The 72,089-nt window shown below is 42.0% G+C and overlaps 3 protein-coding genes across 4 annotated transcripts; 2 read left to right on the top strand and 1 right to left on the bottom strand.

The window, feature by feature from the left end:
- Positions 1-5,942: 5,942 nt before the first annotated feature.
- On the top strand, positions 5,943-24,307 carry LOC308306734 (regulator of G-protein signaling 20-like; the record flags this gene model as incomplete). The annotated part of the gene is made up of 3 exons (XM_080751778.1): positions 5,943-6,109; positions 14,422-14,659; positions 24,119-24,307. The coding sequence occupies 3 exons, from the start codon at positions 5,943-5,945 to the stop codon at positions 24,305-24,307; spliced, it is 594 nt and encodes a 197-aa protein (XP_080607904.1).
- A 1,462-nt stretch (positions 24,308-25,769) lies between these two features.
- Positions 25,770-32,039, bottom strand: LOC308307146 (acyl-protein thioesterase 1-like). 2 transcript variants are annotated; one of them, XM_080752308.1, is made up of 10 exons: positions 32,012-32,039; positions 31,678-31,760; positions 29,674-29,705; positions 29,515-29,580; positions 29,073-29,120; positions 28,915-28,985; positions 28,733-28,806; positions 28,078-28,179; positions 27,706-27,882; positions 25,770-26,111 (listed from the first exon to the last, which is right to left on the bottom strand). In XM_080752308.1, exons 2-10 carry the CDS (start codon positions 31,738-31,740, stop codon positions 26,049-26,051), a joined length of 696 nt encoding a protein of 231 aa, XP_080608434.1. In that variant the 5' UTR covers positions 31,741-31,760; positions 32,012-32,039; the 3' UTR covers positions 25,770-26,048. The 2 variants fall into 2 exon arrangements, with proteins under 2 accessions (XP_080608434.1, XP_080608435.1); XM_080752309.1 differs by having other exon boundaries at positions 31,678-32,018.
- A 1,873-nt stretch (positions 32,040-33,912) lies between these two features.
- Positions 33,913-39,417, top strand: mrpl15 (mitochondrial ribosomal protein L15). Its single transcript, XM_080752039.1, has 5 exons — positions 33,913-34,063; positions 35,806-35,963; positions 37,326-37,491; positions 38,042-38,165; positions 38,807-39,417. Exons 1-5 carry the CDS (start codon positions 33,959-33,961, stop codon positions 39,142-39,144), a joined length of 891 nt encoding a protein of 296 aa, XP_080608165.1. The 5' UTR covers positions 33,913-33,958; the 3' UTR covers positions 39,145-39,417.
- The last annotated feature ends 32,672 nt before the right edge of the window (positions 39,418-72,089 follow it).

A 72,089-nucleotide genomic window follows, 5' to 3' on the forward strand; every position in this document is an offset into this window, starting at 1 on the left:
TGGTTACTTTCCACCTCTGCATTTTATTTGAATGAAGTGGTCTGTCTGTGCAGTGCATTCCGCAATAGAAGCGTTTCCCTATCAGAGAAGACGTGTACGTTTGAAAGATGTGGCCTAATATTTCACATACAGTATTACTTTAATTTCCTTATAATGCGAGTTGCATTATATTAACCCTGCTTCAGGCATAGCCTATTCATCATCACATTCATCAACAAATTGTGCAATAAGCCCTCCTGTGAACATAAGCAACCATTAAGATATTGCATGTAGTCTGGGTAGTGGGTGCTGGACTAAAAACAGTATGCAACTAGAAACAGTGTTCTTCCAAGCACAGGTCTCCACCAGGTCAGGTAGGTCCTGAAGTGTGAAAAGGGTGCCATGTCTTCTTTGGCCTTTAACAGCAATGTGACGCTGTGTGTGAAAGATTTGGGGCAGAGGTTCTGAATTGGTAACCAGGGAGTGTGTGTGCACCGTTTGGCAGCGACTGAGCCAACGGTGCCAGAGATTAGCTGGTAACAGACGGACGGACGCACAGACACACACGCGGACACACACATGGATGGACGGACAGGGGCGAAACCAACTCCCATGCCTTTCGGCTGGTGGAGACAATAAATACGAAAAAGAGTCTGCACACCAAATCTGCTGCTCCCAGTTTCAAGTTTTCTCAAACTTTTCAGACTGTGACCCCTCCAAAATAATGATATTTGAACTGGGGACCCCCACCCTGACAAGCAGGGGCGTCAATTGGGTATGACAGGGGTATGCAGCTGCCATACCCTGGGTCCAGGGGGGAGAATAAAAGTTACTTTTAAATATAAATCCATGAATGTCTCTTTGTCTATCTGTGCTGGTTATGTTGTTAAATTACATTAAAATAACTACAAATGCAAAATTTCACAAAATGGTCACTTTAACAAGGTATTATAATTATATTCTCCACACTTTTATTCTCCCCATCTTGACAAAATGGTATATTCCCAGGTTCTGCAGGTCAGCTGCACAGGTGCAATTCATTATTGTTAATTGTGGCACGTTTACTATTTTATGCCAAGTTTAGCTGCACTTGAACAAACCGTAGAAACGGGGGGAAAATAGAATGTACTAATTAAAATAAATGTATCATGCCTGTTGCTAAGGTATGGCAACATGACTGGTGACACCAGTCATGTTGCCATACCTTAGCTTTCTCTGAACTGACGCCACTGCTGACAAGCACTTGGAATTGTAGGAGTTGAGGCATTACATTTTGTGACTCAATTCCACAGATAAATATTGTGAAAATATTTGCCTATTTCTTAAAGTATTTGACAATTTGACCAATGTTTAAGCAGTTTTTAGTAAAACTGGCAACAATGTGATGTCACAGGTCAGCAGCTATAGACATTGAGGTGTTACTCACGGACTGATTGATTGATTGAAGAATTTATTAGAAGTTTGCAATAGAAAAAAGTACAGTTTCATGACAGTACAAATCACTGGTACAAGGTCAACTAAAAGGAGATCCTAGAAAGCCGAGGCTTATTTCCACAGGAACCACACTTTAAGTATCTCATATAACATTGAAAGACAGACGGATAGAACATAGTACTTTATCTAGGGTAATATCAGTTTCAAAAGCATAACATCAAATACAAAGGCAGAAAAAATAAAAATAAAAAAAGGGGCGGGGGCATGGGGGCTTAGTCTATTTACAAGTCACGGGTAGCAGCTGTCTGAAGGTGACTTTTCATACCAATTTTGAAGGAGGCTAGGGATTTGCTCTCCTTTAGGGCTTGAGGAAGGGCGTTCCACACGTTGATGGTGTAGCAGGAGAACGAGTTAGAGCCTTGTTTAGTGTTAAATCTACGTTGATGATGATTAGTGGAGCTGCCTCTGGTGTTGTGGTCGTGAACATCCTTGACCTTTAAGAAGTAGTTTGTCAGGTACATGGGAATCTTGGAGGTGTAGTGTATCTTGTACACCAGGCCCATTGCAAGATGCTGTACTCTGTCAGCTACTTTGAGCCATCCCACGCTTTCGTGGTGATGATCGGTAAGGTGGGTCAAGATACAGACAAGATGTGCCGGTTTTCATAGTAAACTGCGACCTACGGTCGCAATAATAAATATAATATAGGCTATAAATATAAATGAATTATTTCCCAGTGGATTCCTTGCGGCTCGTTAGTGTGGTTGCTATAGGCATTAAGCAACACACTACTTTTCTCGGTCCTAGAATGTTTTGTCAGCAGAGTGAACAGTTCTTTGTTAACCTTTTGACTGAAGTTATCCGGGTTGTAAGACTGGATACCCTGAACAATATAATTTCCAATCAGACAGGTCATGCTTCACTTGACATCACAATATAAAATTTAAGTGTTTAGACGACTCGCGTCAGTGCAACCAGACTTCTAGTTGGTTGATTACTTTTGATACAGTAATAAAAAAAATATTTTCTTTCCTTCTTTGTTTCATCATTCATTGTCATCTGAGGACAGGCCCGGCGCCATGGGGGAGCCATGCAGAGGCGGCATGGCACCCTCGATTGCAAATTCTGCCCCCTCAGTTTAAGTTTTATGTACATATTGTTTTACTACCGTAAATCACCAATTAATCGCCCGGTGGCAAACTGCCGCCGGGTCCCATATATCCGCCCGGGGTCTGACCCCATTTTGCGCAATAAACGCCTGTTTCAAATAAGCGCAAGGTTCGTATAAGCACCTGGGCCGTTATTTGCAATTAATATTATCCTTATTAGGTTTTATGTAAGAGCCCGGGCTATTGTTTGTTTGGTATTATTTGCTATTTATTTAACTTAACTGGTCATTTATGTTGCATGGCAGTGGTGCGCTGAAAACAGCAAATCTACAAGCTCACAGCAGTGCTGTGACAGCACGTTGCAATGCACCGCACTCGCTGTGCGTTGCTACGGTCATATGTTGCATGACGATAGTGCGCCGAAAACAGCAAATCTACAAGCTCACAGCCCTGTGGACAGACACTTCTAAGCCAAATGTATATGGTGCCCAGCCCAGTGCAGCGCTACCATGACGCGCACAACACTGTGCGTCGGGAACAGATTGCCAAAGGACTCCAAAAAAAGAGAGGAAAAAAGAAAAGGAGTCGGCTGCTCTCTGCGCACTCAGCTTAATTCATTACTGTCTAAAACGTCGCTACAATCCAAAGTTTGAGTAATAATAATAATAATAATAAAGCTTTATTTGTATAGCACCTTTCATGACATGAAATGCAGCTCAAAGTGCTTTACAGAGCAGAAAATGAAGCACAAGTGCTTAACAGAAAAAAATAAAATACACATGAATACAATAAAGCAGAAAAATAAAAACATAAAACATTGAAGAACAATTTCAGAACAGCGTGGACGTCAATAGCATCAAAGAGATTAAAGAATTCAGCTAAAAGCAAGAGTAAAGAAATAGGTCTTGAGCTGTGCTTTAAAGCTATCCACAGAGGCTGCCTGTCTTAGGTGTAGTGGGAGTTTATTCCAAACTGTCGGACCGTAGAAGCAGAAAGCTGCTTCACCATATTTTTTATATTTCATTTTAGGCACATCGAGTAGGTCAGCACTAGAAGACCTGAGTGGGCGGTTTGGAACGTATCTATGCAGGCAGTCATAGAGGTACGAAGGTGCCAGACCATTTAGAGCTTTATAAACAAGTAAAATAATTTTAAAATCAATCCTAAAAACAACCGGGAGCCAGTGTATCGACGCTAAGACTGGAGTAAATATGTTCTCTCATCTTAGCTTTAGTTAAAACTCTGGCTGCCGCATTTTGAACAAGTTGTAAACTGTCAATTGTTTTCTTTGGCAGACCAGAGAGAAGTGCGTTGCAGTAATCAAGCCGAGAGAAAACAAAAGCGTGGATCAGCGTTTTTGCATCGTCCAATGTCAGATAGGCTCTAATTTGCGCAATATTTCTAAGGTGAAAAAAGGCAATCTTGGTGACATGATTAATGTGTGTATTAAAATTCAATTCAGCGTCAATGATCACTCCCAGGTTCTTTACAGAAGTGTTACTTTCTTTAGACAGGTTACCAAGTCTACTTATTATTGATTCTCTCTGCGCAGTAGAACCAATTATGAGAACTTCTGTCTTGTCCTCATTTAGCTTGAGAAAGTTCTCACTCATCCAGCATTTTATGCTAGACACACACGTCAGCAATGGGTCTAGAGCACAGGGGTCGTCCGGAGCTACCGAAAGGTACAGCTGGGTGTCATCAGCATAGAAATGGAAATTCACACCGTGAGCGGAAATAAGTTCTCCCAGCGGCAGTATATAGAGGGAGAATAATAAAGGACCAAGAATTGAGCCCTGTGGAATACCAGAGCAGATGTTGTGTTTGTTTGACTCAAAGTCAGCTAGATTAACAAAGTAGCTTCTGCCTGTTAGGTAGGAGTAAAACCAGGACAAAGCTGTCCCTGACAGCCCTACCCAGTGTTCAAGACGTTGTATTAGAATTGTATGGTCAATTGTGTCAAAAGCCGCCGTTAGGTCCAGCAGTAGGAGAACGGATACATTTTTGTTGTCAGCAGACACCCTAAGATCATTAATTACTTTTAAAAGTGCAGTTTCTGTGCTGTGTCCTTTCCTGAAGCCGGATTGGAATTTGTTGTGCACCTTATTGTTCTGCAGAAATACATCCAATTGATGAAAGATAATTTTTTCTAGGACCTTGCCCAGAAAAGGCAAATTGGAAATGGGTCTATAATTACACAGCATGGACGGGTCGAGGTTGTGTTTCTTGAGTAAGGGCTTAACTACGGCCGTTTTCAGTGTTTCTGGAAAGACACCTGATTGTATAGAGTTATTTACTATTTTTAGGATATCTCCAATCACACAGTCTACAACCTCTTTGAGAAATGGCGTGGGTATTGCATCCAGCGAGCAAGAAGACGATGTCATTTGCGATATGGTTTTACGAAGTATTATTATTCATAATACCAGCTCGAATGTTCACAATTTTGTTGTCAAAGAAGGATGCAAACTCATTACACTTTGCTTTAGAGGCAAGGAGTGACTGCTTGTAGGACTGGGGGGGGTTTAAGAGGCGTTCAGTGAGTACTTTAATGGCAAAAGTAACGTTGTGATGGACTAAGACTGGCCAATAAAAGACAGCTGGATCAGAATAACTCATTAGGCTACCTGCTGTTGCTCTTGTTATCCAGTCCGCATTTTGAAGAAGTAATCCATTATTTTGAGGTTCAAGGGGAATGCAGAAGGCTTAATCATAATGCAATACCATAATGGTTTAATGTCAGGATAGTGGAGCTGTTCAGTGGTCATGTCAGCGAGTCCAGTCAGAGCACCAGCTGCAGGACTTCTGCGCTAATTGGGTTCTAGATGCGTCTTTGCTGGCATGCGGTAATTGATTCTTTTGGAGAAAGTTTCCCATAGTATAGTAGACATATATATATATTTTTTTAAAGGCTTTCATACACTCTTGATATTTTTTAAATGAGGTTTGGTCTAATTAATAGATCGAAATGTGCTATTTTCTGGGTGTTGGTAACGATTAAAATAATAATAATAATCATAATTATAACATTTATTATAACATTTTGATTATTAATACTATTATATAGTTTGAGAAAGAAAAAATTACCAAATAATGGCCCAGTGCTGGCCAGTGCCAAAATAAATAAAAGCCTGTTACCAATAGCCACCTGGTCTCTTTTAAGCGCCCGGGGTCCGACCCCATTTTGCGAAATAAACGCCCGGGCTACTAATTGGTGATTTACGGTATATAAAAACTGATGGGCCCCCTCGCCATTTCCAACTGCCCCCTCATTTCATCCTGGAGCCGAGACCGTCTGGAGACCCCCAAAATCATGTCTGGGGGTCCCGAGACTCCCGACCCACAGTTTGAGAACCACTGCACTATAGGACTAACACTCCCCTATACACAATTCTGTCTTGTTCTGTCTTTTTGCAGTCCATGGGTTCAGAACGTATTGAGATGCGTAAGAGACAGTTGCAGTTGCACCACGAAACAGCTGCCAGAGTCATCCAAGCACACCCAAAGTTAACAATGGGGAACAGCCCCACCAATGGCTCAAACAACGCCTGTTGCTTCTGTTGGTGCTGCTGCTGTAGCTGCTCCTGGTAAGTGTTAAGATCGGGATCGGCCGCCGATATGGTCATTTTTATAAGATCGGAGATCGGGAAAAAATATTGGGGAAGAAAAAGTTTTTTTTTCTTTTTCTTTTTTTTTCAAAAAAATATTTTCTGGGAGTAGTGAAAGTTACAGGTAAGGTGAATGCGAAACGTAAGCTTACCATAATCACGGTAATCCTTAATCATTTTCAATCATATTCAAGGGCTTTTGGAGAAATGAGACAGACACAGAGCCCTGCAGAAGGGAGGTGATTGTGTCAGACTCTGTGTCCAGCTGGCAGCTGATGCCAATAAGTAGTAACGGCCCCTTGTTAATGGATCAAAGGAAGGCAATTATGTCTCTCTGCACTGTCAACTAGCAGCTACAGATGCATACTTTTCAAGCAGACTGGTTAATTGGTTCTTAACTTATTTTGTTTCAACTTTAAAAATGGCCAATGTTTTACCAGTTTTTATATAGTTTGTTGATTATTTTTGATGCTGTAATGGTCTATTTTATTTTATTTTTTTAGGTATTAAACAGGTTTTAAAAGTCCTTAAATCGTGACTTCACTGCCAAATTTCAAAGGCCACACCAAAGGTCCGCTGCACAATGCTTGAGAAACACTGCACTAGTAGGCCTATATCTGAATTGTCGCTGGAGTAGCAGGAACGCCACCTTCGCCACCCGCAATGTGGTGGCCCTCGGCTTGGTACCCTAGACATAATTCGGCCCTTGGCGAAAACTAATTGGGGAACCCTGGCATACAACAACGTTTGTGACGTGTGGCTGGAGACAGTTATAGGCCTATATGTGATTATGAAGACGTTTACTGAGGTTTTAGACATATTTTAGTTTGTTCAACACAGGATATTTAAATGTAATATTTTGTTTTGTTTCGTTTTGTAAAAAAAAGTAATAGAATTATGTTCTTATTGCACTATTCTGCTCTTAATTTGATTTAGTTTGCATGGTTATTTTGTGGTACACTACTCATAAGCTTTGTTTTTCATTTGTTGATTCAGTGCTGCACTAAGTGATAGAATGAATAGAATTTTCTTTTCTTAATGCCTTGCCAAAAGATCGGATCGGGAAAGATCGGGTTCGAATCGGAAGCAATAATATTTGATCGGTATCGGATCGGGAGCAAAAAAAAACGTGATCGGGGCATCCCTAAAGCCTTGCCTGAAACATTTTCATGTCAAGGACCCACAAATTGATCATGCATGTAATTTGGCCTCGAGCCCCCATCTGAAAAGTAGAAAAAGGTTCTTCGCAATGTTTCAAGATTTGTCAAAATGCTTAAAAAATAGTGGTTAAATAGATTTTACTTAGGGATGTGCCGAATAGAAAATTCTTGGCCGAAACCGAATACCGAATAATGGAAACACTCGGCCAAAAACCGAATACCGAATAGCCGAATATTATTAATATATATTATTATGCGCATAATGTATTTTTATTGCCATTTTTGTATCATTGCTGTCATTACAGTACATTTGCTGTAAAGCTACCTTATTATGGCAAACGTGATTATGTCAAAACCATAATTATATAGGCCAATTTAGTCACAGACTCCCTTCTCAAAATATTGTGTGCCAGCCAGGGACCCACATGTTATTCCAGATTTCTATTTCTTATATTTATTTTACAATTTGGCTAATGTTTGAACTTAGAACTAGGATTTCTAAATACACTAGGCTACAGACACCCATTTAATTATATTTATATCACTGGGACCCCAATTTATATTAAATGTTAAAATACTAGAGTACAAATGGAACAGGTCCATTTGGTTCCATTTATTCACTGAGTTACAGACCCATTAAGTTTCCAAAAGATTCCATTTTACTTTGTTTATTAGCAATATAAAACGTTTTTATATTCAGCAAAATGTCAGTAATGGTATTGTCTGCCTCTCATTATTGTCAAGGAAGAAAGTACTGTATGTCGCTGCCTTGCTTAAGTTTTATCAAGGCAAAAAAGCACCCTAAGACACACACCAAAAGTTTCACACACATGCAGGGGACGGAGGGGGAGCCACAGTTGCACAGAAATCACTTTCACTTTGCAGCTTTCAATCAATGCACAAGGATTTAAGGACATTATTAGATTGCGTAGTCAATTATGAAGGGATTTCTAAAATTAAAACGTCTCCATATTGCTTGGGAAGTCTACTTTGCAGAAAATCGCGGCCCGCGGCCTTTGCTATTCGCTAATCGCTAATGTTTTTCTTTTACCGCGATGCGGTAAATTATTTTAACATGGACTATGGAGGCGCGTCCGAGGGACAGCAGCCCTCCGTTCCCTTTGTTTACAAGTGTCAACAATCTAGATTCTAGCTAACGCTGTTGTCCACACCAACAGAACTACTGTGGCATGCTGATGCTGCTTTTTGAGAGATTATACTGGACCCCTGTTCTTCACACTATTCGGTGCTATACTATTCGGTTTTAAAAACAATACGTCCGAAAACCGAAAATGCATTTTTAGCCATTTTCGGCCGAAAATTTTCGGTGCCGAATATTCGGCCTCATCCCTAATTTTACTAGGAACTGCCACTCAAGGACCCCTGGGGGCCAGCAATGTGTCTTATGTGTGTCCCCTCTTAAAGGGATATGAAACACAAAATAACTTTTTCTATAAATATATATTATATCAATGAGTCACTTGTGATAGAGAGCAATTATATAATTCAGTTTGCCTATAGGCTTGTAGTTTCACTGTATGCTACTTTCAGCCAGAGAGCAGAGCCAGAGACTCCGTAAACAGACCACCCACAGTTACACTGTCTGTTGTGCCTGTGTTTTCCTGGTTCTCTCTCACAACACAAGTCAAGTCACAACTCACAAGTCATACAGTTATTTAGATTTTAGGGTAGTTTCTTCGTATTTAGTGTTTTATCATATTAGTATTTTCAATGGTCGTTGACTCTTTCCGAGCCGAATAACCACCGTGTGTTTACATGCCGTGGCAGAGAACGCTATGCGGCTGCTGTCTCGACCGTGGGGCAGGGCTGTTGCTGTTCGACTCAGTGGTGGAAAGTAACACTTGTTACATGTTGGAAGTATATTAATACTGTTATGTAGAAACACTCTGTTACAAGTAAACGTCCAGGATTCAAAATGTACTCGTAAATGTAAAAAATTGCCGATCTACAAGCTCACAACGTGTCGTGCATGTGGAGTGGACGTTGTGGGTGTAGTGTGTGTGAGTGCACTGTCACCACACACACACACACACACACACACACACACACACACACACACACACACACACACTACACAGTCAGGAAATAGCCAACAGCACTAGCCAACAGCACTATAGCGTCTAGCGTCCATTCTTCTGCTCCGGTAAACAGTCCAATGCTGGAGAAAGTTAGCCATGGATAAAAGCTCAGACAGCTTGTCTGTAAAATACTTGCACATTTTAACTCTTTGCCAGCCAAAGGGGGCCCCTTAAAAACAGGGGTACAGAGGTACTGCCGTGCAATCTTCTATTTATTTATAAACATGTTTTAAAAAAGCAATGCACCAAATGATAACAACACGCTCGGATCGCTCAGTGCAAGCCAGCAAAGCACGTTTTTTGGTCTGCCAACTTACTTTGATGCAGCTGAAGGCTGATTTCCACCGTTCATTTGCGTGGAGCCAGACGGGGGAAACCGCGAGAAAAAACAGCGCCCGAAAGTACATTACGTCCTCGTTGCACGCACAGCGATCTAATCACATGTAATCCACTTATTCTGAAGCCTTGATTTCGTCTTTCGTCTGATCGAAAAAGACGAGGAGATGCGCTGGCCAACCGGCTGCATACACATTAGAATGGCACGTAATGGCCGCCTGTGGATTCCAGTTTCTCAGTTGCAGATGACGTCATCACGTCTCTGACGCTTTAATCCTTCAGATGGTTTCTTAAAGAGACAGAGCACGACCGGCGACTGTTTTTTTTTTTAAATTATAATTAATTTCATTTTTACGATAAAAGTCCGATAAAAGACGAGCGGCTGATTGCGTGGACCGGACAAGTACGGGCAAGTACGGCCGGCTTAGAAGTGTTGAGTTGCCGAATCTTTATACTTTTTACCCCCCCAATGGCTGGTTTTAAAATGTGTTTCCGAAATGCAAATGCAACAAGTGCGGACAGCTTCTCTCTGTGGCTACACTTTCAGACTGTTTCATCATATTCATATTTCATCTTGGCTATATGGATTCAAAGCTTAATGCTGCAGCTATCTGGATATTCTTCATATATGATAAACGTATCACACTGAATACAAATTCACTGTCATGAGGAGCAGACTTCCATGCAGTGTTCTCAGCTTGATCCTGCCCTCTGCTATGTGCTACCCACACATGACAAGAAGAGAACAGTATCCGTCGCCCACACGGCGCAGCATCTCTAAGGACCAGGATGTTTCATCATGCTTGCCTGGGGGAGGAAGGATATGGTTGCTCCTTCTGGTCTCTTAGGACAGACAACCTGTTGTGTGCAGAGTTGTGGCCATGTTAATTCCCTCCGCTGGGGATGACAGAGGATGATTACACTGTGCTGTCCTCCACACCTATCTCAATTAACTTTGGCTAATTGTGTGCACGGCTACAGCAGCCGTATTCCCAAGGTGTATGAATTGGTCACAGCAACTACAGCTCACCTGGTGCGTTAATTAGCCTACAGGTGAATGCTACTTCAGGTGTGCAGAACATTTCAATTATATAACGCTGTCAGGGCATAAACCTCCTATCTCCATATTGTAACTTCTAGTGTTTTTTTCCATAAATTAATGCCCTACTTGAGCGTCACACACAAAAGCATCAAAAGTGGCAGATCTGCAAGCTCGAAACGTGGTTTGAAGCGACACACTTTGAGCTTGTAGATCTGCTACTTTTGAATTTGAATCCTGAAAAGGAACACTTTTGGAGATATGAGGTTTCCACCCCTGACAGAGAAGGTGTACAGCGGGGGCCATGTATCAAAGTTTGCGCAGGCTGCAAACAAAATGGATGCATAGTGCATAGGCCTACACTTTGTTCTGGGTCACCGTACAGAAGCTTTTTATCAGATGTGGGAAAAAGAAACATCTATGTTTTTGATCAGGTGGCAGAGAAATCACAATGGAATTATGTGGCACTTGAACATGCACGTATCCACTCCTATTGTAACCCCTAAATGGTCTAAAAAGTAAACTGTTCTCTACTGTACCCTATTACATGTCTAGTCTAAGTTCATATTCATGTTTAACGTTATACTGTACATATCGATGACAGTGGCTGAGAAGTACAATGTAGTAATGCTGGAACTACACCTCCTGAAAGCCGAAACGGAGGCTGTCATCTGGTCGTCATTTCTGTTGAATAATTGTGTATCATTTCTATAATTTTGTTTTGTAATTTCATGAAGGAATCAAAGAAAGATCAAATAATTTAAAGAAAAGGAAAGAAATGAGATGAAAAGTTTGCTATGCTATGCATCCCATGTCTGTAATGCATTAAGGCATTATAATCTGCTTATAACACTGTATAATTATAGACCGTTACAAGAACTTATAAATAATCATAATGCTTTAATTTACACAACCTTGATACATCCGTCACCATATGAACCTGAGTCCCACTCCCTATCCTACAACAAATGCATCTGCTTCGGTTTTATAGTGTTCCATTTCCAATTTCCAATCACTTAAAATGTCACATTCTTCATCCTATTGTATATCCCATATCAGTTCCAGTGTGTTGTTTATGACAGCAAATTTTGATTTAGTTTTAGTCATAGTCTTTTGAATAAAATGTAATTTAGTTTTAGTCATAATTTAGTCACCTGAAAAAGTATTAGTTTTAGTCTAATTTTAGTCGACTAAATACCTTAAGATTTTAGGTGACTAAATCTACAGTTGATTATTCGACTAAAATGTATTTTGGCAGGCCTTGGTGGCATCGTAATGACTGATTTTACACTTGGTTGCATGCTGAAAATAGCAGATCTACAAGCTCAACGTGTCGCGCTGCGACGCGTTGTGAGCTTGTAGATCTGCTATTTGCAGCACACAACACCCGAGAGCAACCAAACATAAAATTACTCTCTTCTCCACTAGTCCCTCCCTAACGTTTTAGTCTAGTTTTTATGTTGTTGACGAAATTGACAATATATTTAGTCTTAGTTTTAGTCACCACAGCTTAGTTTTTGTTTAGTTTTTATTTAGTTTTTGTCAGTGAAAAAAACAGCGTCGACAAACATTTTGCGTCATAGTTTTAGTCGACGAAATCAACACTGATCAGTTCTCTATCCTGACTGGATCAAATCGGCATTCCAATTTATATACAGATTATCTGTATATTAAAGAGATGGGGAGACCCCTGTCTTATATCAACACTTGTTAAAACAAATATATCATTTTAAATTGTACACATTGCACAGAAGGTAACATACTGTACAGTACATATTGTATCTACCAGTTCTCTATTTACATGGATTGCTATTTGCAGCTTAGACAAAAACATGCATTGTAATATGCATGTATCGATATATTGAAATTACTTTACTGCAGCCAGTAGTGTAGCCCGTGAAATGCACAGGCTAAGTGGTCTATAAAGTAATGTCGTCTGACTTATTCTAGCCCTTAGTCACTGAATCAAATATTTTATTTACAAATAGTTTCATACAATACAATGTGTACGTATGACAAGTTGTCCTATAAAAGGTTGTTTTTATACTTTCACAGTTTGACTCTTGGGGGGAACAAAGATGACGCGCTTCAGAAAGGAACAACCCATGAGAGGAAGCCAGAGTCAAGTGCTCAGAGTGATGACAGGTAAATGGCCAAAGCACTGCAAAGTTAGCCCAGTGGTGGAAAAAATACTCACATAGGAGTACTTCACACATTTCCTCAGAGGAGGGGGGCAGGTCAGAAACCCATCGTCTTGTGACATCATCGATTGGGAATCCAAGCTAATAGAAAATGCAGGCTTTCTACTCCTGAAAAGTTGCAATGTTAAAGTGGAAGCCATTGTTCTCACGATAACAAAAATCTAAATATTTTTTTCAAAAATATTTATTAATTTCTTCTTTGGAAAATGATGATGTCACAAGACGATGGATTTCTGAACTTCCCACAGCTTTCCTAAGAGACTTGGACAGAGTAGAAAAAAATTGTGCTATTTTATTATGAACATTAGTGAGGACCTATTATTATATGAAGTTGGGTTGAAAAGTGGCCAAGTCCTCCTTTAAGTAAAAGTATCAATACTGCAATAAAGTAGTAAAAATCCGGAATTCAAAATGTATGAAAAGTACTCATTATGCAGAATGTCCCATTTCAAGTTCCAAATAAATACCTTTTGAAAATAGCAGATCTACAAGCTCACAATGCGTCACGCTGCATTGTGAGCTTGTAGGTCGGCCATTTTCAAATGGCCAAAATGTATATAGGGTTGAAGCGGTTAATGTATGTTTTGTAATAATATTCAGAATCTACAAAGTAACTAGTAACTAAAGACAAGTTCTCAAAAAAATTTAGTGGAGTAAAAGTAAAATATTTGGAACCGAGATGTAGTGGAGTAGAAGTAAAAGTATTGGAAATTGGAAATACTCAAGTAAAGTACAAATACTTCAAAATGTGTTCTTAATTACAGTACTTAAGTAATGTACCTAGTTACTTACACCTCTGAGTTAGCCTGGTAACCCATCCCAGAAGCCAAAAAAGAGATCATCAGCGTCTGCACGCAGGGCCTTGTAGGCCCTGTTTCTGCAAAACGCCCACCCACCCACAGGCGCAGGGCTTGGGGGGGCCAGACCGGTCTGCAGAAGACACATTATAATGTGATTTCTCTCTCTCATCTCTCACAAATTTTGACATTGTCGCAGGGCCGGAATGGGACATAAATTCTGCCCTGGCGCGAACCGAGCATAGAAGATCTACAAGCCCACAAAGCATCGAGGCAGCGGCGCGTTGTGGGCTTGTATGCTGTTAAATGTTTGGGTGGGACTCCTGGGCAACAGTAGCCTGTGATTGGGCTACTAGGCCAGTATTCAGATGATAGACAAGCCTGTGGGCCGGTGCTACTGAAGGATTGGCCCTCTCCACTTAGTGGCCGCCCAGCCCGGAAATTACTATCCTAAAATGGTGGCAAAAAAGAGGCCCACTTGTATAGTTGGCCCACCGGGCAAATGCCCGGTATTCCAGATGCCCAGTCCACCCCTGCATTGTTGTCAGTAGACTCAATGGCACTAATCTGAGTTCCCAGAAGTTCTTTTTTTCTATGGCACTAACCCCAATATAACCCCCAAAATGATAATGGCTCTTCTTTCTGTTTCTCCCTTCAAGCGTCATCAAGCCGACATTAGAGGACGCCACCTCCTGGTCCATGTCGTTCGACAGGGTAATGAAAAGCGCGGCAGGGCGAAGCTGCTTCAGGCAGTTCCTACGGACAGAGTTCAGTGAGGAGAACATGATGTTTTGGATGGTCTGCGAGGAGCTAAAAAAGGAGACCAACAAGACTGTAGTGGAGGAGAAAGTTCGTCAGATATACGAGGACTTTGTCTCGATTCTTTCCCCTAAGGAGGTGAGCTCCCATCGTGTCACAACATTACATACAGTACAGGGCTGTTATTGTCTGCCCCTCTTTCCTTTGGTTTGCACCCCACCCCTCCACCCCACTATCTGTGTCAGCTGTTGCATACCTCAAATGCTGTGTACAAACAACACTCTGCTCGATTCTGTTGAAGGTCCCAAAAAATGGGCTCGGTTTGCCGTTGTTTCAGTCTGCTGCAATGGAATGGCAGAGAAACTTCTGACCCCTAAATGGCCTTTTAACACATACGGTGCCCTAGATGGCGCCAGAGTCATCCCCTCTAAGCAGAGGCATAATTTGACCAATATCTAGGGTGTTGCAAGCAATGAAGTGTGCCCACCCGCTCATAGGGCGGGTGCGACATTTTTCGGGTTTTATCCGGTTTTGGTGCTTTTATTTCAATTTCGGGTGTTTATTCCCCACACAACACAGTCTAACGAGGAGCTGCAGATAGCTGTATAGTTACTATTTATTTAGCATGCAGCGAAACACACACACACACACACACACACGCACACACACACACACACACACACACACACACACACACACACACACACTACCAAAGAGTTAAGGTTTTACAGGCGTTTTTTTATTCATTATCTAGAAACAATACTCAACAGTTTACAGTTTACAGTTTAGGCATTTAGCAGACGCTTTTAATCCAAAGCGACTTACAATAAGCAGATAAAAAACATCACAATAATAAACAGGATAATATGTCAATATATCAACAGCAATATAACCAGTAAGACTCCCTAATCGGGAGATAAGCGACCATTGGTCGCTTATCTCCACAAATAGGCCAAAAGTTTGTTTTACCAATTATCAAGACATACGGGCAGTTGACAGTTTGCCATGGTTACTCATTGAAGTTGAATCTCCATATATGGAGATAACCTACGCATCACACTAAGTCTGACCTCACCAGACCATGTTTGGGCATGAGCAACTTATGTCTCCATATATGGAGATATGATGACATCACACAGTCCTCAGCCGATGATGTGGTGTGATGTCATACAATACACAAACGAGCCCTACAGTATAAAGGGGCAATTCTTGCCAGGAAAGAAGCATTTCTTCGACTCAGACCTTATCGCCAGGGTTGGCTTATAGCAGCTGTCGGTAGGACCATATATGGATTCTGTTAGTGTGGATCTCCTAACAGGGCATCATCTGGGATAAAATCCCTTTTATGCCCATATATGGAGATCCCTAACAGAATCCCTTTCATGCCCATATATGGAGATCCCTAACAGAATCCCTTTTATGCCCATATATGGAGATCCCTAACAGCATCCCTTTTATGCCCATATATGGAGATCACTAACAGCTAACAGAATCCCTTTTATGCCCATATATGGAGATCCCTAACAGAATCCCTATTATGCCCATATATGGAGATCCCTAACAGAATCCCTTTTATGCCCATATATGGAGATCCCTAACAGAATCCCTTTTATGCCCATATATGGAGATCCCTAACAGAATCCCCTTTATGCCCATATATGGAGATCCCTAACAGAATCCCTTGTATGCCCATATATGGAGATCCCTAACAGAATCCCTTTTATGCCCATATATGGAGATCCCTAACAGAATCCCTTTTATGCCCATATATTATGGAGAAATCCCTGCTCTGAGTATCTGACATCAGTGTGATGTCACCTGTTTATGCCCATATATGGAGATCCCTGCTCTGCGTATCTGGTTGCTATGGTAAACAGTTGGTTGCTAGGGTAAAAAAAATGGTTGCTATGGTAAACAGTTGGTTGCTAGGGTAAACAGTTGGTTGCTAGGGTAAAACCATGGTTGCTAAGGTGGTTGCTAACGTACACTAACAGACCAGCAACAACAGACTGTTGCCACAGCAACGTACACAAAGGTTTGTGTACACATGTGGTGTGATGTCATACTGATGCGGAGATATGAGCAGGGCAAAGGTGTGACGTGTGACGTGTGACGGACGGACGGACGGCCGGTGGAGGTTTTCATAGTAAACTGCTCCCTGACGGTCGCAACAAATGCAAATGGGTATCTATCTAGGAAACTAAATAATCAGTCAAGAAAAGGTTCTAAAAACCTAAAAACAAATGCTGACTAGCTTCAGGTATGGTCATTGATTGTTTCAGTAGTGCTAAGGGTTTAGGTGGAGTCTGAAAAGGTGAGTCTTCAGTCCACGGCGAAAGCTAGCGAGTGAGTCCGTTGTTCTAAGTGCGACAGGGAGTTTGTTCCACAACTTTGGGGCCAGGAGGGCAAACTGTCTCGGACGAGTGGATTTTTGCCCCTGCCTCTAAGTGCCCAAATCTCTCCCATCCACCTCCATTGTATTCTAAAGGGCTCCGTTGCGTCAGTGCATGCGTGATGACATCACTTGGTCACATGACCGTAGACAGGATGTTGTTGTCTTCCACCCTGTATGGGCGCATGATTTTTTTTTGTCACAGCTTTCTGTCAAGCCCCACCCTGGCAGCGTGTGATTGGCCTGCTGCAGTCCAAGGCACTACAGTCCCTTTGAGCCGCATTGTCGCTATGTGTACATGTTATCTTTTAGACAACCCAACTCTACCCCTAACCCTAAACAGAACCCCCATGGGGTAGAGCAAGAAAGAGTGGCACAACCAGGATGCGAACCCCGGTCCCATGAGTTGGAATACTAGAGACCAATCCACCAAGCCACCGAGGCAGACCCTGGGAACGGCATTCTGTCAGTATTAGTAGTGCATGAAAAGCCTTGCGTAGGGGAGGGGCCTCGCGAGGCCGGCATTCAAATGACGCCTGGCCAGTCGCGTCTTTTCCGGGACTTGCGCGCATGCCGTTACATTTAGATATCACGCTGTATGGGCCAGTATAGCCTAAAGCTATTGTTAGCCGATCATAATTTGGTCATTTTGCCAGCCATGCCCAGAGTTTTAGCCATAAAAACATACATAGAGATAAAGGGCTTTAAAGTTTGAGAAATGCATTGGATTATATGGAGAAAAACGGCGGCGGTGCAGCAAAAAAATATATAAAAAATGATATATATGTTCAACAAATATTACAATAATTTTTGTTATTATTATAATTGTATCGACCCTTGGAGTCACTATTACACCAACCAGGTATGTTGCACTGGGTGGGTGTTATTTAATTCTCCAAATCTAACCCTCAATAATGAATATGTAATTTTGAGGCAGAAACTTAGTTAATAGCCTGTCAACTTAAAGGGGAAGACCACCCATTTTCAATATTGAACTATGTCATTAATATACCTTAGAGGAGTTGTGTGGAAATACAAAAAAAGTTCTGTGTTGCCTATAGAACTGGAGGATTGATTTTGGGGTTTGTATTGTAAAGTACAATGTGTGATGTCATCAAGTTGTAATTTACAATACAAACCCCAAAATCAATCCTCCAGTTCTAGGCAACACAGGAGGGGGGGAACTTTTTTTTATTTTATTTTCGCACAACTCCTCTAAGGTATATTAATGACACAGTTCAATATTGAAAATGGGTGGTCTTCCCCTTTAAGGACAAGTGCTGTTGTCCTTTAGAATGTTTAGCCCTGTTCATTATCTCCACCAGGACGGCCCGAAGGCCGTAAATTATGCTCTGCACAAATGCTCTTATGTGTGTCATGTGACAATGACTGTCTCAAACAAGATTCTCATTTTCCTACTCCATATCAGAGGGAGGGCGAGCTCCCAGACGGTCCACCCACGGATATAATTTGCCTGAAATTATACTGACCAAATTGTGTCTCTAGGCCCTATTTCTCACAAAAATGGCATACAGTAAAGCAACATGATATATATATATATATATATATATATATATATATATATATATATATATATAAATGGTAAATGGTGCATTTATATAGCGCTTTTTATCCAAAGCGCTTTACAGAGATTGTGCATTACATTCACCCATTCACGCACACATTCATACACCGGTGGCGGAGGAAACTATGCAAGGCACCAACCTACTCACCGGGAGCAATTAGGGGTTCAGAGTCTTGCCCAAGGACCCTTCGACATTAACTCAGGGGGAGCCCGGATTGGAATTGGGAACCCTTCGTGCTCTAATAAAGGTTTCTCTACCCCTGAGCTATGCCGCCCCTGTTTTACTGTGGACCACCTGGAACTTCCTAAAGGACCCCTGGGGGTCCCCAAACCACACTTTGAGAACCACTGCTCTAAAGATATGATACAAATATTTTGATGATTTAAATCATGTTATTAAACAACTGTAGAATTGATGAAACTTAAAGAATACATTATTTTAGCACAGCATGTCACACTTAAGAACTAAAAGGCCACGCCAAGAGTGCTCTACAGTGTGCGTAGATTTTTTTCTTAACATAAGAACAAATCACAGCTAAGAAAACATTGGTGTATGCCAAATCTTCTTAAAAAACTTCTTAAAAGGGTCTAAGAACAAATTTCTTCGTAAGAACGTTCGTAAGTAGGTTGGTGAATCGGGCCCAATGTTTGTAAACAAGAAACGTGTCTATAGCTGTTTACAGAAATATAGGTTCAGGTTCAGGTTCAGGTTTATTAGTCAAATGCATATCCATACAGGTATAGACATACAATGAAATGCTTGTGCCAGGAGCACTCTCAGCCTTATTACACACAAAAAAACAAGACAACAACAGGTCACCCAGGACAACCCAAAAACAACAAAACAACCATACAGTGTAACAGTGTACAGTTTAAAAACTGCGTATATTGCACATGACTACCTACGTCTCGCTTCCATCTCTTCGTTAAGCATCCTGATTGCTTGAGCATAAAAACTATTACTGAAACGGGTATACATACCAGTAAGACTCCCTAATCGGGAGATAAGCGACCGTTGGTCGCTTATCTCCACAAATAGGCCAAAAGTTTGTTTTACCAATTATCAAGACATACGGGCAGTTGACAGTTTGCCATTGTTACTCATTGAAGTTGAATCTCCATATATGGAGACATAAGTTGCTCATACCATAGCAACCATGTTTTTTACAGGGCCTGGGATTGATGACATCAGAAATCTCCATATATGGGCATGAAAGGGATTTTGTTTCTGGAAATATGTCTGTGGGGTGCCACATTTGGAATAAAACACTTACATCACACATCTGGATATCCATACAGCCCATCTAGTTTGCCTGTGTCCATTTATGCCCATATATCTGATGACATTGGGACAATGATCTCCATATATGGGCATAAAACTTATGTTAATTAGTAAAGCCTGGGGATCTCCATATATGGGCATGAGGGGTACCCTAAAAGGGCATCATCTGGGAATAGCAAATATAGTTATCCTAGAAAGTGAAAATCTTACATCAAAGGCCATAACTACCTACCTACCACCATACTGCATTCCTCATTAAACTACCTACCAGTAAGATGCCTATAGGGAGAAAAGCAAAGGGCGAGGTTGCACCATTTCTTGGTCTTCTGGCCAGTGATGTATATCGGACCATTTAACCATATATGGAGACATCTGGTACCCAAAGATATTCACAGATATGGGCTTAATATTGATGACATAAGGGATCTCCATATATGGGCGTAAAAGGGATTTGGTTCCCCTGGCATCCCAGGGATCTCCATATATGGGCATAAAATGGATTTGGTTACCCTGGCAACACGGGGATCTCCATATCTCCATATATGGGCATAAAAGGGATTTGGTTCCCCTGGCATCACAGGGATCTCCATATATGGGCATAAAAGGGATTTGGTTCCCCTGACATTACAGTGATGTCAGTGGCTGGTTCTACAGAGGGGATCTCCATTTATGGGCATAAAAGGGAATGTATGTATGATGATGTCAGATATCATAGACGTCATAGGACTTTCACATAACGAATAACTGAGTAAGCATGTAAACCCGTAAAATCTATATTTGGGCATGGCTGATTTATGACCTCATCATGATGACACGAGCAAACACAGCTGAATTGTATAAATGATCAGTGCAGAAACCAACAGAAGTATTTGACCAAGACTCTTCGATTTAAACATCAACAAAGGTGTGACGTTTGTTGATGGTCACAAAGGTGTGACGGACGGACGGACGGACGGCCGGTGGAGGTTTTCATAGTAAACTGCTCCCTGACGGTCGCAATCAGCATTTAAATGCTTTAGTTCATTACCAGTAAGACTCCCTAATCGGGAGATAAGCGACCGTTGGTCGCTTATCTCCACAAATAGGCCAAAAGTTTGTTTTACCAATTATCAAGACATACGGGCAGTTGACAGTTTGCCATGGTTACTCATTGAAGTTGAATCTCCATATATGGAGATAACCTACGCACCTACGCATCACACTAAGTCTGACCTCACCAGCCCATATTTGGGCATGAGCAACTTATGTCTCCATATATGGAGATATGATGACATCACACAGTCCTCAGCCGATGATGTGGCGTGATGTCATACAATACACAAACGAGCCCTACAGTATAAAGGGGCAATTCTTGCCAGGAAAGAAGCATTTCTTCGACTCAGACCTTATCGCCAGGGTTGGCTTATAGCAGCTGTCGGTAGATAATGCCGGTCTTATATACTCATTGAAGTTGAATCTCCATATATGGAGATAACCTACGCATCACACTAAGTCTGACCTCACCAGCCCATATTTGGGCATGAGCAACTTATGTCTCCATATATGGAGATATGATGACATCACACAGTCCTCAGCCATCAGCCATGCCCTTTTATGCCCATATATGGAGATATCATCTGTCTGTCACTTCTATGTCCAAATATGGAGTTCTGTGTCAGCCATTCCCACATCTATCTATACTACAAGGGGACAAATACTCATATTTGTTGATTATTTTGGTTTCTATGGTTACCAGATAAAGATATTTCACTTTGCACAATTTGTTGATTTTTAGTTGCTATGGTTACTTGATAAAGGCCTTTCACTCGTTTGTTGATATTTTGCCACACATGATCTCCAAATTTGGATAAAGGCCTTTCACTCGTTTGTTGATATTTTGCCACACATGATCTCCAAATTTGGGCATGGTGCATTGTATGACATCACGCCACATCATCAGCTGTGGACTCTGTGATGTCATCGTATCTATATGAGCAGGGCAAAGGTGTGACGTGTGACGTGTGACCGACCGACCGACCGACCGACGGACGGACGGACGGCCGGTGGAGGTTTTCATAGTAAACTGCTCCCTGACGGTCGCAATCAAACCAGTAAGACTCCCTAATCGGGAGATAAGCGACCGTTGGTCGCTTATCTCCACAAATATCACAGCCTCCACCTCTCACGTCATACGGGCAGCCATAGTTACACCTGGAATGTTGAATCTCCATATATGGAGATAACCTACCCATCACACAAAGTCTGACCTCACCAGCCCATACCTGGGCATGGACGACTTATATCTCCATATACGGAGATGGCCATATATGGAGATACGATGACATCACAGAGTCCACAGCTGATGATGTGGCGTGATGTCATACAATACACAAACAAGCCCTATATAAAGGGGCAATTCTCACCAGGGAAGAGAGCATTCCCCACTAGCTGAGTATCTTAAGATGGTTGGATGTGATGATAAGCCACAAATAGGCCAAAAGTTTGTTTTACCAATTATCAAGACATACGGGCAGTTGACAGTTTGCCATTGTTACTCATTGAAGTTGAATCTCCATCTGAATCCCTTTTATGCCCATATATGGAGATCCCTGCTCTGAGTATCTGACATCACTAATCCCTTTTATGCCCATATATGGAGATCCCTGCTCTGAGTATCTGACATCACTAATCCCTTTTATGCCCATATACAGTATGGAGATCCCTAACAGAATCCATTTTATGCCCATATATGGAGATACCTGCTCTGAGTATCTGACATCACTGTGATGTCACCTGTTTATGCCTAAATATGGAGATCCCTGCTCTGAGTATCTGACATCACTGCGATCTCACCTGTGATGTCACAGTGACACATCACCTCAGTATCTGTGATGTCACAGTGACACATCACCTCAGTATCAGGCGTTACACGTATACATTGAGCAGGGCAAAGGTGTGACGTGTGTGACGGACGGACGGACGGACGGACGGACGGACGGCCGGTGGAGGTTTTCATACTAAACTGCGACCTTACGGTCGCAACAATCATCAAACATGACAATTTCAATTTACAGTGTAAAACCCATTAAGACCTGAGGAAGATTCTACAAATACAAAATGCCTTTGGAGTCAGTAGTTCTCAAACCTTTTTGTGCCAAGGACCCCTAAAAGCATATGTATTTGGTTGCGGACCCCCATCTGAATTGTCTTTGTGCCAGGGACACCCAAAAGGAAAGATTTGTGTTAAAGAATTTCAAAATGATTAAAAGATGTACAGATGTACAAGCTTGCAGAGCGGCACATTGTGACGTGCTGTGAGTATATCTGCTACTGTATTTTTGAGAATCACTATTCTAAACCAATGTTCTAAATCCTAAGAGTTTTCTGAAAAACTCATGTTGTTGCTTGCGACCGAAGGTCGCATATACTCTGAAGAATCGTGTCGCTTGAGTGTCCTTCCTTCCTTCCTTCCTTCCTTCCGTATCCTCGTGACCGTCCTTCCGTATCCTCTGTGATGTCAGTGTGATGTCAGCGAGTTGTGACATCACTTCCTGTACAGGGCGGCTACACGAAATGTGGATAACACTATATATGGAGATAGTCCAGTCCATCATGTCATATGGGACTACCGTCATAGAAAGTAGCCATTGTTAGGCCGGAGTCATTGGCTGTCTAAACATGGAGATGTGGATAACACTATATATGGAGATAGTCTAGTCCAATATGTCATATGGGACTACCGTCATAGACAGTAGCCATTGTTAATCCAGAGTCAATGGCTGACTGTCTGTACAGGAAGTGATGTCACATGACATACTTTTTATGCCCATATATGAGTCCTAACATGGAGATGTGGATAACACTATATATGGAGATAGTCTAGTCCAATATGTCATATGGAACTACCGTCATAGACACAGCCATTGACTCCGGCCTAACAATGGCTACTGTCTATGACGGTAGTCCCATTATGACATGATGGACTGGACTATCTCCATATATAGTGTTCTCCACATTTCCATGTTTAGGCCCCATCGCTCACACCCTCGATGGGGTTGGCGATAGGGCCTTTCTGTGTGGAGTTTGCATGTTTCCCCGTGTCTCCTAGGGTTGATACCCTCACAAAAACATGAACAAACTCCCCCCAGAATGATAACAACTAGAATCGTCAGAGAAACACTGTGGTTGGCCAGATAGTCAAGAATTGGCGCGGGGGCGAGGTCGCATGTCACCCTGAGGTGTCTTACTAGTTATATATTATAGCCTATAAAAAGTCTAAAATTACATAGATGCTTTCCTGGTTTTAATGGGATTTATTTAATGGAGATTTACTGTGTTTCTTTGCCAAACCCTTCGCAGGTCAGTCTGGACTCGCGCGTCCGAGAGGTGATCAACCACAACATGCTGGAGCCCACGTCGCACACGTTCGACGACGCTCAACAACAGATTTACACACTGATGCAGAGAGACTCGTACCCACGATACATGAACTCACAGGCATACTCAGATCTAATGAAGGAGCTGAGAGACCCTCCGCCAGCACCGTAGATGCTCTTTATCACTAGCTCTGGTCCAGAGCGTTAGTGAGTCTCTCACGCTAAATAATTGTCTTTATTTTTACTGCAGTTGGAGACCTTGCACGGTAGTGGAAGTTTCTGTCCATGGGAATAGTACGGCTCCTAACAGAGTTTATCGTCACACTTAGCTTTTTCAAAGGCGCATGCGTCCCAGACTAAAGAAAGGGGATTCACGTTTCTTTTGTGGTTCAGTCTGTGTAGAGATCCATAGTAGGGATGCACCGATATGGAAATTCTTGGCCAATACTGAGTCCGACGTATAAAATGACAATTTAGCCGATAGCCGAAACTGATACCAATATTTTTTGGGTAAGGGTGTCATTTCCCCCTTTTGTGCCAGGGAAACAAATACATCTTCATTATAAGAAATAACTGTTCAGAATCTGCAACTCGGTAGACTGCAGATGAACAACACACCAACATAGCCAGCGCAAAACTTATGCTTATCAACAACTGATACATATTGGCTACTGCCATCGGTTAATGTCAGCTTTATTTGCTTTTTTTTTTAGGTAAATGAACAGTATATTGCAAACAATCTTTATCCATCTGTAGTTACTGTTTATTTACCTATTATTAGCTTAGCAAAGATTCTAGGAGCCAACAAGAACAAATGCTAGGTCCAGCACTAGTTACATGTACATACCCTTGTGGTTGATATTGCACTTTTCTACATTGTTTTATGAGGGAATGCATGATGTATCGGTGAGCACTGCATTTGTGTTTAGGTTTGTGATCAGCCTCAATGTACTGTATATTCAGTTCTTCAAGACAATAGTAGGCTTTATTTTAATATTAACTTAAGGAGGAGGAAAGTGCCTTGGCATTAGATCTTTTACACTCCACACCTTCTGCGTGAAATGAACCGTGTCACTATGAACTCAAACAATACTGGTGCTTTCAGCTCTTCTCAAAGACTATTTTGTTTTTACAACTAATGGGGCTGATACCATAAAATAGATCTTGCCTGCGTGTATAGATAATGTGATGCTAGTCATGTTATTTAATTTATAAAAAACAGGGATGATTAAACTGATATTAACAAGGCTAGGAACACTGATATATTTGTATATTTATGAAAAGTTTGTGAGAAATAGCTATTTAAAATTCTCAAAATTAAATAAAGCACAGATGTAACATATGTTGCATTACTTTTGCTAATGTGTTGCATGAATATTCAACGAGAGAAGGTACCATACAGGTTTTAACTTAACCTATAATATACTGTGGTCGAATTCAAATTAAGCCATTTGTGTGGATCATGAAATAATGTACCTCTTCAGTCTGTGCAAATGATGAAATATCTGCAAAAATTCATTTAACAACCAACATAACTTAACAACAGGTAATTTATTGTGCGATCTCAACAGACAGACAATAAATCTTAACTATAGCCCTAGTTCCTGCGGGAGATGGCTTTTCCACAGAAACACACTAACGTTACTCTAATGTAACACTGACGATCGTGTGGCCTAGTGGCTCCAGGCTGGGTTACTACAGGCTCATTTCAGTCATGCCTCTTCAGGTGCCAGTCCGTGGTCCGAGATAGCCCTGTTTTAGCTCTTATGAGTAGCAGCAAGGATCATGGAGTACACACGAAGTCAGGTCGGTCTGTGGTTCCACACTGTAGTTCTGTAGGTTCTATGGAGCGTCACTGCAGTTGAGGCGTTCTAGATAGAACTAATGATGGTCCTGTGTGGGTGCACAGCAACTCACAGGTTCTCAGTGATGGGGGGAAGCTGTTTTGCTATGAATTTCTTGATATCCAATATTTCCTGTGGGGGGAGGTAAGACAAGATGTGCTAGTGAAATGTTTACTATATTAGTACAGTATCTTTCATACATCTGCAGCACAAAGCAATTGTTTTAAAATGACAGTCAGTCCAATAAGACTCTTTGGTCTTAACAAACACAATATCTCTAAATGTAATGAGTAATGCACTCATTACATTTAGAGATATCGTGCCATAAAACTTGCTGAGCACTTTCATTGTATGTAATATTAATTGAGAAAGGGTATTTTTAGTAACGCCTCTGGCGCTGTCCCGGTTATTACTGCGTTTATCCACACAGAACATACTGCTCAAAGAGGAATGCTGCATTGCTGCAGGGTCCCCCTAGCAGTCTATAGAAACAGTCCGCACTCACACCGAATTATTTGATTTACCGCAGCAGCAGTCATAAACAAACAGACGTGTTTCGGCTACTCAGGCCTTCATCTTAGTTTGAAGGCCTGAGTAGCCGAAACATGTTTGTCATGCGGATAATTACAATAATTCAAAGAAAATTCACCTTGTGAGTGCGGACTATTTTGATTTTTGAAGTTGTGTACTTTATCCTTAACAATATGAACCCCTAGCCATCCACCCAATCCCACCCCTGCATCTTCCATACCAAGAAGATCTTGGGTGACATACTGTAATAGACAAAATACTGGCCAAAATACCAGGCACATATTCTGCAAAAATAGCAATCTTCAAGCTTACGATGCGTTGCAGAACAACAAGTTGTGACCTTGTAGACTGTCTATTTTAGCTATTGACATACAACAAAAATATATAGGGTTTAAGTGGTTAAAGAATAGCTCCACATTTCTATACTGTCTACTGTCTTACATTGTGTTGCTCTTCAAATCCTAATCCTAGTATTAAAACCACTGACATTCAGGATCTGGTAATCTTGAAGAATCTGGTTCAGGATGATCCTATCATGAATTGCTTTGAAATACAGGGACAAAATCTGTCACGGGATTGTTTGACCCAGGATCACTAAAATAAACTTTTAAAAAAAAAAAGGATTTCAAAGTATGATCTGATCAGATTTGGATGAAACGCTTAGAATTATTGGGCCTGAGGATGAGCCCTAATAATATGAGTGACCCCATGACCTTTCCTCTTGTGCCATTCCCAAACCAAAATGTCAGTTCTGCACACAAGATGTATAACAATCTAAACAGACTGCAGCATGAACTCTGTGTTTAGTGAGTGACCCCACAGCCTTTCCTCTGGCGCCACCCTCAGGCCAGAAGGCAATTTGTTTACAATTTTATAATAATGTGTCAATATTTCAGTTAATTTACAATATGCCCCTTACCTATTATACTGTAGCACTAATATTGATCTACATTTTTCATTATTTGTTTTCACATGTACAGGAAGGGATGGTAATGTTAGTTGGTTCACACCATTTAAGCCTGATTTATACTTAGTTGCAGATCTACAAGCTCACACCGTTCGTGATGCGTTGTGAGCTTGTAGATCTGCTATTTACTGAGCACAACAACGGCACGCAAACAACTATAAACCAGGCTTTAGGTCTGATTTGGTGTAGCTAACAGGGCTTTATAGATTCAGTCTTGTTTTTACAGACCTCTGGGCAGGCATTATGACCAAGTCCCCGATACTTCTTGAAGGAGATGTTTGCCGGATTGATGAGGCCCTTCATCTTTTCAATGGTCTGAGTGCCAAAATAAAGGGGAACCAGGGGGTCGGCATCTCCGTGGCATTGCAAGAGGTGCATGTCTTTGTTAACGCTGTTGGCACAAGCCTGAGAATAGAAAAGATTAGAGATTATGATCATTGGATTATTATAGATTAAAGCCTTGATCGGGGCAAGCCTACGTTCAGTTCATTTGCTATCCGACCAATTTCACAATTCACTCAACTCTCCCTGGTTGGTATTAAAAGATGAATTGTAATGTAAAGGGCAATGGGCACATAACAGGCTGCTTAAACACCGTACCTGTGGGAAGGACTTCCTCAGAGGGAGCCAGCAGCTGAGACCCACCACGCCTGCCAGCTTCTGGTGCGTGGTCAGAGCAGTGTACAGAGACAGCGCTCCACCCTGCAAAGACAAGCAACCGCTTACAAAGACATATGTTCCCCCCCCCACTTAAAATATAGATAGATACCTTTATTATCCCATGGGGCGGCACAGCAGTTAAGGTCACAGTTAGAGTAAGAAAAAGACAAAGTACTGTTGTGTACCGCAAAAAGAAAAAGCAAGAACCCCACCCTGGGAATTAGATGTCAGAGTCTTTGAAATGAGGTGATGTCGTACACAACATGCAAGAATTCAAAGAGTTGCAATAGTAGAGAGCAACGGAAACAAGTAAGTGTGTATTTGAATACTGTTAACTAAATTGCTTTTCTTTACAGAGTTCATGTCATTTTTTCTGATCTCACACTTGTAAAGTGACTCTTGATAAGAGGGTCCTGCTAAATGACTATTGTAAATTGTTAATCTCACAACCTCAGCACACCTAATAAAACAGTAAATGATATATCTTAAGAACTTTCTGGGGGGGCAGATAATAAAACATATTTCCTAAAGCATTGTACGGTAAGTCACAGAAATAAGGTGGAATTAAAAGGTCTAACCTACACGCATACATTACCTGTGAAAATCCACCCAGCACTATTCGGTGGGAGGGTATTCCATTCTTCACTTCTTGGTCTATCAAAGCTTTAACTGTGTGAAGAGATGAGTGCCATTTTGAAATTGTACGCAACTTAACCTGTATTCATAAAAATCATATAGGAAGCTATAATATACTGTAGTTACATAAATCTTACATACTGTTCTCTGATGCCCTTTTAATACCAATTTCATCTTCCTCTGCGTCTGAGTTCAGTGAATATATGTCAAACCTGTGAAATATTCAAAACAAATGTGTGAGTATCCCACTGAAAAACCCTCAACCTTGCAGAAGTTAAACATAAACCAAGAGTTCTTACCAAGAGGGCATGGACATTCTCATGTTCAAGGACACAGGCATTTTTGGACTGTGTAATCCAAGGAAGGAAAAGAAAATTACACAATTTGCTGTGACAACAGATGAGATTTCATTGCAAAACACAAAATAATTAGGGTTGGGATCCTTTTTAATGATTCCCTCTTAAAGGTCCGATTCCTTAGCTGTTCCATTTAACGATTCCTATAAATTCCCATTTGGAACCTTACAGGTCTGTAACTCTGAGAGTTTACGAATGGAACCAAATGGATCTGAGGACCACTGGTATTGTAATTGTATATGTGTCATAACAAAACGGTTCCGAAAAAGGTTCCAAATGTGATGGAACCCATTCCGGTTCCTCAATATTGGATCTGGTTCCTCCGCTTCCGGATCCCAACCATAACAATAATAATAGGGCCTACAGAGGGCCTGCTGAGACTTACGCATGTGGACAGATGTATTTCACGTGTGGTAACCTGATGCCGAGAAAAGCCTCTGCCCAGCCATGACTAGGATTAAAACAACATTAAACAAATCTAAATCATCATGTTTATGAATGATTTCCAAGAATTGTATGTAAAAGATAAGGAGGAGAAACATACCCTGTGTCACCCAGACCATGGAGGAATATCACCTGCATTAGAGAATATTAATAATTAAGGTAAGAATCACTTTTTTTTTTTTTGTATTCTGTGAGAGGATAGAGGTACAGTGAGAGCAGAAGGGATTTTAAGAAACAGGTTAAAGCTGAAACTATGTAACTTTCCTCTTCTACCCCGGATTTGAACCCGGTTTCCTGCACAAGAGCTGACATTTTTACCATTGAGCTAATAGAGCCTGCTTGCTTGCTCAGGGGATAACAAAAAATAATCTTGACCTTCAGATCAAAGTTCATGTCAGGTCCAGTGTCTAGGTGAGTTGTGACCTTTAACACAATCTAAATATCTCAATAGAAGAGCAGGGAGACAAAATACAACCACCCCAACTGGAATACAAGACAGGTTGGCAGCATATCTTTAGAATGACTGGGTACCAGGACAACTGGGTGGGCACCAAACCCGAAAAAATGTCGAAAAAATGACCACCAAGGTAATCAATAAAGTCAATCAACGAATTCGCTTCTTGCAAAGAGTTGCCCCACTGATCAATATTAAATCCCGAAAGACACTAGGAGGTGCTCTTATTGGGCCCCTCATTGATTACGGAGTCCTTGTCTGGTATCGCGACGCCCCAGCTGCCTTAAAGCTAAAGCTCCAAACAGCCCAAAACAAACTAATTAGGGTTGTGCTTGGTCTCCCTCCTCTGACCCACCTTACCGAGCATCACCACGAAAGCGTGGGGTGGCTCAAAGTAGCTGACAGAGTACAGCATCTTGCAATGGGCCTGGTGTACAAGATACACTACACCTCCAAGATTCCCATGTACCTGACAAACTACTTCTTAAAGGTCAAGGATGTTCACGATCATAACACCAGAGGCAGCTCCACTAATCATCATCAGCGTAGATTTAACACTAAACAAGGCGCTAACTCGTTCTCCTGCTATACCATCAACATGTGGAACGCCCTTCCACAAGCCCTAAAGGAGAGCAAATCCCTAGCCTCCTTCAAAATTGGTATGAAAAGTCACCTTCAGACAGCAGCTACCCGTGACTTGTAAATAGACTAAGCCCCCATGCTCCCCCCCCCCTTTTTCTTTGTATTCTGCCTTTTGTATTTGATGTTATGCTTTTGAAACTGATATTATCCTAGATAAAGTACTATGTTCTATCCGTCTGTCTTTCAATGTTATATGAGATACTTAAAGTGTGGTTCCTGTGGAAATAAGCCTCGGCTTTCTAGGATCTCCTTTTAGTTGACCTTGTACCAGTGATTTGTACTGTCATGAAACTGTACTTTTTTTCTATTGCAAACTTCTAATAAATTCTTCAATCAATCAAAAAAAACCATCTGGGCACTAGGGACATGTACATAGCATGCTGCTTTGTTGTTGTGATATTTAAGTTAATTTAACCCACTGTTCTTTAAATTCCCAAACACAACACAACAACGAGGTCAAAAGTACAATATAAGAGTTTATTTGCCAAAATAGTACTGAGGCTAAAGGTACATGATGTGTTTAGGGGTTTAAAGAACAGTGGGTTAAATGTGTCCGACTGTCCCTAGTGCCCAGATGGTTTAGTAGCCCACCACCACTGCCCACTCTTCCAGGTACCCAGTTATATCTCCACCCCTAAGTGCCCACTCGTCCAGGTGCCCACATGTTCCTAGTGCCCTGCCCAGATGGTTTTGGTGCCCACCTGTTCTGTTACCTACATGAATGGTGATTAGAACATTGAGTGGACAAGACAGGACAGGACAGGACAGGACAGGACAGGACAGGACAGGACAGGACAGGACAGGACAGGTATAGTCTTTTAGAGACATTAGCCTAATGTGCTGGTGTTTTACATAGTCTCCAAGTATTATGGAGTGGAGAAATGTCCATTTGTATTAGGCACGCTATATGTTACTTGAATAAGAATAAACAGTTATTTCTTAAGCTAAATCAAAATGTGACCAATGTGTGGTGTGGGACTGTGGGCACAAGTTCACAACTGAACTCACCGCTGCAGTGGCTTTCTTCGCGGCAGGCACGATGGCAGGTAGAGACATGCTGTTGCCGCACATACAGCACAGCGCTCAGGCAGCTGACATGTAAAATAACAACACAGTAATACAATACAAACGTTATTCCTTGACAGGCAGTCACAATGTCAAACAAAACTGACACATTCTGTCGCCCTTGGCTCTGATTGTTCCATGCAAAAAAGAAAAAGGGAATCGGCAAAAAGAAAAGGCACGCAAAGAAAATTAATACATGACGGCTTCTGTTAATAATTGTGATCTGTCTTTTGGAAGTTGAATTTTGTTGAAAATAAACACATATATTTTGTTTTACCCCCGGCTTACTAGTACGCAACCGCGACTGACACACTTTGTAGTCCTGCCCACGTTTGCAACGTGATTGGATGGAGGGCAGTGTTGCCATTTTGCGCGAGAAATAAGCAACAGTCTATGAAAACAAGCATAGAGCATAAACAAGCTCTATGCTCAAGTGCCCAGATGGTTTTGGTGCCCATCTGACCTGTTACCCTCATGAACATCTAAAAGCTGCTAAATTCTTGAAAGAAAGTGAAACATTTGGAATATTTTTGAAACATATTAAAGGGATATTTCACTTTAAGAACATGTTTCGAACATTGTATCTTCTACTCAGGTAGGCTATATGTCAGGAGCGCTCGTTTTGGGGCACAAGGTGGAGCAACCGCTCCTTCTGGGAACTATGAATCTGAGGTTAGAGTTAGGATTAGGCATAGTTTTACTGAGGTTAGGGTTAGGTTTAGGCATAGTAGCATTCACCAGGTTAGCATTCACCAGCGTGGGACTAATGGGAACAATGGAGGAACAAAGAGACTTCGGACCAATGCAGTCAAATGCTCTACCACTGAGACATGGGCTTCTTCCACTTCCAGGTGAACTAAAACAAGCGCTCATTTCCCAAGATAACTGGTAACAGAGCAGTGCCTCCTTCGGGGAACTATACCCACTACAGGGTTATAGATGCCCATGAGGTGATTCACCTCATGGGCATTTTGGAGAATATATACTTCACCTCAGGTGAAGTATATAGACCTATATATATATATATATATATATATATATATATATATATATATATATATAGGTCTATATATATTTTCTTTCTTCTCCAAAATATAAAAAATAACTTAAAAAAGTAATTGAAAGAACACAGCCTCCTCAAGTATTTAATAGGAGGGCAATATGACTCGAGTCACCAAAACTATAAGGGTGTTTTCAATTAATCTAACATGGTTAAAATGGAGTTTGAAGTTACAATGGGTTTATAAAGGAAGTTGGCGTGTCTGATAAAATGAGTATGAACTATTTAAATACAGAATCAAGCAACTTAAAAACAGTCTGGGCCTGGGGTGTTCACAAAACAAGCCTGAGTTTTTAACTGAAATATCACTTTATCAACTTGACTGCTCATTATAAGCAGACATGGCAACACTGATAGCGGGTCGTTTCACTGAGCGAGCATTGGTTCGTTGAACTGTCAGTCATCGGGTTTACTGACGATTTTCAACGCTGTGACAGCGAAGTAACCTCTTTAACTGAATTAAACTCTATGGTTAGTTAGAGTTTGTTCTTGTATTATACGCTATGGGCATACGTAACACTTGAACGTGTCCTGCATTAGGCTACTAACGACAATTAAGTTAAATATGGCCTATTGATTTAACTTGACAAGGGCTGTTTCAGATTGAACAGCATGCATTCATGACCGTCACTACGGCTTCGAGTGTGCGCAACGAGACAGTCGAATGGATTTTCCTCATCATTTATAAGGATCCAGTAATAATAATAATAATACCAAATACATCATGTAAAAAAGGCCTTCCCGATGTCACACGGGTCAGGTGGTTTATAGGTCACCATGGTTACCAGAAGAGCAATTAACTCAACATAATAGAGCTGGGTGATAACAAGGACTCTAGCCCTGAATACAGGACCTGTATTCAGGGCTAACAGGGACTCCATATTCGAATATGGATACCCGCTTGGAACTCCTAATATGGATATTAGTTGACTCATCGAGTCATCGTGACCACATAATCTCATTAAAAAACGTCATAATTATGTCAGCCTACAAAAGGCACAAGACACCACCACACAAGCTCATAATGTGCTTTTATTTTGGAGTCACCGTCAGACTGCATCATATCCGTATACGGAAATCACGTGATCGTGGTGCCCTTGGTTTTTGTTGTACTTTCAGAGACATTTGACATGTGTGAGTGAAGACAGAAGAACACGTAACATCATGTCTTTGACCAAAAAGCCTGGCGGTAAAGCTCTGGAGGTTCTACAGAACCTGCCTCGCATCTCGCTGATGAACCTGCGGCCTGAACCGGGCTCCAAGTCGCAAGTAAGTCTGAAAATGAATGTCCCACATCATCCATTCAGCATGAAATTACTGTGCTGCTAATGTTAGCCACATCATACCATTCCTGCAGCCCCACACATTCAGTGGTGTGTAACGCAGACAGTGTTTCTCAAACAAATTTCAAGGTCTCCCCTTAACTCTGACAGTGTACAAATGGAACCAAATGGACCCGTCATTTGTACACTGTCAGAGTTACATACTTGCATGGGTCAATTTAGACCGCCCTAAAGGAACCCACAGAATCTCTGGAATCCACTTTGAGAACCACTGGTGTAACTTAACAAGTACACTTACTCAAGTCCTGTATTTAAGTAATAGGTATTTGTACTTTACTTGAGTATTTCCAATTCCCAATGATGTACTTTTACTCCACTACATTTACTACATTCTGCATAATGAGCCTATTCTTACTTTTGTTACTTTAAGTCATTTTTTATACCAATACTTTTGAATATAATGGGGTGATAAATGTGATTTTGGTGCCAGGTTTTGCTGGGGAACCCCTGGAATCCCCTCAAGGATCCCTGGGGTCCCTGGCTGAAACCCCACTCTGAGAATCACTGGGTTAAACGTCATATTTAAGACTGCGTGCACTCACCAGTCGCTTTCAGATGGAAATCTCATATCCAAAACAGTTTTGTCCACATAGTTTTTTGTCTACAAGCTTAAGCTTTCGAGGCGTGTTTTTAGGGATGGTCCGATCAGGTTTTTTGGAACCGAGCACCGATCACAAAAGTTTGATCACCCGATACCGATCAATCACCGATCCGATCAAGTTATTATTTCTATATTATTTATATTTTCTAAATGTTAATGTTTTAACTTTAATTAATTAATTCACTCATGAATTAATTTATATATTTGCCTTATAGTTATTTACCAGCATTACTATGTATTTATTATCATAGCAGTAACTAATTATTCCTTCAGCATTGTGGAAATCAATACCCCAAAATGGCCTCAAGTGGGCATACTGAACGGCTGGTTGATCGGATGCACCGATCGGATCGGATCGGTGAATTTACCTTTTGATCTAAACCACCGATTATCGCCGATCACGCTTTGATCGGCCCGATCCGATCCATTGCCGATTGATCGGTAACATCTCGCTTGTAGATCTGCTACTTTTGGTGCCTTTGTGTGATGTAGTATGTAGTGTGATCCAAGTAGGGTGTTAATTTACAAAAAAAGCAAACCTTGGTTCGAAGTGAAGCGGTGAACTCTTATCCTATGTGTTCTAGAGCCTAAGAATTCAGAATTCTGAATGAATGAATGATTTTATCTGGAGGGCCAAATTGTCATGTGAAGCTTGACCAATCCTCAAAGTATGGTCTCATTGGACATTTTTAATCATCCAATCATCAGACCGGGACGGACACTACACACATATTCTGGACGTACGGGACAGATAAAACCTGTTCATTCTGGACTGAAATGACCATATATGGACACGAGGGGACACACATGGGACACACATTTACGGACAGATAAAACCTGTTCATTCTGGACTGAAATGACCATATATGGACATGAAGGGAGTCGGGACACACATGGGACACACATTTACGGACGGATAAAACCTGTTCATTCTGGACTGAATATGGACATGAACGGGACACACAAAGCCACTCCTTGGAAGCGGCTTTCACCGCTTCAAAAACAAAAGTTAGAATATGGAGATAACGATATATAAGTAACTGTTCCACATTGTTGATTGATTCCAGGAGAAACGTCGAGGCAGAGGTCAGTACGGTGGGAACAGAAGCGGACGAGGGCACAAAGGTCAGCGACAGAGGGGCAACCGTCCCCGCCTGGGGTTTGAGGGCGGTCAAACTCCATTCTATCTGCGCATCCCAAAATATGAATATAATAAAGGGCACAGGTGAGATTTTTTAATGTATAATATTTGGTAGAGGTTCGGTAGACTAGAGGTTTTGGGTTGTGTAGTTACCTTGCCATGATGTACTTACTGTAACTTCAAAGGTGGACTTGAAATAAAAAACTAGAAATACTGTTCCTACGAAACAGTGTGGGCTCGCATGGAACACCATGTATGGGCATAAAGATCTACCCTACGGGAGCTCACACATGGAACACCATATGGGCATAAGGATCTGCCCAACGGGAACTCCAACATTACTTCTGAGACTCCAACATTCAATCCCTGAATGAAATGAATGGGTCTCTGTTCCTCTCTCTCCAGACTCATTTCCCATTGGAAATGTGTTGGGTGCTTAAAGTTAAATATTTCAAAAACGACAAAAGATTTCATGTGGGTGTTGTTATTTATATCAGGATCTTCAAATGATAAAAGCAGCAGGAACTTGACGTTTGTTTTTATTTAAACAGTACTGGGTTTTGTTTATGGGCTAAAAGACTTTGAGAGCTGTTTCACTGTACACTGTAAGTCAGAGAGGAGCATATTTTGAATGATCATCAATTTCTAATCAATGGAGCAATTATTTTAGATTTCTTGCCACATAACCCAAACCTACGGTAGCGTACTTGGCCGATGGACCTGACAAAAAGCTAGTTCAAAGTTGTCTATATAGAGGGTATGCGCACAACATCATCGTACCCGGATGTTATGCGGGAACGCCTACTGAGTAGGGGTGCCACAATACTGAACCGAACCGGTATACCGAACCGAATGGCCCTGTATTGAACCGAACAGCCCATACCGAATGAACTGAATTTCTTTATTTTTTGGGTGTGGTCACATCATTTTAACTCTTTTTGTACACTTTTTTGGAGAAAATCTTCCTCCTAGTATAATCATAATAACTGATTATCATGTTTTAGGGGGGAAACAAATGATTGCACCCCATCTTTAAAATTAACTGAACATTTTGGATTCTTTATTTTTTCATTTTCAATTTTTACTGTACCAAAACCGTTCCAAAACCGTGAGCCAAAAACCGAGATAAGAACCGAACCGTGGGCTGACTGAACCGTGGCACCCCTACTACTGAGTGGCAAAAACACAGACTCATGATGAGGAGTCAGCAGGAGTCACGAGGAGTCAGTAGGAGTGAGGAGGAGCGCTTCCAAACTCCAATGCTTCATGCTGCTTTATGTTTTGCCACTCCGTCTGCCACTCAGTCTGTCCATGGTGCTGATCCTGAGTGGCATGTGATGCATACCCTCTATACTAAAGTTGTAACTGAAATTTGATTGGAGTCCTTTGTGCCACAAGTGATTTGATACAATAACGCATGATTGCTGCTGTGCTTTTCTTCTACAGTGACCGTCCACAGTACCCGCCCCTATCCTTGAAACGGCTGCAATACCTCATTGACCTGGGAAGGGTTGACCCCACACAGCCCATTGACCTGACGCAGCTTGTCAATTGCAGAGGAGTGACAATTCAGCCTCTGAAGAGAGACTTTGGAGTGCAGCTTGTTGATGAGGTAACTGAACTGAGCTTTTGTGCAGCTGAACCTGGCCCCTCTCATTATAGTCTTGAGCTTGTAGATAGGCTGTTTTCTGTGATTGTTTTAAGATTAGAGCATTTGAAGTGGTCAAGAAATATGTTCTGAAGCATCTTCCATAAATTGGTCTCGGATGTTTCATAAAAGCAAGGTTAAAGCTTCAATCTATGATTTCTGGTTGGTAGTACAGTATGTAGCAGCTGTAATAACGGCATATTACTGACATCATAATTGCACATATTGTCCCATGAGATTTTTGTACTGTATGTGTGTGTGTGGAAATGAGTGTGTTGAAGTAGGCAGGCTGTATACTTGCAGGCTGACATTGTTTACACTCAAAATGTAAATGTAATGTTTACACCCTTTCTGCAATGGCAATATTCCTTAGTCCAGTAGGTGTCGCCACATAACAATGTTCCCAGCTTTCTGACCAACTCATAATCCAGATGATGTTTGACTTCATTCTCTCTCCTCCACTGCAATATGAAAAAGGCTTGTGTTCTGTTTGTGTGTTTGTTTTTTGTACCAGGGTGCGGACATTTTTGCAGCGAAAATCAACATTGAGGTTCAGCGAGCGTCTGAAGGAGCCATTGCTGCTATCGAGAGAAATGGAGGCGTCATCACTACTGGCTTCTATGACCCTATTAGTCTTGGTAAACAATGACACACAGACTCATGCATGCCATACTTTTCCATATTGAATAATTGTATTTTGTTGCCATTTCAACCTTGTGATATAGTCTCATAACTGTCTAGTAACCAGTGGTGCAAAAATTATCAAAATGTACAAATTTTCTATCAAAAGTAGAAAGTACTCATAATCCAAGTTTTCAAATGTAAATCTTTTAAAAATAGAATGTGAGTGGATAATGGTTAATGTATGTTTTATAATAATAATCAAGTCTACAAAGTTTTCAAATAATTGTAGTGGAGTAAAAGTACAATATTTGCCTCTGGAGATGTAGTGGAGTAGAAGTAAAAGTATAGGGTGTGCCAAATGTAGTTCTAAGAGCGGCCATTTCTTGTGACAACACAGCCTTACACAGGTGTTCTGATTAGACTATAGCATTAGTTCTATGCAATCAAACAATTGAAACACCTGTGTTTTGTCACAAGAAATGGCCGCTAAGGACTACAATGACGTAGCCGCTGGCACACACTATAGAAAATTGGAAATACTCCAGGAAAGTAAAAATACCTCAAAACTGTGCTCAAGTACAGTGCTTGAGTAAATGTACTTAGTTACTTGACACCACTGCTCATCACTGTCATTGTTGTCTTCTTCTTTTCCCAGCGGTTCTTATCAGACCCGTCCCGTTCTTCCATCAAGGGAAGCCCATTCCGAAGCGAATGTTTCCCGGGGAACAATTGGTCCCGTACTACAGAGACGCTGCCAACCGGGGCTACCTGGCAGACCCGGAGAAGGTGCAGCAGGCCCGGCTCGCCCTGGCACAGAAGTACGGATACACTTTACCAGACATCTCAAAGGATGAACTCTATCACTTGCTCTCCATGAGGAAGGATGCCAGACAGATCTTCTTTGGCCTCAGGCCGGGCTGGGTGGTCAACATGACAGAGAAGAAGATCCTGAAACCCACCGATGAGAAACTGCTTAGCTACTACAATTCTTAACCCATTAAGACCTGAGGGCCATTCTACAAGTGGCTTCTAAATCAAGTGGTTCTCAAACTTTTTTGTGTCAAGGAACCCCACATTGAATTATATTTGGCCGCAGACGCCTGTTCTAAACCACTGTTCCATGTTGCTATAGCTCAAATCTAAAATTACAGATGTTTTCCCGGTTTTAACGGTTGAAACAACATGTACACTATGTATTTACTGTCATGGCTAACTAAGTGTAAAAGAAGACAAATTAGTTTGTTATACAGACTACTTTCAAATGCATTGTTGTCCCAATAAATCCTAAAATGTGTGAATTGTTTTCTACCACGTTCAGTTTTTGAATCAACAAACTTTGAGAAATCTTCTGTTAACTTTATATGTTTCATCTATAGAAGGGTAATTAACTGTGGCCATTAAACATTTTAGATACACGTTTTGTTTGTCATTTAAATGGCAAGCTCAATAGGCTAGTGATATGTTTGACGACACATTCATGAATGTATCCATTGCTTTGCCAACCTCAGACCGGTCATATCAATTCATAAATGAGCTTGTGCGACATGATGGAAGGAACGTGGCCAGTAACAGGTGAGGGGGAAATAAGGAAAATAAGATAACTCAAAGAATGAAAACAGGAAACAGATGCCTGGTGATGTGTTGTTACATGTGAAATGGGTTGCCTCAGTCTAGAAGGGGAGTTTGAAATTAGTCATAGGCAGCTGTATCCTGGCCTGGACGTTCAAACGATTCGTACCCCCTCTTGGAATACAATCAGAGGCATACACTTAACTAGTTTGCCCGTTATGCTACACAGCGGAACGCATACTACCACATTCTGACTTTGAAAATCGCCCCTGTCGGCTGGAAACCTCACATGTCCAAAACTGTTAATTTTGGACATGTGATCTAGTAGACTACAAGCTCAAAACATGTCACGCCGCATTTCGAGCTTGCAGATCTAACTTTTTATGCTTTTGTATGACACTGTAGTATGAGCAAGTAGGACGTTAATTTATGGAAAAAATACAAAACTTGAAATATGGAGACGAGAGGATTCTGCCGGACAGCAATGAAATGCAACAGATACCCTTGTTGCTGTTCCTTGATGAGGCTTTGTAACAACATTTCCATAGTTCTATTGTGAGACATTCCACAAGGAGTGCATTGCTCAATTCCAAAATAAATTTCTGAACCAATTCAAAATATATTATTTTTGTCAGGATTTAACTTTTACGTCTTCCAGTTTTCAAAAGGATGCTTATTTAAGCCATTTGGATTCATCGACAAGCCCCTTTGATCCATCCGAACTCAGCCATTATCTATCATTTCTCTTTTTGGGAACTCATGGATAATGGTTCCAGTTCATTACTCTTGTGTTTATTTTTTGAAGTCGAAATGGCACACTCACTATAAATAACTTGCCATTTTACAGCAGATATTGTCTTAGGGGACGCCGCCATAGAATTTCTGCTTTTATAACAACATTTTATCAAAGGAAGCATATGTTTGTGTGTGTGTGTGTGCGTGCGTGCGTGCGTGCATGCACAAGACTATTGTACACACAATTTCCACTGCCATGCTAGTTTGGTAAGCCTTGTGCAACTAATAAAAACATTATCATTTATATTGCATTATAAGACATGCAAGCCTTTCTCATTTCTCAATTTCATGGACTATAGTGAGTGAGGCTACAAACTTTTCTTTTGTCTTTGCCATGTCTTTATTTTGTCTTTCCAGAGATGTGAAGTACACAATGTAAAATCACTTACAGTGTTTGTGAAGTGGTTTATTACAAAAACAATACAAAGGTTAAATTCAAGAGCCATAATAACTTGTGGTTGGGCAAAGGGGGCTGTGGTTCCTGTGAGCATATTCCTAAATCTCAAGTAGACAGTAATAAACTATACTCAAGAAGGGGATACATACACAGCCGGCCCTGCCAGGAAAAGCCAGCCCAAATCCTTACAGCATAATACTTTAAATAAATCACACCACAGGAAAGAAAAAGCACAATCATTGTTTATGGCAGAGCTACAGTGCTTATCTTCAAAGCAGCAGATCCTTTTGAATTTCTATCAGGTCTCGGACTAGCATCAGGAGCAAAACTCTGAATTTTGAGGCATGTCATAATTCAAGACTGCAAAGTCCATAGACCCATTGAATTTGTAGGACTTGAGTACAAACGACTACAAAAGTAAAGGCTAAATTTAATGAATGCAAGTTTTTTTTAGGGAAATAGTCCTTCAATAAGACTAAAATGCTTTGTTAGCATTTAACAGGTAAAAATTGTATCATGATTTGTGCTCCAAATAATCTAATGCCAGGGTTGTCAATGGGGGTCCAGGACCCCTAGGGGGTCCTCAGAGATATACTACAGGGGGGCCACCAAGTCTTTGTGTGATAGGATTAGCACCCTAGCATCCATATATGGAGAACTTTAGCCAAAAATAGCAGATCTACAAGTTCACTCCGCCTCACGCTGAGAGGCTTTGTGAATTTGTAGATTGTTTTGTTTTTTGCAAAGTGGTTTGGTGTAGACAGGAAAAGGAGCAAACCAAGTACAGAGCCAAAGGTCAAGTTTATTATTGATGGTAAGTGCATGGTTAAATCTGAAATAAACAAAAACCTTTCATTTACACTGATAGTCAGTGAAGCTATCTATGAAAAAGTTGAAACTGCAACACGTGGTGAGGGGGTCCCCTGCTTCATCTCTATCTCGGCTAAGGGGTCCTTGGCCTGAAAATATGTTGAGGACCCCTGATCTAATGTCTGAGTCTAACCAGTTCACACTTATCTAATTAAAGAAATCAAACATTGTCAGTGTTGCAGGGTCAGATTGTTATGGGTTGGGTATCTGCGAGTGAGTCAGACTTTCAAAGACAGACACATGATGATAGCAGAGCGTCTCACAGGTCTGACTGAGGGCTACAGCATGGTTTTAGCTAATAAGCTAATAATTAGGGCTGTCTGTCAAAGAGATGTGTTGCAAAGACGGGTTCAAAATTTGACAGACAGACTGACAGTAGTGGCAGAGGGAGGGGCAGTCATTAATTCCAATCTGAGGGGGGGGGGGGGGGGCACTAATGGGGCGCATGCAGCCCTCATAATTGCAAGACAAGACATAAGACAATTTGGGACTGAATGGTGCTGCACTGCATGTAATGAATGTCCTGCTGTGACCAGCAAGCCCAAAGCTCAGTTGTCTGGACAATTACTAAAATATGTTAGGGGGAAACGTATCCTATTGTGCAGATAAGGACCTTATCAGGGGCCTGTGTAGAATACAATTCCTCGTTTGCAAAGAATAGAATAGTTTTTTAGCATGGAGTGGAGTTTTACCTCATTAGAGTGTCTCAGCTCAGCAATGCAAAATAACACATGAATTGGAATATTGCTCAGAGGTCACGGTTATAGGAATATGCATGCAACTGAAATAACTATAGCCTATACTGAATACATGATGGATATATTTTGTATTGAATTAAAACATTTTTTCAATTTACCGTACCTAATGTATTTTAATTTGACACACACAAGGACAAAATGGACTAACTGAATTTTAGAACCGTAGCTCAAAAATTACAAATGTGATTCAAAAGCAGTAGTCTGGGCTTGGGCCATGCTGTATACGCTATATTATGTGTTTGAAGTCTGGCTTGTGAGTCTGGGGGTATAATCTACTCTGAGAGGCTCAAATCCTCATTTGTCACTAATGAGACTACATTAAAGTTTGTCTACCGCAGGGGGGCATGTAATCCCCTTCACACAGGCCACTGTTTTACAGTGTGGATGCTAGCACTCTCTCTGAGACTACAGTAGTGTCTGTGGAATGACACCTGATTAGAATGTGGCTGGGGGGGGGGGGGGGGGGCACAAGCCAGTGCATAGAATGGTCTCAGCCTTTGACAGATAGATAAAGTATATCTTGATGTCACATGCAGCTTCAGCCTGCTGTGACCATACAATACAATATAATAACAATACAATGAAATATTGTCCTGGCTGTTGACAACAAACACATTCACCTGCAGGCAGGAGTTTTATGTCTTCTCCTCCTCACACTTTCCATGGCTTAAGTATATGAAACAATACGAGTGCTTCACTGATGAACCACTGTAAGGAAGAATGTGGGACGGCGTTGTTGTTGTTGTGACAGATCTCTGGAATACAGTACTCCCTCATAACCAAAGGTCAAAGGCAAGGTGACACAGTCAGGCATGAAAGCTTTGCTATACTTTCTCTTTGCTTTCTCTCAATTCCCATCTGCTACTATTTGTGTCAAAAAAGCTTTATACCCTGTATGTATAACATAACGTTGCAATGTGACACATCTCTGTTTAACACAATACTGTACCCCCTCCAACTGTACTTTCCCCATTATTTTCTTTTTTTTTTTTTTATTATGTTTTGACACTTGATTTGGCTTGATTTGTAAATGTAGCATATGTTTTCTCAAGCCAATAAAGCACCTTTGAATTGAATTGAAATGTGATTGTCTGAGAAATGTCTTCTATTATAGTCGATCAAACTTTGTCTACATTTCTTCAGAAATAGGTGCAAGGTGCGTTGCGACACATTATGAGCTTGTAGATCTGCTATTTTCTTAAATATATATTATACTCTCAAACTGTGTTAAATTATGGTAAAATATCTGCATTTCTAATTTTCAAGAAGAATGGATGTAGAATTGTATTTTATTTTGGTCAACATTTGCCAATATGTCACCATACCAAAACAGCATGGAATTGTGGACAAAATCTTATCCAACAACAACAAAATATTCAAATGTATGGGTCTGAGAAGCTGAATGTCATCAAATGGTGGTCCTCGACTCACATGCCGAATAAATAATGGACCATGATCTGCGTTGAGAAAGGTTGAAAACCACTGAAGTAGAGATCCAGTCAGAGAAACCTCATAAAATACTCAAACACATACACATCGACTAGACATGTCATCCAGAAAGTATAGGTGCCACATGGTCCATGCAGCATCCACTGTAGGCCTATTGGCATTTTCAGACTGTTGCATTTTCATTGACAGTGACACTACAGATACAGTCCATGCAATGATCATCACTGGAAATGATTGCATTCTTTAAACCTGCAAGCTTGTTTCTCTCTCCGTTCCTTGTGTTCCAAATGTCCCATTCACCACCAATGGCAAACATCCAATGGCCATCACAAATCCAGGATGGTATAGAACTGTCAGGTGGATTATGTCCAAAAGCAAGTCCATATTTCCCAAAATCCAGGCCTTCTGTAATATCCAATAATAAAGTCCTGTCCCTTTGAAGATTCTATAGTCCTGAGTGCAGAAGAGGCACCTGTGCCACTGCCAGGCAGGGCATCCCAATGCAGAGTGAAGAAGTTTGAAGAGAGCCACATATATGAGTTCTGTCCAATACAATGGAACATTGTGATCAGAACAATCGGCATTCAGAGTACAGTGACCATTCAACAGCAGCACTGTCCCTGCTTGATCATAAGACAATACCATATGATAGGCTCACTGCTGTCATCAGCATGCTGCATGGAGTAATGATTCAGTTGGTCACTTAAAATACATTGCAGTGTTGTTCTGTCAGTATTAGGCCTATAGCCTGTATTCATCATTAAAAGTCGAATTAAGGTATGCCTAATAAAGGTAATTATGCAGGCCTAAACTATAGGCTATCTGCAGGTCACTGGTTACCCCAGGTTAGGCTGTCCATGTCCAATAATATGAACTTAATTTAGGATACAGAAGTCAGCCGAAACTAAACGTTATTGTATTCACGCTGAGTCTTTCATGCTAATTGATTCGATCCATTAGCTCCTACTCACGGTGCATTTGATCATGCGCGTTGCATTTGACACGTGGATGTGGATTCCGCGTCTAATCCCTAACAACCTGTGAATAAACGGACGCCGCGGGGAACTAACAAAACATGGCAAGGAGATTTAAATATGTCATGCTTTTCTTTATGGTGAGTCTGCATGTGCCACTAAACAGGGATTTCAAATATTGCCCGCAGCCACAGGGCATGCATTTTGCCCACATGTGTCTGTGTAGACATTATAGACCTATATAGGCCTAGTGTAGGCTATAGCTATAGGCCATATTTTAGAAAAGACTCAATATTGAGACTTAAATCCTTTTAAGCAGATCCATTGCCCTTTCAATAAATAATACATTTGACATCAATTAATTAATCAATTTAGGGGGACTCATGGCTTCTTTGTAGGCTTATATAACAGTTTTGATTTTCTAAAATATGATAGCCTATAGTATAGACTATCATATTTTAGAAAATCAAAACTGTACCTTTTCCTATGCAAACTTCTAATAAACACTTCAATCAATCAATCAACCAATCGAGTCCTGACATATATTTCCCACCAATATTCCTTAAGATCCATTGCCTTTTCAAAAGTTTGCATGATTTGACATTGATTAATTAATTTAGGCGGACTGTATGCTTTTTCCATCTTTGTAGGCCTACCATAAATTGTGGGGGGTGGGGGGGGCAGTCTAGTCTTAATTCGGTCGTTCATAATTGAATAGGCTCATCATAGGCCTGTCATAGACAAGTGGATTTAAATCTAATCTATCTCATCATCATCATCTTCATCATCATCATTTGAGCTGTGAAGTTTACTTTCGCCAAGCACACAGACTGCACTTGGACTTTGGATGAAGGAAAATAAGGTGATCCGATCACCCTGTTATCGACATAGATGCCAGAGTATATTGATCTATCTGTAGGTCTTGAAACGTTTTGTAGGACCTCGGATCCTCGGCTATATACATTATAGGACAGGGAAAGTAACACGTAGTTTACAGGCTACAGTAGGCCTACACTCAAGTAAATCTTGAGGTCTTAAAAAAAATACTTTACTGGCCTATTTCCAATTTTCAATAATTGCACTTATACTCACAGACGCATATTGTAGGCAACCTTTACTCCACTATTTGGAAAAATTTAGTTACTTTGTAAATTTGGATTATTAGGCTACAAAACCACTCACAGACCACCTTTTATATAGTATATATAGGTCTATATATATAATGAACTTGTACTTGTAACAGACTATTTCTACAATAGGGTATATTGATTAAAAATGACAGGCTATTTTCATCCATCATTGACCCCAAAGGTGCATCAAGCCATGCATAAATTAAGACATTGGTCCTCGTTTTCTCTGTGTGTATAAATAACTTGATACTCGCTTGTATACCAAAGTATACGCGTTTATCATAAAGAACCTGCATGAAGGACCCATTTGCTCAGACACAGTGCAGGCACAGTAGGCCTACAATACTATAGCCTAGCCTAGGACATTTCGTGTAATCTGCATTCAACGTCGTTCGCATCAGCATTAATGGCATTTCTATATGGCTGTTTGTTGTCCCCATGCAACCTGCATATAAGGGAGAACATTAATTGAAACCCGAAAGAATGCCCTGTGGTTGACAAAATTATATACAAAACACACACTTTTGTATAAAACATTATACAAAAGTGTGTGCAGTGTGTGTGTGTGTGTGTGTGTGTGTGTGTGTGTGTGTGTGTGTGTGTGTGTGTGTGTGTGTGTGCGTGTGTGTGTGTGCGTGTGTGGCAGATTTTGACACATGGATTCTATAAGAGTTGACAAACTATCTGCAACTATAAGCCCATGGGACATCAGATGACCCTATATTTCCTATAGGCCATATGGCCATATATCATTAGCTTCACCTTCACTGTGTCAATTAAAATACGGTAATATGAATATTGTTTTTATGATGGTTAGGCCTATAGGACCAGTGGAGATAGTTTAGCATTGTTGTAGTGCCAGCCACATACTATTTTGCACACTAGCTGTTATCAATCAATCAAAAAAGCGTCTGCGACGCTTGAAAAAAAAGAAGGCAGCCGTGGTAGCCATAAAGAAATAAAGATTAGTGCAAATATGAGCTTGCCACGCTCCACTAGTATACGCCAATTTGAGATATATTGGCCCACTCTTTGTTGTGTAGCTAAATGTTTATTTTCCCCGTATCGTAATAAAGATGCCATTGATCATGATGTTTGTTTCTCTGCTGTAAACTGCTCTTGATACAGACAGTGGAGGCCGATAAAGAGACACGCGACTGAACACTTTGATGTCACGATAAGGCTACTCAGAACCCATACTGATTACATTTCATTTATGTCGCATGAGAAAATCTAATTAGGACGGTACAAATTAGGCTAGTACAGTTCTCAAACTTTTTTAAGTCAAGGACTTCCAAATTGACACGTAGGCTATTTGCCCGCGGACCCCCATTTAAAAGAAGATTTTACGACTCTAGCAGGGTGCATGCAACCATTTTAATTTCAAGAACCCCCAGTTTGACATGCAACAGGCTACGGACCCCCATTTAATGGCAGGCACCCTCTGAGACCCCGATTTGTATAAAATCAAAACTCTGAGAGAACCAAATGGACCCTTACAGGTCCATTTGTAGGCCTATACATTCTCTGAGTTACAGACCCATAAGCGTGCACTTGGTTCCTAACTATCATTTAGCTGGGGACCCCCTGGAACTCCACTTTGAGAACCAGGCTATTTCTCAATAGACGTTGGTTTTGTCGATATCGCTATCAGACACCCATAGCGGCCATAGGCTACACAAATAACGTCCATTCCAATCAATTGAGTGTTTTCATATCAAAACACTAGGCCTTGCATACAGGCCTAACTTAATCCAGAAAAGAAGACGCGATAGCCTAATTGCTGATAAGGGGAATAAAACAGACCAGACATCATTAGGCCTATAGGCCTATTCTAACGAATGAATGTCTTTACATTTTCTGACGTCCTAACTTTATTTTCCTGAGACCAGTTGATTGGGGCATCAAATTAGGCTAGAATAGAGGCCGATCTGACTGACTTGAGAAAACACCTCGAATTCACACCTTTTTAAATCCACTCCTCCTATTGGTGGAGTGGGTAAACTGGGTATATATAGCAGCCTGTACCCTCACTCTGACATCAATCACAGCAGCCTTCAGCAGCAGAGATAACAACAACCAAATCGAACCTTCTCCACCTGTAGGCCTATAAACATGCATTTTGAACACCGGCTCCCTGCTACCACCTTTGACCACTGCGCAAACAAGAAGACGATGATGTTCGAAAGCAGCAGCGAGGAGTTCGGCGCCGCCGCCGACCAACATCACCAGCTGATCATCGAGGTCCGGTCCCCGGGCTCCGGGCCGTCCAGCCCGCTGTCCGTGAACTCTGACTCCAGCTGCTCCAGCAGCCCCGAGGCCAGCGGCAACAAGCCCTCCTCCCAGCAGAGGATCCGCAGGCCGCTCAACGCCTTCATCATCTGGACCAAGGAGGAGCGCAGGCGCCTGGCGCAGCTCAACCCCGACCTGGAGAACACCGACCTCAGCAAAATTCTCGGTACGTTACTTTTCTCCCCTGGCTATATATCTCAAGTTCTCCTATCGCATTAAAAGTTTAAAAAAATGACATTTATTCGACTAATGGCTATAACACATTGGGCTATAATTCACTACAATTGTGGTTGGTTGCATGTACAATTCTGCACAATACAGTATTGTTTGTTTGTTTGTTTGTTTGTTTGTTTGTTTGTTTGTTTGTTTGTTTGTTTGATTGATTGATTGATTGATTGATTGATTGTTTGTTTGATTGATTGATTGATTGATTGATTGATTGAATTAATACTTTATTAACAGTTTTGCAAACAGTAGAGTGGTATTATGCTATAGTGTACAATGATGCTAAAAAAGAATAACGCAAAACAAATTCATTCATTCATCATGACATTTAAAGACATATGCTACAATTACATACAAGAAATGCATCAAAACAAATCATGATTGAGAGATTGAGGTTTGACTTGTTACAGTAATGTACAGATTATTAATTATCCATGTTCTTTCTTCTTCCTTCAGGTAAGACCTGGAAGGCCATGTCGCTGGCTGAAAAGCGCCCCTACATGCAAGAGGCCGAGCGCCTGAGGGTGCAGCACACCGTCGACTACCCCGACTACAAATACAGGCCCCGACGCAGGAAGCAGCTGAAGAAGGCCTCCAGCAAGTCCCAGTGTGCCGCCGAGGCCTCCATCATCACCCCTGTGTCTCCGCTGTGCAACAACAAGGGCTACAGCAGCGTGCCTCACCACGACTTCAGCGTGCCCCATGACTACGGCTACCTGCTCCACAACGAGCCACACCACCACGCCTATCATCCCCACAGCGCCGCGTCTTTCCCAAACTCGCCGACTCACTTCACCGTGCACGGCGGCAACTACCACCACCACCACCTCCACCACCACCAGAACATGCCTGCTTTCCCAGACGCCGCCACTGGCCCCTTTTCGAACCAGTCCGTGACGTACGCAGGCGCGCCGGCGTACCCTCATCACCACGCAGAGCCACACATGTATCCCGGGATGCAGCATCATCATGAGCAGATGATGTACAGCTACGCCAGTGCGGCCAGTCCTGCAGGGTCCCAGGGGGACCAGGGGGAGGTCAGGGTGTATGCGGGGGGCTCACTGTCCCTCACAGGCCCCACAATGGACTTATACCTTGAGCAGATCCAGCTGGACATGCTGTACGATCTGGACCGCAGTGAGTTTGACCAGTACCTGTGCCCCGTGGACAGGAGCGAGTCGGATGCCAGCAGCTACAATCAGCAGCAGAACAGCCTCAGGGAGGCTGTTATAAATTCATTGTTATGAAAGTATTTTTCGATATCACTTTGTGCAATAACAGTATTTGTTGATCATGTTTAAAGCGTAATTCTTTTTTATTGTGCAGTTTAGTTTTCTTTTAAACAATGAAAGTGTGTATTCCATATGTAAATATTGAACATCAATGAATAAATCTAAAAGAAAGTAATAATATTTCATGTCATTATTGAAAGGCAGTCAATATTGATCTCGGAAAGACTGAATGCAGACAGTAAATCATTATGATTCAAAGTCATTTTGCCTTTAGAAAACAGTGATGGGTGATCGGTTAGTGATTGTACACTATATTGGATCAACTGCCTACGCTTTGGCAGACATAAAGCTGTTGACACGCTATTTTATTTCAATCTCCACCTCTTTCTTGGCAAAGCAAGAGAAGTAGGGGTGGGAGTCAGGAGCATAAACTTCCCGGCATCCTGTCTCATTTTAAAGCATTTGCACAAAGGCTCTAAAAATAATGCCAAATATCGCAACACATCTCCAAATGTTTTTGGATTTGTCAAATGTTTATACCCATTTTATGAAAATAATTGTTCCCTCACTCTACATTTTCTGAGTGTGAGCCTAGATACTGATTTAACAGACCACACTGTTAAATCCTGAAAATGTGACCCTTTTGACCTACATCAGGGATTTCAGAAGTCAGAGGCGTGCCTCTAGGGCAGTGGTTTGCGCTGTTGCGTCACACACACACGCACGCACGCACGCACGAACGCACGCACGCACGCACGCACACACATGCCCAACCCTGAAACTGCTACACACACACACACAGCCAGGCACACACACACACACACACACACACACACACACACACACACACACACACACACACACACACGAACCACCGCTCACTCAAACTTGGTTTGATTTTTATAGTATAGTTTGTTGATTACTGTCTGTACGGTCTACTCTATTGTCTTATCTTTTTGAGGTATTGAAAATATCTTAAAAGTCTTTAATTGTCATTTCACTGTCATCTGGGCACCCCCCCCCCCCCCCAATCATGGTTGAGAACTAATGCTCTAGGGGGTGCACAAGGAGAAAAATGTGCGGTGGTTTAACGCATGTAATAATTACATGACATAAAACCACCAAATGGGATTTTTGTTTTCAAACATTTCCGCAGTAAACTTTGGTAAAAGTTTAATAAAAAAATTACATTACATTTACATTTTAATTAGTGTACCCAAAATGCAATTCAGCTGCAATTTCAGTCATTTTAATTGTGGTAATGTTCTTCAATAACTGGTAAGATTGGGGCGGTTTTGTCTCCCTGCCCATCTATTGAGGCATTTAGATCCTGGTGAGACATGACCTTTGACACAATCCGGTTCCTGTTTGACACGAAGTTTGACCTGCAGCCCGAGCAAGAAGGCAGGCTCTATTAGCTCAATGGTAAAAATGTCAGCACTTGCGCAGGAGACCCGGATTCAAATCCAGGGTATAAGAGGAAAGTTACATGCTGCTTTACACACTTGGTGTTACTTTAACTTGACTTGAGCTGGACATACAGTAGAGCCCGATTGCCCTAAAGTTGATTCAGAACACTGCTGCACTTGTCAAGTGCCAAGTTACAAGTAAGATTGGCACATATTCCACCTCTCTCCTTTAGACCTTGTGCACTTACTCAGTTCATCTCTGTCACCTTCCTGAACTCCAAAGTTATTAATTCAAGTGGAGGCTCCCTTGTATTGCATTTGGTCTCTTAGCAACATATTCATATTCAGTTGCAGGAATTTCCTGAAGGAAAAAACAACTGAATGGCATCAGCGGTAATGGTGAAAACGTAATCAAAAACAGAGAGCAGTTTAGTAGGGAGTGGGCATGTTTGTTTAGCCTCTTTAACATATTTATGACAATGACATTTTATTGTTTTATATCTCTTCCTTCTATCAGGCAAAGCATACAATAAATACATGGTTTGGTCTATTATACCAATGAAAATACTTTGTTCTATCTTTCTAGACAGTTTGAGGAGAGCCATTATCATTTATAACAGAAGTAAACATCTGATGATAGGTTGATTATAATTCATGAAGTATGTTACAGCTCCACTGTTATTCATTATTCAAAATTGTGCAGACATAGCTTAATAACCACGAAAACACAACACAATTCCAACTCAAGGTTCAAGGTTACTTTATTTTGTCTCCCTTGGGAGAAATTTGTCTTGCAGACACGGACCAGCAGCATACATACACGATACAAAGCCATACAATGCAGGACAAAAACAATTAGGCACACTGTGACACGTACAACCCTAACAGTCATTTAGGCCTATACATCACCCTCCAGCATAATAAATAGCCCCAACCAACATACCTAGTGCAACAAGAGCAACGCCTAGCACCACCTCATAATCTTCTACCCTCTGAGAACTCTGAGTACTCCAAGGCCAAGAAGAACCCAAAGTTTTAATATCACACCAAAATAATCTCTTTTTTTAATTAATTAAAAAATTATCCTTTTGAAAAGAAATTAAGCACTGACGTCACCTACATTCAGTTTAGCTTCTGTGACAACAATTATACAAAGTCTATAGTTACATAGCTTAGAAATCTATTCCAGGGCTCGCTGAAGAATGGCTCAATGTTTTATCAGCTCTGAAGAATGTTTGGAATCCCAGCATGTCAAACATCATCTATAGTTCAGACGGGACATCTCGGAAATAAGAATTCTTTCCGTGTTAAGGAATAAATATGTAAATATTACAGATATACTATGTCTAATATTGACTTGTGGATTGCCGCAGTTTATATTTAAAACCCAAAATTAGAATTTGGTGTTCACTGCATTCCGCAAGATTTTTGTGAGCCTATAAATAGGTATTCTTCTTTTAACTCTAAACACAGAGAAGGTCATCCTATGATTTCCTGTCCAGGGTGCATTTTGGCTAGATTTGGGGCTGCTCCGTGCAGATAAAGCTCATCCGAGTATTATCATCTGGGATGTCTGCTCTGTCTGGGCCCGAGCTGGAACGTCAAACAGGAAGTGCTCTGAAGTGAGACACTCAGCGGCTTCTTATGCCTGATTTATTCTTGGTTGTGTCGTGTGTGCTGTGTCGTGCACCAAAACAACTTTAGATCTACAAGCTCGCGCGTCGCAGCACGACATGCTGTGAGCTTGTAGATCATCTACACTGTATTTCATCATCATGTTTTTGATTAGATATCTTTCAGGCTTTTATTTTTATTTATTTTTTGCTCTGCACTTTTCATTCACAGGGAATCCTCCCTGTGTGTGCTACATGGTTAAAACATATAATCAATCATAGAAGGTTAAAAGCAGGGTTTTCAGAAATAAACATGTTGTGTCCTGTTTTAAAAGAGTCCCGGGTGCTCTTAACTCTATGAGGAGACTGTTCCACAGGCACGGTGATGCCAAGCAGAAGGCACTGCCCCCCATGGTGCATAGCTTGGTACTTGGTACTTTGATTTTTCAAATTAAGGGAAGATAAATGCATCAAAACAAACCATAAAGGGATCACGTTGGGACTTCAGCTTACAGCTTTGAGGAGAATCAGTTATTGCGTTGAATCAAATGTCTGCGTCTGTCAGTCAGTCAGATGGCCAAATTAATCTGACAGAATCAGACTTTATCGTGGGCCAATCTGCACCAAGCTTAATCAAGCACTAATTGGATCATCCAGATTGATATAACTTCATCAAAGAGGATTGCTGGCCTGCAGAGTTTCAATGGCTTTCCACCATCATGTCTCTCAGGGTTACATACAGTACTCAACAGTAATTACCGCTACAAATCATAACCGGCCCAATACAGACAATGCACCCTACGATTTCTATACAGCTTTGTATTCATATAACTTGAATTTCCCAAACAACCTCCTCTACCTCCAAAATCCTTGGCAAATCTGGAAAGACCTGTCGTCTGGTCCGAAAATAACAAAAACTGTTTTTTATAGAAATAAATGGTACTACAAAAAGTACCTCAATATGATACTTAACACCCCAGCATCTGTATTCGGGGGAAATTACAAGCTCTTGAGAGTGAGAACTTTTAGATCGGCTATTTTCAGCTAATATCTCATGTAGACCCCCCCCCCCCCCAAAGAATACACTAGTATAAAGCCCTGAGGGACTCTGGTCAACCATAATAAGTGGTTAAGTACAGACATGCAGTACTTAATGTAGTTACTTTTTTCACCACTGAGACAAACTGCCAGACAGACAGAAGCTGACCTCCAGACAGACTGACGAGGTCGGACAGCGATGGGGTCCGACAGACACACTGAGTAGCTGCAACTCCACCAGACAGACTGACGATGATGGGGTCTGACCCACAGACACACTGAGTAGCTGCAACTCCACCAGACAGACTGACGATGATGGGGTCTGACCCACAGACCCACTGAGTGGCTGTGATGTGATGATGGGGTCTGACCCACAGACCCACTGAGTGGCTGTGATGTGATGATGGGTCTGACCCACAGACCCACTGAGTGGCTGTGGAGCTCCTGGGCGTGTCCCTCGTGGCCTGCTGGGTTCATACAATACTCTATCAGTGATCCTCAGCAGAGATTAACACCCCGTCAACAAACAAACAAAGGGTGATTAAGAGACACACACGTGTGTGTGTGTGTGTGTGTGTGTGTGTGTGTGTGTGTGTGTGTGTGTGTGTGTGTGTGTGTGTGTGTTTTCATGTTATGCATGCATGACATGTTCGTGAAGATACCGGTATATGTTTTTTATAGTCACTCACTCATTATTGTTTATGCATTTACGCATTAATTCATACAGTAAGTATAATTATGCATTTAATGATTAATCTCTCAACTACTACTACTATAATAAGGGTAATAATAATAATAATGTGTTCAGTGTCTTTTCAACAGGATGACATAATGTCACTCCTTTTCTTCACTCATGGTCTTTATGAGCATATGAGTCAGTCTTTGAGTATGAGAGAAAGAGAAAGAGGATGTGTGTGTGTGTGTGTGTGTGTGTGTGTGTGTGTGTGTGTGTGTGTGTGTGTGTGTGTGTGTGTGTGTGTGTGTGTGTGTGTGTGTGTGTGTGTGTGTGCATATGTGCGTGCATGCGTGCGTGCGCGTGCATACGTTTTTGCGCGGGTGTCTTTGATGGAGGTGGTGAAGATAGTTGTTTTTAAGGACAGCAGTTTAATGACCATTCCAGATGGGTTGGGTTTCCATCCCCTGCTGGAAAAGAATCATTTCATTTCTCCCACCCTGAATGAGACCCACCGTCCTCAGTTGCCACAGTTCTGTATGATTCAGACTGTGTGTGTGTGCGCGTGTGTGTGTGTGTGTGTGTGTGTGCGCGCGCGCGAGCACGCACGTGTGTGTGGCATCTTGGTTGCTCCTAGGACAGGCGTCATTACTTGGGAGGATGGATTTGGACCACCCTGCATGTGGATGTCGGACCAGCAATGTCAGTGACATCTTTTAAATCACTGGTTCTCAACCGGTGGGCTGCATGGGGGCCCGCTGCTGGGCCGTGAGGATATTGCAAGTGGGCCCCCAAATAATTGAAAAAAAAAACACTAAGTCAAATTAGCCATAATATAACATTAATCCATTAAGACCAGAAAAATACCTAAAAATGTCTTCTAATTCCTAATGGTTTTCTGAAAAACCTGTGTTTCCTTATCTGTGGTGCTCAAAGTTTTTAATGACAAGTACCACTAGAATTATATGACCGCGGACCCACATCTCAAAATATTTTGTTCTAGGGACCCCCCAGAAGCAAAGATTTTAGTGAAAAATGTTCGCTTTAAAATATCAGATCTACAAGCTCATAGCGCGGCACTCGAAAAAGTGAGTTGTCATAGTGATGCAGACAAATAGGAATGTGTATACTAAATTACTTTGATCCGAGTCGAAAAGAAGAAAGCTCTGCTAGGGTCAAATTTGGCCCGCGGGCCACCAGTTGAATATCACTGCTATAAGCCTTCCACCACGGCTTAAACTCTTCCTTTCCTCGTCTCCTCCTCCTCCTCAGTGGTGGTGCATGGGCACCTGTTTGTTAGTGTTGACCCGGGGGTCTTTAACACCTGCACTGTTTGCACTGGTCGGGGTTAAGCCTGAGGGGGAAGCCTTGTCAGTGGTGGTAAAAGTATCAATACTGCAATGTAGAAATACTCTGTTAGGGTACCCTCAGACCAAAATACCTATGAGAGTGGAATCCGCGTTCCACCAATGCATTTCAATGAGAGTGAAGCGATTTCATGCCAGCAAAGGATTTCTGCAAAAAACGCTCCCTTATCATTGAAATGCATTGTCGGAACGCGGATTCCACTCTCATAGGTTTTTTGGTGTGAGGGCACCCTTAGGGTGCACACACACACCAAAGTACCTATGAGAGTGGAATCCCCATTCCGCCAATGCGTTTCAATGAGAATGGAGCGTTTTTTGTTTGTTTTTTAATATATTTTGCAGAAATCCTCTACTGGCATGAAACCGCGCCAGTCTCATTGAAATGTATTGACGGAATGGGGAATCCACTCTCATAGGTACTTTGGTGTGTGAGCACCCTTCAAGTAAAAGTCAGAAATCTAAAATGTACAAAAGTAGTAGTATCAAAATGTAGGCCTACTTAAAGTAAAAAAGTAGTTATTATGCAGAATGTCAGATTTCAAGTTTTCAAACATGTAAAAATCTTTTGAAAATAGCAGATCTATAAAGCTCACAATGTGTCGCACTCAGATCACGACGCATTGTGAGCTTGTAGCTCGCCTATTTTCAAATGTCCGAAATGCATATAGGGCTGAAGTGGTTAATGTATTTTTTGTAATAATAAAGAAGTAACTATTAACTAAAGTTTTAAAATAATTGTATAGTAAAAGTACAATATTTGGATACGAGATGTAGTGGAGTAGAAGTAAAAGTATTGGAAATTGGAAATACTCAAGTAAAGTACAAATACCTAAGAATTGTACTTAAGTAGAGTACTTAAATACATGTACTTAGTTACTTTACACCACTGAGCCTCAGGGACGTGCTGGCCATTGGGAAAAGCGGGACAACTCCTGAACGGCCGGTTCATTCCCGGCCGGTCCAGGCCGGCCATTAGGAAAAAATTAAAAAATAAAATGTCGGCCTTCGTTCCATTTTGGGGGCTGGGCGGCCACAAAGTAAATCGTCACTGTCGGGCAGAAACCTTGTATCTCCAAGTTTCAAATGTATAAATTATTTCGCAAAGCAAAGCCCTGCTTCATCATATAAGGCTGTTGCACAAAAGTAGTGAAAACAGCAGATCTACAAGCACACAACGCCTCGCAATTGTAGATCGGCTGTTTTCACTAGTTTAAATAATTTTTTAAATGATAAATAATACAAAACAAACGGTTTTCACCCGACAACAACGAAATATAACTCATGTACAGTAATTGGCCCAATGGGTTGTCACTTGTCATGATCTGAAATGGCAAATCTTTGAGTAGCAGCAGCGCTATAGAGAGAGATCTCTCTCTATAGCACGCAATGAGGGCCTCTCCAACTCTTTTTCCCGGGCTGAATCAGGGGCCCAGCACGTCCCTGCTGAGCCTTATCCCCCAGCTGCTACTGCTGCTGCTTGACCCCTGCACGTCTCCTGCTCAGGACAGAGCTGTGTGACAAGGCATTGTTTGTTAAACGGCAGTAACCATCTGCATGCATACTATGGCCTATCTAAATTATATGGCCAGCACCCTTCTCACTCTTTTCAAAAACCTTCACAGTGTTTAACATTATTATTATTATGATTTTCAGAAGAATAGCTAGAATAGCAGATCTACAAGCAGATCTAGTAGAGCTTCTGCCTAAACCCAGTAAGACCTGGAACCACTTTAACCATTATTTTATGCTTTAACTATTAGCTTGTAGATCAGCTATTTTTGCAAATCTTTGAATATATATATTTTTCAAAGCAAACTTTTGTAACTCAAATCTCTGCTTCTGGGGGTCCCTGGAACAACATATTTTGAGATGGGGGTCCGTGGCCGAATACATGTACTTTGGAGGTACTTGACATTAAAAAGTTTGAGAACCACTGATTTAGAAGACATTAATAGAATCAGGTCAAAATATTCAAAGACTGGCATAACATTTCTCGATTTCTCAAAAATAGCAGATCTACAAGCTTGTATATCTGCTATTTTTAATAGCTAAAGCATAAAATAATGGTTAAAGTGGTTAAAATCTAGAGAGTGACACAGATATGCGTTCCAGGTATAGTTCAGCCCCCAAAATACTTACTTTCTATCAATTATACACCTCATGAAGACTTGAATTCATGGAGATTCTTTTTGTTGCTTTCCTGAGTCAATAATTTGATGACCGGGTCATCAGCGACCTGATCTCCTACCGGAGGCTCCGCCGGTCATCAAATGATCTCCTCAGGAATGTGACAAAAACAAAAGAATCTCCACCAATCCAAGGCTTCATAAAATAAGTCATTTTTTGGGTGAACCTTTAAGTGGTTCATGGAGTAAATTAAATGCATATGACCTCGATTCTGGACTATAGAGAAGAGGACGTGTGCAGATGAAAAGTTGTGCATCTCACCTCTCCTGGTGCAATCTGCCTTGTGTACTAAGATGTTATACAAGTTAGTGGCATTAGATATTATGACATAATATAGCGGTTACACCGGATAAAACCTGACTGAATAGAAGAATAATGTTTACAGTATGTTGCCAGGACCGCATGGTGGGCTGTGTTGTAGAGGCACACGGTCAAGGGCGAGGAGGTGACTCAGGGACGTGCGCTGTGCCGTTTCACCACTGTAAACAGTAAACAGTGGCAGGGTTTGATTGGCAGGGTGTTGTTGAATGTATGGGGGTGTTGAGGAAGATTGGGACCTTCTCTCAGGACGTAGCCTCACTTCCCTCCCTCCGAAGGCTCTTGGGGAGGAGAGCAGCACGCCTTTTTAATGGTTTCTTTTTTTTTTCTTCTCTCTTCTATTATTTGTAAAGGCTACGTACATTCCCTGAGCCTGGCTGCAACTTCTGTTATTCTTCCTGTGCTGCAAGCCTGCAGTTTGCAGCTGGAGAGACAGGAAGACCTATCTGGAAAACTACTTCACGTATGTCATCAGTGATTACAGGAACGGCAAGGCCCCGGCCCGCCTGTGTGCCTGGCACCTCTGGCGGGCATCGGGCGGGCGAGGGCCCAACTCTCCCATGATCTATGGGCATCACTCCTCACTCAAGGCCTCTCACTTTCTTCCAGACAAGGTACTCGTCTTGGAGACTCGTCGCAGCCCTGTCTGCACTCTTCCTGTGGAGAAACAGGAGAGGAAGCCGCCACCACCACCCATGAGGTGGGCCAGCAAGCCCCTCACAACTTTCAATTTTCCTCTTTTTATCCTCCCAGTAATTTCTCACTCACACTTGTGTGACAGACCCCAGGAGTCGTTCCGCTGTACGTGTGTATAGCGAACAAACGGCGCTCCAGTTTTCTCAGCCTTCACCAAACATGCAATTCCTATCTTTGAGCGTGACATCATCATCGAGGGACCTGTGAGACAACAACACTGGACATGGGTTTTCGAGTTGATGTTGTTGACTGCTGTTGTGATGCTGCACATGAGAATACGTTCAAACATTTTCTTTAACTCCCCAGCTTGACATTCATGGTATAACAGTGTAATAAAATAAACCCCCTGGCCTGTTTGTTGCCTCTGCTTCTTTCCTACGCTGCCACTTTCCCAGGGTGGAGATCTAGAGAAGCAATCCGGAGGGATCAGGAATGACAAGGCAGCCCGGCCTCCCATTGTATGTGTGCGTTTACTCAGCATGGGAGCGCAAGGACAGTAAGGCTGCGAGAATACAATAGGCTCATATTTATTTACTGCTTTAGTGGCAGCCAGGGAGACCCCCATAGCTGATAGTAAGCTCTCTTAATAGAGCTACTTCAAGAGGGCAACCAGAGGTTAGATTTTTACCTCGGCTCATTCTTGGTTGCAAAATAAAAAACTGGATCCACAGTATAGTCTAACACTGTTTGCATAGGTGTTGGTTGTAAGCACTTATTGGAGCTGTGTGGAACACAAGCTACCCTATACGTGGCCATGTGTGTAGGTATGTTTGTATGTGGGTCTGTCTGTATGTGGGTCTGTCTGTATGTAGCCTCAAGCCTGTGTAGTACCTTTTATGACCACACATGTTAAGGGAGGGGCGCTGTTTTCAACTGCAATACACACACACACACACACACACACACACACACACACACACACACACACACACACACACACACACAGCTCCACTTCGAACAGAGGTTCGATTTTTTAATGAATACTTTGGGAATTTGTCCAATCTGCATGGTATAGTTATGTTAATAAAATATTAATTATACAATTGGGGTGATTGTGTTTTGTCTCCCTGCTCTTCTATTGAGACATTTAGATCGTGTCAAAGGTCATGTCTCGCCGATAGCTGACCTGAAGGTCAAGATTCAATTTATCCCCTGAGCAAGCAGGCAGGCTCTATTAGCTCAATGGTAAAACGTTTCAGCACCTGTGCAGGAGACCCGGGTTCAGTCCGAGCTGCTATATCTGCCATTTTCCTTCCCCACAATACGGATGCTGGGGTTTAAGTCGTTAACAACACAAAACCTTTGCCACTCTCACGTGTGGTGGTGATGCAGTTGAAATTCTATCAATCTTCATCACAGAGAATACATGACATATAGTTAAATAATGAATGTCACATACTGTGACAAATATCCGCTGAAAGTAACAAGATAAATTAAACAATAGGTATCAGGAGACTAAGATGACTGAAATGATGGCAGTGCCAAGGTGCAGTGCCCATGAACTCCAGGGGAGGGCTCACTCTCTTGTATTGACTTTCATAATATCAGCACAGCAAGAGCAACACACAGATCAGAGACCATCAATTGTATCCTAACGCAGTGGTTCTCAACCTGTGGGTCAGGACCCCCAGGGGGGGGTCCCCAAATTATGATTAACTTAATGTGCAACATTGTTTTCTCACTCAACAGTAAACAAACCAACATACAGTTCAAGTGTATAGAGGGCACAACTCTAAAGTGACAAGTTAAGGACTTTAAAGATCTTTTTAGTACCTCTGGTCAAACATTGGTAAAATGTTCAAATATTAGAGGCAGAAATCACAATGGAATAGATCGAGTCAAACTAAATGTAATGCCAACTCCTACAATTCCAAGTGCTGGTGCAGGGTGGGGGGTCCCCAGTTAAAATATGATTATTTTGGGGGTTGCGGCCTGAAAAGGTTGAGAACCACGTCTGTCCTAACAAAATAAAGTGGCCCAATAAATCCTTCTCGGTAGAAAACATGAAAGATTGCCAAAAACATTTATTGAGACAAAACACCTACTTGCGTGCATGCAGCACAGGGCCTCTCGTCTCAAATCAGTCAGTGTCTCATTCTACGTATTAGACCTGATGTTTCCCCTGTAATATTCTTTGTATGCTATCACGCTACTGTCGACCCCGAGGTCAAACCTCATAGTTTATACACAGTCCATGTGATATTTCTAATCTGTGTAAACCTGCTGGCAGTAAACTGCACGACCATCCTTCACAGTTTTTCTGCATGCTTTCATGTGACTGGGAAAAAATGCCTGGAAACAGATCAAACCGGCAGCAGTGACTATTTGACCTACATGACCAAGCCCAGTTTTCACACTGAGCCTTGCGAAATTAATTTTCAGGGAGAGCATTATGAGAGCCTGATTTATTCGTCGCCTTGATGCCTGTGTGCGCGTGTGTGTTAGAGAGAGAGAGAGAGAGAGAGAGAGAGAGAGAGAGAGAGAGAGAGAGAGAGAGAGAGAGAGAGTGTGTGTGTGTGTGTGTGTGTGTGTGTGTGTGTGTGTGTGTGTGTGTGTGTGTGTGTGTGTGTGTGTGTGTGTGTGTGTGTGTGTGTGTGTGTGTGTGTGTGTGTGTGGCTGGAGTTGAGTGGCTTTGATGTTCTGGGCCCTGCTCCCCTCTCCCCTCCTCCAATCCCTGAGTTTCAGAGATTAACACACACTCTGGATTAAAATCTCAAAATAGAGAAATCCTTTTTAGATGAACAGATTGATTAAAAAAAACAAAAGGGTGTGTGGTTGGGGTTGCACTGCACTGGACTTCTGACACATTCTACCTGTGATTTCTCAAATGGCTCAAAGTCAAGATGGTTTTATCATTTGGTGCCTGTAGTGTAAAGGGCCCATTGTTAATGCTGGAAGAAGTTCTCTGACTTTATTTTATGAATAAAATGTTGTCCAATCTGTATGGTAGAGTATGTTAATACAATATAACTTGGTTGGGGTGGTTGCATTTTGTCTCCCTGCTCTTCTATTGAGACATTTAGCTTGTGTCAAAGGTCATGTCTCACATAGACCTAGGATCTACCACGATTTTTGACCTTAAAGGTGATACACCATGAAATTTCACTTTTTCATGGGGGGGGGGGGGGGGGGGGTGGCGCAGTTCAGGCCAAAGGTGGTACTGCAGCTGAAATGCTCTGAGAGCCATTCAAAAATGAGAGAGGCTCTCTATTCAGGAGTGGTAATTTAGCCTCAAACCTTTTGAAAAACGTTTTTGGGACATAAACAATATGACATAATACTTTTTAAATGCATGGTGTATCACCTTTAGGGACAAGATTCGATTTATCCCCTGAGCAAGCAGTCAGGCTCTATTATCTCAATGGTTAGAATGTCAGCACTTGCACAGGAGACCTGGGTTCAAATCATGGGGTATAAGAGGAAAGTTATAGTGCTTTAAGTAAAAGTAGCAATACAGTGTAAACCAATACTTTGTTACTAATTATTGATCATTAACCACATGAGACAATATTAATATTGGGCTTTACATGAAATTCCACAAAGCATGCTGCCTTCACACCTACATCGCACCGCCGATTTGACTGATATCCATATATGGATCTCTGCATCTGGCAGTAAGTTTTAAGGGGTCATGACCTCAATTGCACACAAAAAAAAGGAACATTCAACATTCAGTGGATTTTTCTGTAATCTGTAGTTTTTGGAATAATTAGGCTCAGAAAAGTGAGTTGATTTTCCTCTGGACAGACGCATCCTCATCCAGGGGAGGATGTGGTTGTAGGGGAGGGTGACGTGTATCACCTTTGATGTTACTTTCCACTGTGTTTGTATCGTTCCAATGCACCATTTACCAGTTCAGTTGCTACAACCACATCCTCCCCTGGATGATGATGCGTACGTCCAGAGGCAAATGAACCCACTTTTCTGAGCCTAATTATTCAAAAAAAAACTACAGATTACAGAAAAAAACACTGAATGTTGAATGTTCAATGTTCAAAAGCCACAAAAATATTTTTGTATTTTTGTTTATGTCATGACCCCTTTATGTCCATATTTAGAGATCCCTGATGTCATCAGTATATGCCCATATATGGGCATGCTGATATGCCCATATATGGAGATCTCTGTCAGTCATGTCACTTTTATGCCTGCCATGAACCCTTCCGGATGGGCATGTTCTCTTTTTTGCCCATATATGAAGTTCACTGATTTGTTTGCACCTGATGCCATGATGACACATTGACGTTACACACTCCATATTTGGGCATAGCTGCATTGGGAACTCCTTATATGGTTAAGGCTGACTCATGGTGACATGAGCGTGACATCAGAGAGATAGCTGAGTTATGATGACATGACCGTGATGTCAGAGATCCGCCGACCCTCCCTAAAGACAATTTTAATAGCCGATCGATACAGTAGAGTAGGTTATCAGAACTATTGAGGACTATGTCCTCTGAACATATTTATTTAGTGGACAAAACTGGACGTATCTGTTAGAAAAGCACTTTGGTAGCTTGCTACCTAACATTGAGATTTAAATCTGTATACAAATATACCTGAAAGGTCCACTCTTTGAAGTCTCTTTCATTTTCAGGAATCATTATTTTATATTGTCTAATAGGCTTATGCAATAGTAGACCACTGTTTTCTACTTGTCAGCACTTTTACCCATACTACTACTACTACTACTACTACTACAAGGCCTGTTCTGTAGGTATACAACTAAAGACAAAGGCCCCGATGCTGCAGTGTTGTTGCCATTCGTATACAGTGTGTCTGCTTATGGGAAGCAGGTGTGTGTGCTGCTGCTGCTGCTGGTGTTGGTGCAGATCTTTCAGACCAAATGAAGTCATCCATCCACTCACTTCCCCCTGGAGGCCAGGTTCCCTCTGGGTTTCCCAGCAGAGAAGTCAGTTCAGTGTTGGCTGGCTGATCGCTCACATTGGCCCCGCCTCCCACCTGCCTTACATGTGACACTGGCTGTGGTGAACGCCAGAGATCCGTGTTGCCATGTCAGATTATTGTAAGCGACTTTCGGCTTGTTTTTCCTGTAAAGTTGATTGCGACCGTAGGTCGCATTTACTACCAAAACCTCCACGGGCTGTCTGTGAGTGAGTGAGTCAGTCAGTCCGTCACACTTTTGCCCTGCTCATATCTCCACAACCGTTGCCCCCATCCATGCCACATTTTGCACACACACTCCTTGACTGCCAAACTACAACCTCCAAGGACCCCCGGAGCCCCAGGGACCCCCAGGTCCCTGGGGGACCCCCAGATGTAAAAAATGACCAAATGTGCTCACACGTCACACTTTTTCCCTGCTTATATCTCCGCACCCGTTGACTCGATCCATGCCAGATTTTACACACACACACTCCTTGCCTGCCAAACTACAACCTCCAAGGACCCCCGGAGCCCCAGGGACCGGACCCCCAGATGTAAAAAATGACCAAATGTGCAAAAATGACCAAATGACCACCCCAACGGGGCTGCTCACGGGGAATTCCCGGGGACCACCGACTCCTGGTGCTCCAGAACGGATGCAAAAGTGGTGGCGCCCCCAGTGGAGGACCCCCTGCCACTGCAGCGCACATAAAATGCCGTAACTCGGGCTAGGAGCGTCCGGGAGAGCCGGGGCCGGTACCTATTCGTCCGCCAAGGCAACGCGGAGACCCCACCCCTCATTTCTCACATGGCCCTATTCTAGCGCCACCTTCAGGCCGATTTTTAAAACACATTTTTGGACACTTCTCCTACAGTTTTTGCCCTAAAATCACGAATATCACTACACAGCATGTCTACACTCATGTCATCAACATGGATCAGGAAGTTTGGGGAAAAAAAAAATTTGCCCTATTTGTGGAGATAAGCCACCTACGGTCGCTTATCTCCCGATTAGGGAGTCTTATAGGTTGTAAATTATTGATAGTTGCGGGTTGTTGCAGTTTTTTGGTAGGGTTTGAAACCAGTGGTTCTTGAACATTTTCATGTCAAGGACCCCCGAATGAATGTGTAATTGCGTCCACGTATCCCCATCTGAAAACATTTTGTGTCAGGGACCCCCGTATCAGATTTGTTACAATGTTTCACAAATATTCAATATTCAAAATGCTGACTTTTTCCCCCCAATATAGAATAAATAAATAAATATTAGCTGATCCACAAGCTTACAACGTGTCACATCCGATGGATATAATATAGCTTAAAGTGCTCATGTGTCCTATAGTCGCTTCTTTTGTGCTCGTGTTCATAGACACTGGTTGTTTATTTCTCTCAGAGAGAGAACAACCAGTAGGCCTATACTTTGTAATCTTCAGTTAAACCAATAGCAGATGAGGGCAGAAGAAGCGTAGTTTATGCTTTCCATTCAGTACGAAGAGAGACTCCTTCGTCTTTTCGGCAAATATTTCTTTTCCTCTCGCATGCAATTTCTCCTCTGCTATATCTCCTCGCACCTTCAATCCCCCCTCTCTCTCTCCAGCCCCCCCCCCCTTCTCTCTCTCTCCAGCCCCCCCCCCCTTCTCTCTCTCTCCAGCCCCCCCCCCCCCCCCCCCCCCCCCCGCTCCTTCCAGGCCTTTGCTCTCTTCCTTCCTGCCCTCTCATGGCTTCCTGCTCCTGGTCTTATCACTACAGAAAACGTGACATGGGCTCAGCCCAGTCAAACCAACACTACCCCCCCTCCTTTATTATTCCCTCTTTTCCTTGGTCACCACCACCTTAAATGGAAGCATTCTGGCTTCGGCCGTGTAGTTGCCAGTGCATGAGTGTGTGATGTGTATGTGTTTGGGGGGGGGGGGGTTGGAAAAGGGGATGTGTTGAAAGGGGGGATATCGTCGGGGGCCCCCTGTCACCCACCTGGCCAAATCTTGCCAAATGCTCTTATTTATTATAAACAATATGGCTTCTACTTCACAGCCTACAGAGGAACAATAAATCTGGAATGGGTCGGACGCGTTTTTATTTATGTATTTATTTATCGGAGAGGAAGCCGTGGGCACGGTGTGACATTATCAGCTCATTCTCTTTGTTAAGGGGCTTTCCTATGAACTGAGGAAATTGGTGGCTTTGATTTACTCCGCGAAATCTGTGCCCTTTTTACCGCGGAGCCAGGAGATCCCGCCGCATGAACGCAGCGAGGTCCACTTGATCATGGAACGTGTGCTTGTGCTAAAGGGGTCCTGCTCGTTTTCCTCTCACCTCAGATACAGTTTTAACCTTAAGCGATTCAACAAATGCCTTCTAAATCAGTAGTTCTGTCAAGGACCCCCAATATGTATTTGGCCGTGCATGATGTAGACGAAGGCAAATATCTAAATGAAGGCGTCTCTATTAAACGGCGCATTTTTGACCTTCTAGCTAATTATCAGTGGCCAAAATCAACCGATTAACCGACACACAAGATATTCTCACACGATAAGAGGGAAACGCTCATATCAGCAAAACGTAGGAAAGTCCCCCACAGCACTGATATCATCGTGAACCACATCTACACAAAATGCCCACTGGCCGTCCTGACACTCGAACAATGGAGACCCCCGACGACTCTACCTGCTGTTGAATAATGGGCACAGCTATTCCGATCGATGCCCGTCCAGTGGACTTTGCACTTTTGCAATATAGTAATTGTTGAATTTGTGCAGCAGTGTACGTACGTACGCACGGCTGATTTGGCCCGATCCCATCCAAAACAGGCCTTATCGCGGTGGGCTACGGAGTATGGGGCCTTATCAGATGGCCCTGTGGCCTTACAATAACACAGGCTCTATCACGCCTCAGCAGACCTCTATCTGGCAGCAGTGTCATAGAACAACAATAAGCAGTGCTGCATGCATGCAAGCTATGCACATTAAAGCCTCTCCATGGTTAAGTGTGGAATCAAATGTATACTGATGATATAATTGTCCTTGCATTTGTTTACAGTGAGCTTGGGTGAGTTTACTAGGGTGTAAACTTCCACTTCTGGCATCACAGGAGACCACGGGAAGACCAAGAGGGAGATAAATGCAAGGCAACAACCTGCTCATCGGGAGCAGTTAGGGGTTCGACTTCAGTGCCTTGCTCACCGACACTTCTACGTGATGCCAGGAGGAAGCCAGGAGGATCGAACCGAGAACCTTCTGGTTCCCAGATTATCCATTACCTCCTGAACATTTGCTATAGAAGTGACATACTGGTCGCTGGTCAGCAACAAAAAAGCAAAGTCATCAAACGCAACACAAACTGGACTGAACATTTTGTCATAAACGTTTACAGTAGTGTGAAGGCCTACTACCGGTAACCGGAAGGCTCACCCCAAAACGCCCTCGCCCACATTTTTGAGCGGTGCAAACCGCTCCTATAGACCGCTTAAAAAAAATGATGTCACAAATGATGTCACAAATGATGATGACATGAGTCCGCTAGACCAATGAAACACTTCGATTCTGTTGATCTGTCCATGATGTCATAGTCACATAGGCACCCGATTGGTTAACTCTGACTTAGAACGCGTTTAGGCCGCCTAAATTACGTCATAAAAAATTATTGAGCGGTGCTAACCTTGAATTTCAAAATTGTATGAGTCATGTATTTATTATTATCTATAATACATGAAAACAAACCACACCTTTAGAGCGCTTTAATCACAGGGCCCTGTCTAAAAGTGTGGTTTATTTTCATGTATTATAAATATATCCAGCTCAAGACAATTTTGAAATTTAAAGAATATAAATAAACAGCTTATAATTATCATGTAGATCGAAGTACGAGCTTTACCACGCCTAACCAACCTTATATCCTGGACACTTCATGGGAGTGAAAATACAGTACTGTCGATCTGTTGATCTGATTGGTTAACTCTGACTTAGAACGCGTTTAGGCCGCCTAAATTACGTCATAAAAAATTATGGAGCGGTGCTAACCTTGAATTTCAAAATTGTATGAGTCATGTTTATCTATAATACATGAAAACAAACCACACCTCTAGACAGAGCGCTTTAATCACAGGGCCCTGTCTAAAAGTGTGGTTTATTTTCATGTATTATAAATATATCCAGCTCAAGACAATTTTGAAATTTAAAGAATATAAATAAACAGCTTATAATTATCATGTAGATTGAAGTACGAGCTTTACCACGCCTAACCAACTCTATATCCTGGACACTTCATGGGAGCGAAAATACAGTATAGGGACATCAAATATCGGGACATCAAATATCGTCCCAACATAAATAACACTTTGCCACATGCCAGACTTCTCATTTCGAATGACTTTGTCTTCAAAGTATCTGAACATGACCTTTCAGGGTCATTAGAATGCACTATCATGTATTCTAATCTTTAGGTACCGGTATCTTGTAACACTGTAGTACCAGTACTCAGATTCAGACATGAAGAGCTCCAGGAAATCAGGCACCATCAACAGTTTGGTCTCTCCTTAGGCCTTCTTCCTCAGGTGGGTCTCTCCTTGGGTCTCTCCTTAGGTCCTTAGGTCCCACTTCTCCAGGTATTCTTTGTCTTTCTTCAGGTGATGAATAACACCGGTAGGTTTCCCCCGCACAGTCCTTTCCAAAGTTTCCTCTGCCTTCTGGATGCCGAGTCTGAAGTTGGCCACATTTGGACGCAGCTTCCGTCCCCTATGGTAAACAGCCAGTGCAGACTCAAAATCCCCCATGGTGCACAGTGCCTCTGCCTTACAGTACAATCCCTTGTAAAATGTCTTGTCATGTTTAAGAAATGCCTCAGCGTCCCTTAAAGCATTTTATGGATCCCCCATCTTCAGGAAACATTTAGATCGCGCAGCGAGGCAGTCCTTGTCATCCACCTTGAGCATTAATCCCATGGAATAGCTTTCTATAGCTTTGATATAGTGCCCCTTTTGGTACAACTAATCTCCCATTGCCAATAACTTTGAAATGTCGGGAAGAAGGGGATGACCTTTGGTGGGACAACCTTTGGCGCTGGGGCTCCTTCCGTGTCAATCATGGTGGCGGCCATTTCCCCCTTTATGTAGTGCTCGCTGCTCGTGCGATACCAGACAATTGTGATCCGCTTTTGGAGAAATTACCTGTGTTGGTTTGACTGCTGCTTTTATATCTGTTACGCTGACGACAGATCTACCCATGACGTCATCCATTGCTTTGTGGAGTTCAGTTTTGAAGCCTTGACTTCGGCAAATTGGATGTACTGTAGCCTACATGTAGGATGCTGTCATCATGCCATAAGTGACCATATACTGTAGGCCTATTTGTTGTTGTTGGGTTATGAAGGTTGATAAGTACATCACATTTCCGTATGCTACGTGAACACATCACATTGTGACTGTAAGTAAGCGATGTAGGTACATTGCGAAGAAAAGGCTTGAAAATCAAAGTCCACAGTATATCATACTCCCTAAATATTTTTGCACCGCTCACTTCGCACGGGTGCGATTTTTTTTTTGCCGTCCGCATACTGGGGCGTTTCTTGTATTTGTTTTACTGAGGATAAGGTTAGAATATATGTTTAGGGTCCAGAGCTGCCGCCGTGGTGGTCCGAAGCTGCAATGCCAGCCTGACAGTGTGTTGCGGGTTCGAATCCCAATCCCGATGACCTTTGCTGCTTGTCACTCCCCATCTCTCCCCCCATGTCCTATCAGTCTACTGTCCTATCAATAAAGACCATAAAAGCCTTAAAGACTTAACTGAGGTTAAGTTTAGGAATAAGGTTAGGTTTAGGCATAGTTTACTGAGGTTACGTTTAGGAATACCAGGTGAAGACCGTTCCGAGGTTGCCGGATTTGTGAGCGGGGTGACTGTGTTTTGAGGCAAACATCTTGGTATTCACCTTAACCTTATCTCTATTCACCATAGCAACTATTCATATTTACTTAAGGTTCAAAGTTTCTTCAACCATGAACCATGTCATATATAATTCAGACCTTACCATACAATGCAGTGTGACTTTTTTCTTTTCTTCTTTTACTGAGGTTAAGGTGGCCCTTTGCAGTGTTATAACCTGCAGCAGACTGTGGGTTGATATTGGTGATTCCAGACCATTGTTTGTAAATTAACCCAGATAATCAACATCAGGTGAACTCATACACTGAGAGATTTGCTCAGGGACAACACGAGGGTCCCCTTGAAGTTTAAGATAGGAAAGATAGCCGAGATAAAAAAACTGATCTCAGTGGATACATTTTCACTGTGACTCATAGTAATCCCTACGACCAGATCATTCTGCAGGCGGGGTTGGCGGGTGTATTTGGAAAATCAGTTTGCATGCAAAACAAATGAATAGAGATGAAAAAAAAAAGCTCTTTTCACAGTCTCTTTTTTTTCCTTCACCATTTGACACTGAAACATCTGCCTTGTTGCTACTGGTTGCTACTAAAATGCTACTGTGTGTGTGTGCGTGTATGTGTGTGTAATATAAGAAAGAGGCAAAACATCGCGAAAATAGCCGATCTATAAGCGTGGCTATTTCCACAATATTTACCTGTGGAACCGAGTCAAACTAAATGTAATGCCTCAACTCTGACAATTCCAAGTGCTTTTCAATTCCAACTGGTGTCCCCAGTTCAAATATGATTGTTTAGGGGGGGCACGGCCTGAAAAGGTTGAGAACCACTATATAGCATCCTAACGTGAGTCTGAACTGAAGCCGATTAAAAGCAGGTATTATTATTAAAGTAGGATCTTCCTGTCGGTGATACTTGTTTCTCTGCACTGTTGGTGTAAAGGGAACAGAACCGGGGAGGAAGCACTCACACACAGTGCATTTCCTCCATAAAACCACAGCTGCATGCATGAAAACAACACATTCCAACATGCCTTTTTCTCTCTGGCTTTAACACGGTCGAGGGCAATAGGGCCGTGGTGGTGCAGACTGCAAGTTGCTGATGAAAACGTGTCGAATCTGCGTTGCTCATCATCATCAAGCATTCCCTACATCGTGTGCATTTTTAGTATTCACATTTGAGCAAATCCTTGTGCCTGTGTTAACGCAATAACAAGGTGAATCTGACGTTACTGTACGACATGTCTTGCGTCACGACGCGAGCAAAGCATGAAGTGAATATAGGGTGACAGTTTCAAGGAGCTTTTGACCACAAGCCACCAAATGGAGAAGTTACCGTGTCTGTGTGAGGAAGTTGTACTAATGAATTCTGATGCGTGTGTTCTGTAATTTATGACAATAAAATGAATACATATTAGAGGGATTGCGAGGCTCCCGAGAATAAATGGATTTCGTTCAGCGGGCCCAGCGGGCCCATGATGCAGCCTGCACGCTCTTATCGTTGCTGTCGGGCACAAACCTCTCATCTCCTTAAGCCTATTTGAACTTTTTGTGTTTCTTCGTAAATGAACGCATTTACTTGATCACACTACAGCGTCACACAAAAGCATCAAAAGTAGCAGATCCGCAAGGGTATGGCGCGTTTTGAACTTGTAGATGTGCTACTTATAATATTTTTTTAATTTGACTCATGAAAAGTAAAAGTTTTGGAGATAATGAGGTTTCCACCCGACAGAGACGTTATCTTCTTTTGGAGAGATAACTATTCCTTTGCAGTCGCCCTCCTTGTCTTTATCGATCCAGATTCTTGGCCTGCGTGACTAAAGTAGAGAGAGATGTAGGTGGGGATGCCACTGATCACACACTATCGATCGACATTGGGTCAGCTTAACCCAACACACAGCGTTCACTTATGGCACCCGCCGGGGATTATCAGCGTTTTGCTCTCGCCTGTGACACCTCAGCGCCTCAGGCAAGGCCAAAGGCCACACATGAAAGGGGACCCGGAGTGTTTGACCGCCAACCGAGGAATCAATTCACACCCTGATTGTTACAATACAAAGGCCTCACTGTCTCCCCCCTACCCGCCGCCTCCCCTCTCCTTGAAAGACCTTAGCCTGGCCTGGATGGTCCTGATTAGTAATTAACGCATTTGGCTTTCATCAATGGAAGGCATCAAACGTACGCT

Source organism: Nannobrachium achirus (assembly GCF_963921795.1).
Source record: "Nannobrachium achirus genome assembly, chromosome: 21".
NCBI lineage: Eukaryota > Metazoa > Chordata > Actinopteri > Myctophiformes > Myctophidae > Nannobrachium > Nannobrachium achirus.

Coding starts and splice junctions, on each gene's coding strand:
- LOC308307146 (XM_080752308.1), bottom strand. CDS start 31,740: ATGTGCGGCAACAGCATGTCTCTACCTGCCATCGTGCCTGCCGCGAAG. Junction 29,121..29,514: donor AAATACATCTGTCCACATGC/GTAAGTCTCAGC, acceptor TGGATTACACAG/TCCAAAAATGCCTGTGTCCT. Junction 28,807..28,914: donor TAAAAGGGCATCAGAGAACA/GTATGTAAGATT, acceptor CTCTTCACACAG/TTAAAGCTTTGATAGACCAA.
- mrpl15 (XM_080752039.1), top strand. CDS start 33,959: ATGTCTTTGACCAAAAAGCCTGGCGGTAAAGCTCTGGAGGTTCTACAG. Junction 37,492..38,041: donor GAGTGCAGCTTGTTGATGAG/GTAACTGAACTG, acceptor TTTTTGTACCAG/GGTGCGGACATTTTTGCAGC. Junction 38,166..38,806: donor CTATGACCCTATTAGTCTTG/GTAAACAATGAC, acceptor TTCTTTTCCCAG/CGGTTCTTATCAGACCCGTC.